General features: G+C 32.1%; 2 protein-coding genes, 1 non-coding gene and 1 pseudogene across 5 annotated transcripts in view; 2 read left to right on the forward strand and 2 right to left on the reverse strand.

The window, feature by feature from the left end:
* Positions 1 to 23,849: 23,849 nt before the first annotated feature.
* Positions 23,850 to 23,956, reverse strand: LOC115696023 (small nucleolar RNA R71). Its single transcript, XR_004007624.1, has one exon. It is a non-coding gene; the product is annotated as a small nucleolar RNA R71 (small nucleolar RNA).
* Positions 23,957 to 24,247: 291 nt separating this feature from the next.
* On the forward strand, positions 24,248 to 25,881 carry LOC133039325 (uncharacterized). The gene is made up of 3 exons (XM_061118193.1): positions 24,248 to 24,744; positions 24,940 to 25,788; positions 25,878 to 25,881. The coding sequence occupies exons 1-3, from the start codon at positions 24,248 to 24,250 to the stop codon at positions 25,879 to 25,881; spliced, it is 1,350 nt and encodes a 449-aa protein (XP_060974176.1).
* On the forward strand, positions 25,778 to 28,654 carry LOC133039326 (uncharacterized; annotated as a pseudogene).
* A 31,787-nt stretch (positions 28,655 to 60,441) lies between these two features.
* The window catches only part of LOC115695366 (phosphatidylserine decarboxylase proenzyme 2-like), a 20,765-nt gene continuing 9,117 nt past the window's right edge, over positions 60,442 to 72,089 (reverse strand). The window contains exons 16-22 of one of the 3 annotated variants that reach the window (XR_009688453.1): positions 64,159 to 64,254; positions 63,997 to 64,071; positions 63,797 to 63,889; positions 63,516 to 63,602; positions 63,355 to 63,405; positions 61,117 to 61,262; positions 60,442 to 60,948 (exon numbers count right to left, since the gene is read on the reverse strand). Coding sequence is in view for 2 of the 3 variants with exons in the window: in XM_061117346.1 (XP_060973329.1) it covers positions 61,123 to 61,185; positions 63,355 to 63,405; positions 63,516 to 63,602; positions 63,797 to 63,889; positions 63,997 to 64,071; positions 64,159 to 64,254 (465 nt within the window). In the remaining variant the exon portion in view is untranslated. Of the gene's footprint in view, positions 60,949 to 61,116; positions 61,263 to 61,430; positions 61,628 to 63,354; positions 63,406 to 63,515; positions 63,603 to 63,796; positions 63,890 to 63,996; positions 64,072 to 64,158; positions 64,255 to 72,089 lie in introns of those variants that run through there. The other 2 variants (XM_061117346.1, XM_061117347.1) reach the window with 2 other exon arrangements.

Here is a 72,089-nt window from a genome sequence, read left to right on the forward strand (position 1 = left end):
GTTCATATTTAGGGTGTTAATCAACATAGTTGTGAGTAGATCTAAGATCCTGGTAAAATAATTTCCAATAGTAAGGTCAAAGAAAGTAAAAGAAGATCGAGGATCTTACTAAGAACATGAATGCTAAAACTTGGGGAGCTTTAAAATTAGAGGAAAGGAATCTTAATGTAATTATGGGGAAGCATGAGAGATATTGGCACCAACGTAGTAGAGCGGTGTGGATGAAGAGTGGAGACAAAAACTCAAACATTTTCCATCACAAGGCTTCGTCTAGGAAGAAGAAAAACAAGATCACAGAGATTTTAAGCGGCCACAGAGTCTGGAAGAAGAAACAATCCGATATTAGTGAGGTGGCTTGTGATTATTTTAAGAAAATATTCATCTCTAATAGACCTGACCAATGAGCCATTAACGATATGGTGGAGAAAGTGAAATACACCGTGTCAGAGGAAACCAACCATGATCTTCTTAAACCTTTTACAAAGGATGAAATTATTAAAGTTGTGTTTTCCCTTAACCCCTTAAGGCACCTAGAAGAGATGGTCTCCTAGCACTCTTCTATCAAAAGTATTGGGAAACCACCAAAGAGGACGTTTTGAAAGTGTGCCTAAACATACTTAATCATGATTCCCCGATGGAGCACCTCAATGACACTTTTATTACTCTAATCACTAAGGTCGATAAGCCTAAGAAGATGGAAGAGTTCAAACCCATTACTCTGTGCAATGTGGTGTACAAGATCATCTCTAAATGCCTGGCGAATTGGTCAAAGAATAGTATACATGTGGTGATCTCGGAGTTCCAAAGTGCCTTTGTTAAAGGTAGTATGATACATGACAATGCTATTGTGGGGTTTGAAGGCATCCACTGTATGAAGCGTAATAGATTTTGTAATGGGTCAAAAGTGGCCTTTAAACTGGATATGTAGAAAGCTTACGATAGAGTGGAATGGAATTTTGTTAAGGCAGTTATGATTAAAATGGGGTTTGCTGATAAATGGGTCCATAAGATTTACCATTGTATCTCATTAGTGTCCTTCTCAATACTGTTGATTGGAAAACCCATGAGGAAATTTATTCCCAATCGAGGCCTTCGTCAAGGCGACCCATTGTCAACCTTCATCTTTTTGTTCTGTGCTGAAGCTCTATCTAGTCTAATTATGTATGCAAAGGATAACGGTCGTACACATGGCTTGAAGTTCAGGAGGGTACATATCTTGTTGTCTCATATCTTTTTTTGCAGATGACAATCTAATATTTGTGGAAGAAAACCGAGAGGAGTGTAACTAAATTAAAACGATCCTTGCTAGTTACGAAGATTCATCAGGCCAGACTAACAATTTTTGAAAATCAGAAATGTGCTTTGGGAAGACAGTTGACGAGGCCTCAAAGAAGGATTGACGTGTTTGGGGTTAAGGTAGTAGAGCACTTTGACAAGTATCTTGGAATCCCAATCTTTGTAGGAAGGAGAAAGTGTGAGCTTTTCGATACTATTAAAAAGAGAGTGTGGAATTGTTGGAATTTATTTTACCAGGATCTTAGATCTACTCACAAGTGTGTTGTTTAACATCCTAAATAAGAACTTTCTAAAACGATAATAAACACATATAAAGTTAAGAAAACCTTACATTGGTTGCAGCGGAATAATATGTCTCCTTCCACTCACATCTCTAACCCTTGTATCCTTTCTGTCGCAGAGTATTATCAAGATCTGAGCCCAAATGTCCTTCTCTTTGATTTTGATCCTTCACGATCTTCCAAACTATGATTGACGTACCACTTGCTGTGTGTGGGCACTTCTCTATCACTAGGAGGTTTCGAAATTATGAAGAAGAAAAGAGAGAGAGAGAGAGGGTCGGCTATAGAGGGAAAGTGGAAGGCTTAGTTTTTCTGAAAGGCAATCTCTTGAAAAAACGTTAATTTAGACTGAGCCATCACTTTCTATTTATAGGCAACTACTAGGTTTAGGTTAGTAATTATTTGGCATTAAAATAATGAAAAGAAAAAGCCAATCAAGTGGCCGACCATAGGTGTTAGTGGGCCTCACTTGGATTTTGCAGTTTTCACAATTTTTATTTCTATTTTCTCAAAAACGCCAATTTTCTAATTCTAACCATTTAAATGCCAAAACCAATTATTTAATAACTAAAATAGATTATTAAATAATATTTTCATTTAATATAATTATTAATTAGGCATATAGAGTCTCTTAATTAATAAATAAACCTAGAATCTCTTTTCTTTACAATTTCATCCCTGCTTAGTGAAAATTCACAAATTAGACATAGTTTAACTTTAGAATTATAATTGATTAATCATAAATCAATTATTGAGTCTTACAAGCAGTATGTTCTCAACTAGAATGGGGACCATGGATCTATATTGCTGAGCTTCCAATAAGCTGAACCGAATTTAACAAGTAAATTCTCTAACTTATTAATTCCTTGTTGAATTCACTCTTAGAACTTGGAATTGCACTCTCAGACTTATATAGAGCATTCTATATGTTCCACGATATAGATATGCTATCTCATTTAACCATTATTATAATCTTAATGTGATCAAAGATCCTCTATATAGATGATTTACATTGAGATGAGATAAATTTACCGTTTTCACCCCTCAATGTATTTGGCCCCTTAAAACACTTAGCTACCTGTAAATGATGTTTTAGTGATCTAAGAAATAGTCACTGAAACAAGAGCTCATCCATTTACTTCTATTTAGCTAAGCTCGAAGGGAATCATCACTTGACTTCTATACACCATTAGAAGCTATAGATTCCATATTTATGTTCAGCGCTCCCACTCAATCATACTATCATGTTCCCAAAATATACGTATCACCCTGACCCAAAAGTAGGCTTAACTAATAAATCAAAGAACATGAATAACAGTCATGAGTTGAGCCTAAGCATATCAGGATTTAGATTCTTTTAATCTAAGATCAACTAGTGATATTGACTTAGAAAGATACAACAGTAAGTTTATAATATCTTGACTAAGTTCAATATCAGTCCAGTCCAATGTATACTCCATACATTCAAAACTAGTATACTTTACCAATGTCCTGGAAAGAACATAACACTTACTCCAAGTGTAAGTATACATCATCGCTGATTATCACATCAGTGTAAATCCAAAACACTGATGAAATAGGGACTTAGTCTTTTGAATCATATAATCACAATCACATTCCACTGTGTTGACAATACTGTAATTGTGAATAAATATATGTTTTGGACTTAACTAATTTTGTGCATATATTAAATATATATATATATTAAACCATAAGCATGAAAAACTCATGCAAACATAAATCACTTCAAACTTCTTAGATTGATAACTGATCAGATTGTAATGGGTTTTATTTAGGGCTCAAAACCCAACAAACTCCCACTTGCACTAACATAAAACAAATTGTGCATTCCAATCAATCTGTTGTCTTGATCTTCAGATCAAGTGTAGTATATTTGAATCCACCCAAACTTCTGGAACCAGGTGCATAAAAACATTATGAAACATCCTTTACTATATGCTTTACTCATCAAGGGATACTGAAATCCTTACTGCTTATTAAGTACATCTGAATAAACAAAAGACATATCTCTCATATTTTAAAATTTAGAACTGAGATAATACAGTGTAGAATTTACTTCAGTAAAATAACTTTCTGGTAATTTCGAATTTACAAAGTTATAAATCTTCTCTGGTAGAGCTTGAATTATTATAGAATGGTTTTACCCTCTTGTAGAATAACTCTTCCACCCCCAGAGTAACCACCATCTCAAATTCTTGAATGAGTTGGGGTAGATATAAGGATAACTAATATACAATTCCTTAATATCTAACATATAGATCACTTTCATAAATCTTTCTTGAGTATCTCCTAACGTTCCTTATTTGATTACATCTCAGATAGCTCCCACTCAATAGTAGATGTCTAGTTAAATAATACTTTTAACCTCTTACTATTGTTTGGAGGGATATCTAGTTGTGACTTATTGTATTAGTCTGAAACTGTAAGTTTCTTTTAAGACTAAATCATCAACATAGCAATCTAGTACTTGAAGTGTAAAATACTTGCTAGAGATTAAGTAATCAAATTAAGATACCATAAAATGTTATTTGGATTAGAAATCTTGGCTCAAGTCATTCGAATAGACTATGCAAGAATTCTTCTATCTTATTCTCATAATTCTGATAAGTTATTTCTATCAACATGAATGGTTAGATTTGCTTTCTCAGTAGTATTCTTAAGTTCCTATCACAAGTGTCAACCAAATGAAGATGGGTAAAGAATTTTAAAATTCTCCTACTCAATTAAGGTAGTGTGATACATTATCAAAGAACTTTATTGGTATCATTATTTATTACAACAGTAAATCTAAACTGGAACATATAATCAAGATCAAGGATTTATTCTGATAATAGCTAATTTATTATATTACTTCCATGTTTAAAGAAAATATGTGTTACAGGGAGTACTGTAGAATAAAGTCCACCCCTAAGTATTTAGAGATTATGATCCACCCCTAAAGGTTATAAAGATCATGATTCTCTAAGTGTTATAGAGATTATGTGAAGTTGAATATAATCCAGAGTTCATTAGATATAAAAGATCGTTGAACTGCATATTATTCTTAACTTTTTCTCCACCCCTATCAGATCAAAAGATCTTAATAATTGTTTTAGAATTAACAATTATTCATAAACATAAAAATAATTTCTAGTGTTTATGTAGTAATAAATCTATGAAGAGCTTAAAAATATTATAGAATTTGTACCAATAATAAAAACACTTACACATACAAACATATAAATATAATTGGTAATTGCTGTTTAAGATAAAATAGATGAAGCTCAACTCATAAATTGCAATTTATTTGTAAAAAATAAAAAAAAATATTATAAAATTTAAAAAAATTGTTTGCAATATTATGAGAAAAGAACAGGGAATAAAAATCTCAAACTAATAATTGAAATCCAAATTGTTTTTGAACTGGAACAATTAATTAAAAAATAAATAAACGAGCTTCATCTTTATCTTGGACGAACTCCACCCCTTTGTCCAGCTTTCTGATTCAACTCACTAAGATAGCACCTGAGTTCAAGCAGCTTGGGCGATAATAAGAAGAAAAACAAATAAACAAGGTTAGTAGTCCAGAATTAATAATCCAATTGGATAATAATTCACTAAAACTCATCAGTTTATAGAAAGAAATACCTTGTTTCTTTGCAAGAAGTTTAGGACATTGGGGTTTCCAATGGCCTTTCTCATTGCAGTAGAAACACTTTCCTTTTAGTGCATCACCAGGAGCAGCAACCTTTTTGTTCTTAACTGTTTTCACAGCTTGAGCTTGCTTCTTGGTATTTTTCCACTTCTTCTTTGTCTTGGGTCTTGAAGTAGAGGCTACATGTGCCGCAGGTTTAATCGTCCCATTACCATTTCTAGAATTCTGAGGTTTACTCCCTTTCTTCTTGGGTCCTCCAATCAAATTTTCATATGTTTGAAGGTCATTGACTAACGTGTGAAAGTCTTGCTCCTTTTTATTCATGACATAATTTGATGTATAGCGCAGAAAAGCTGGAGTCAGACTATTCAAGATAAGACTTACTTGAGTTGTCTGATCCATTTCAACACCATGGTTCTGGGCTTCCTGGAAATAACTTGCCATTTGGAGAAGGTGATCACGCACATTCTGATGGGGTTCCATCCGTGCATTGATGAATTTCTTAGTCGCGTCAAAGCGAGACTGAATAGATGCCATACCGAATAGCTCAGTTAACTTCGTCATAATTTCTGCAGCCGTGTCGGTTTTGGCAAACCTTGTTTTTAAGGTGTCAACCATGCTGGAAAGCATGAAGTATCGAGCTTTATTGTTATCATTCTGCCAACGCTTGAACTTCTCTTTCACAACTTTAGTTGCATTGTCACCCGGCTGTTCAGGAGACGGCTCAGTTAATACAAACAGGGCACTTTCACCTATTAGAGCAATATTAATGTTCTCATTCCATTTTGGGAAGTTAGATCCATTTAGCTTATTTTCAGTCAAGAGTGATAACATGGGATTCGACATGGCTATACAAGATACTACAAAATAATAAATAGAAATCAATTATGGTTTAACACAAAATCCAATTCAGAAATTATTAGCACATAGCAAGTAGGAATGACAAGAGAAAATACTAAAAAATATACAATTCTAAATAATTTCCAAGGTTTTCAACAAACTGATATCAGTGTCCCGTTTAGGCGAGAGTCAAAGCTACCATCCATTGAATAGAGTTGTCAGCTCATCTAAAATAATAAATATTCTAGCAACCTTTTATTCGATCGAAAAGAAAATCTGACGTTGTCCCGTTTAGGCGAGAGTCAAGGTCATTCCTATTTCATGAACTTCCACCATTGTTTCATATTTTGTAAGTCAAATACAGTCGCCACCATTAGGGTGATCAATACTAATATAAAACACTTACAAATATACTTATCTTTTGAGATTAAACGGTGCTAACTTGCTAATGAACGTTCCTCCATTAGGGAGGATTACTCACTAAAACAAAGGCTATGTAAAACCATCAATGGAGATCAAATATCTTAATAATAATAAAGCTCATTATTTAAAAAGTATTTTCTTTTATTATTTATATACATATATTCATTAAATATCAAATTTAGAATAAAACTCTTAATAGAATTTAATTTAATATTTATAAAATTATACTTAGATGGTTAGGAAAATAAATTAAATTATTTCCATCTTAGTATTAATTTTCTAATAAATATTAAGAAAATTATTTAATTTAAGTTGTATTAATTTAAATTAATTTGCAACTCAAATTTAAATTTTCATAAGAATATATTTATTGTATTTCGAAAAAAATAAAGTATAAAACTATACTATTTTCGAAATACTTTAAAAATAATTACTAGAAAAATACTTCAAGCAAAAATATTATCTATTTAGATTTTCTTTGACTAATTAATTCTATTTCTAATGATAATATATTTTAGTTCATTTATTTTAAATTAATCATTAAATGAAAAAATCATTGATTGAAGTTGGTTCAAAAATTAATTAAAATAAATAATTAATTTACAACTTTAATCTATTTTTCAAGATAAATTCAAAATCATCTTGTATAATTAAATGCAATTTCGAATTTGATTAATAAAATAAATATATTTTGAAAATTATTCAAATTTAAGTTGTAAAAAAAATTTCAACTTAAAATAATTTTCTATTTAATTAAGTGTCATGAAAAAAATATTTAAGTATCATGATGAAAATCAACTTAGATATTTAATTTTTTCAATTTAATTAAATGTATTAAATTCAAGAAATAAATAATTAAGTATAGAGAAGGCATAATTATTAATCTCTAGTTTAATACTAGGAAAAATATTCTTAACTTGAATTATACCAAAGTTAATTATAAAACAATTAATTTCACCATGTATAATATTTTTCTATTTAATATTAGAAATAATAGTTAGTCTAGAAATAACTATCTAGAAAATATCTCAATTTAACTAAGTATCTTTTCAAAAATTTGAAAAATATCTAATTTAATTTGTTATAGAAAGAATAAACTTAAATATTTTCAAATTTAAATTCAATTAAATATCAAAATTAAGTTGTAACCACCTAATTTTGAAAATATTCCATATTAAGTTTAAAACTAACTTAAAAAAATATCTCAAGAATCTTCAATAACTAATTCCTAGAATTCCTCAACTTAATTTTAAATTCAAAAAATATTCAAATTTAAGTTTGATAAGAAAAATTAGTTAAAAAAAATAACTAATTTATAACTTAAATAGGAATATTTAATAAATAAGCTTCAGAAAGAATCTAGTTAGTTATAATTCTTTATTTAATTAAATACAAGAAAAATACAAATAGTTTATCTAGAAATAATATCTTAAAACTAAGAGTGTTTTTCTTAAAATTAACTTTAAAATATTAAAATGAAAATAAATTTCATATATTTTAAAAGTTAATTATGTTGCTAATCAATTTTATTAGGTTAAACTAATTTAATTAACCTAGCACAGTTATCCAAATCAGGCAAATAGGCCTTCACAATTGGGGTAGTTCATGTGAGGGGAGCTGGGTTCAGTATGTCGTATTCACTTCTATTGGCCCCCAACTCTCACACAAGGCCCAAAAGAGAGGAATTTAACCTTAAAATAAATAACTTTTATTAATTGAATAGGTCCAAAAACTAAATGGACCTAAATAAAATCTATCAGGTTGTGACATTTTATTTAGCAACAACCTATATGCATCTATAATAAAATAAACATATAGGCTCACACAGGCACACAGATTTGGATGGACCCTATCATGTTTCTAGGTCATACACAGATGAAAGAAGAATGTAAAATTTACCTGTTACAAATTATTTACTTGATCTATTGACAATTGAACCATGGGTTAAAATCAGATCATTGGATCCATCAACAAGTTAACCATGACAATTTAGATCAAGCAATAATAGGTTTTATAAAACTTACACATAAGCTAAAACACATACTCTTGCAACAAGTTGAACTACATAGTTGGATGTAGGATTATTTAATTTTAAATAATTAAATTTCGAAAATAATAAATAATAATAATAAAAAAAATATTTTCGGATTTTAAATTAAAATAAAATAATATTTAAAATTAAACCTACAATTTTGAAAAATTAGGTTTCAATTAACCTAAATATCATTTCAAAAAATTTGCTAACCACTTTTTAAAAATTTCATGTTATTTTATAAATTAAATATTCAATAAAATTAAAAATGATAAATAAATATCCTTTTCTGATTTTATAATTTAATTTAAATAAAAATAAATAAAATTTAAAAGTTAGCAAAATATCCTATTTCTATTCAAAATATCATGATTATAGTAATCTTATTTTAAATTTAAATAAGGTCAAATTATTTTAAAAAAAAAATATCTGACCTTTAATTGAAAAAATAAGATAAAATAATCAAATTTAAAAATAAGATAAAAAATTAAGCAAAAAGATAGATTTTTACCTATTTTCAAATTCAAATTACACTAATATCTAAAATTAATTTTAAAAAATTCAAATTAATTTAATTCTGATAATTAGATTTGAAATATGAAAAGTAAAAATCAAAATACAAAACCATACAAAAAAATCGGAAGTTAATTCCATGAAATAGCATGAAAAATCGAAGAAAATGAAAAAAATTGCAAGTGGTACGGACAGTATGCAACACGCACGAGCAGGGAGGCTTGGCCGAGGTCCCTCGACGCAGGAGGCTGCATGCAGCCTCTCCGCGCGCGCATGGGACGATTTCAGACAGGATCTTGTCCTGACTGAGGAAGCTCGGTCGAGCATCTTGTCTGAGCGCGTGCAGCCGAGGGTTGCACCCTCATCCGCGCGCGTAGGGTGGGTGACACCATCCTGATATTTTCCGATTTTCAAAAATTCATAACTAATTCAAATAAAATCGAAATAGAGTTCTGTAAAAAAGTAAATTGCTTAATTTTTTCCAAACTATCCAATACAAATAATTCAAGAAACAGATTTTCAATTATTTTTCACGAAAATTCACAAACATCAATCAATCATCATATAACACATAGATCAACATGAAAACATCCAAATCACATACAAATAGTTTTAAGTCCAAATTTCTTGCAAGCAAATCAATTACCATGGCTCTGAGGCCAGTTGTTGGAATTTATTTTACCAGGATCTTAGATCTACTCACAAGTATGTTGTTTAACATCCTAAATAAGAACTTTCTAAAACGATAATAAACACATATAAAGTTAAGAAAACCTTACATTGGTTGCAGCGGAATAGTATGTCTCCTTCCACTCAGATCTCTAACCCTTATATCCTTTCTGTCACAGTATTATCAAGATCTGAGCCCGAATGTCCTTCTCATTGATTTTGATCCTTCACGATCTTCCAAACTATGATTGAGGTACCACTTGCTGTGTGCGGGCACTTCTCTATCACTAGGAGGTTTCAAAATTATGAAGAAGAAAAGAGAGAGAGAGAGAGAGAGAGAGAGAGAGAGAGAGAGAGAGAGAGAGAGAGAGAGAGAGAGAGAGAGAGAGAGAGAGAGAGAGAGAGGGTCGGCTATAGAGAGAAAGTGGAAGGCTCAGTTTTTCTGAAAGGCAATCTCTTGAAAAAACGTTAATTTAGACTGAGCCATCACTTTCTATTTATAGGCAACTACTAGGTTTAGGTTAGTAATTATTTGGAATTAAAATAATGAAAATATTAATTGGAAAAAGCCAATCAAGTGGCCGGCCATAGGTGTTAGTGGGCCTCACTTGGATTTTGCACTTTTTACAATTTTATTTCTATTTTCTCAAAAACGCCAATTTTCCAATTCTAACCATTTAAATGCCAAAACTAATTATTTAATAACTAAAATAGATTTTTAAATAATATTGTCATTTAATATAATTATTAATTAGACATATAGAGTCTCTTAATTAATAAATAAACCTAGAATCTCTTTTCTTTACAATTTCATCCATGCTTAGTGAAAATTCACAAATTAGACATAGTTTAACTTTAGAATTATAATTGATTAATCATAAATCAATTATTGAGTCTTACAAGCAGTATGCTCTCAACTAGAATGGGGACCATGGATCTATATTGCTGAGCTTCCAATAAGCCGAACCGAATTTTGCAAGTAAATTCCCTAACTTATTAATTCCTTGTTAAATCCACTCTTAGAACTTGGAATTGCACTCTCAGACTTATATAGAGCATTCTATATGTTCCACGATATAGATATGCTATCTCATTTAACCATTGTTATAATCTTAATGTGATCAAAGATCCTCCATATAGATGATTTACATCGAGATGGGATAAATTTATCGTTTTCACCCCTCAATGTATTTGGCCCTTTAAAACACTTAGGTACCTGTAAATGATGTTTTAGTGATCTAAGAAATAGTCACTGAAACAAGAGCTCATCCATTTACTTCTATTTAGCTACGCTCGAAGGGAATCATCACTTGACTTCTATACACCAGTAGAAGCTATAGATTCCATATTTATGTTCAGCGCTCCCACTCAATCATACTATCATGTTCCCAAAATATACATATCACCCTGACCCAAAAGTAGGCTTAACTAATAAATCAAAGAGCATGAATAGCACTCATGAGTTGAGCCTAAGCATATCAGGATTTAGATTATTTTAATCTAAGATTAACTAGTGATATTTACTTGGAAAGATACAACGGTAAGTTTATAATATCTTGACTAAGTTCAATATTGGTCAAGTCCAATGTATACTCCATACATTCGAAACTAGTATACTTTACCAATGTCCTGGAAAGAACATAACACTTACTCCAAGTGTAAGTATACATCATCGTTGATTATCACATCAGTGTAAATCCAAAACACTGATGAAACAGGGACTTAGTCTTTTAAATCATATAATCACAATCACATTCCACTGTGTTGACAATACTGTAATTGTGAATAAATATATGTTATAGACTTAACTGATTTTGTGCATATATTAAATATATATATATATATTAAACCATAAGCATGAAAAACTCATGCAAACATAAATCACTTCAAACTTCTTAGATTGATAACTGATCAGATTGTAATGGGTTTTATTTAGGGCACAAAACCTAACAGGAATAAGGTTAGAGGGTGGAAGATAAGTCTGTTCTCGGTGGCAAACAAAGAAGTGCTAATCAAAGCAGTTATTCAGGCGATTCCTTACTACACTATGGGGGTGTTTTGGCATCCGAAAAAAATGATTAATGAGCTCCATGGTATGGCTGCTCACGTCTGGCGGGGGTCGTCAAAAAAGAAAAAGAAAACCCAATAGGGATCTTACGACAAATTGAGTGCCCTAAGGAGTTGGGGGTTTGGCGCTCAAAGATCTTAAGCTGTTTAACAAAGCCATTTTGACAAAACAAGTGTGGTGCATTTTGAGGAACCCTAACTCGTTACTGGGGAAGGTCTTAAAGAACAACTATTTTCTGCACTAAACCATCCTTGATGCTAAGAAAGGGTTAAGGGCCTCCTCGGTGTGGAGGGCTTTACTTTGGGGGTAGAGAGATCATTCTGAAGGGGTCTAGATGGAGAGTTGGGTCGGGGGAAAATATTAATATTGTCAAGGATAGGTGGCTACCTAGGCCCTTAAGATTCAAACCACTTATTAATCTGGATATATATCAAGGTGGTTGACTTGCGACTCGAGAATGGAGAATGGGATGTGGAGTTTATTAGTAGAGTCTTTTGTGAGGATGATGCAGACTAAATCTTGGGCATTCAAAGTGGATCTCTGGAGATGGAAGACGAAGTGATATGGCATTTTTCAAAGAATGGGGAGTACAATGTTCGTAGTGGCTATACTACTGCTATGAAGGAAAGAATTTTTGACGAGAAATCTGACTCAAAATGCACCAATTGATGGTGGAAACACCTATGGAATTCGAGAGTACCACCAAAAGTCAAATAGTTTTTGTGGAAAGTGAGTCACAAGTGGCTCCCAGCTGACAACGTTTTGTTTTGCAGAGGTATGGAAGTTGACAAAAATTGTTGGTGTTGTGGGGGAATGCAAAAGGAAGAAACAATTAACTATGCTCTCTGGAGGTGTTCGGCTATCAAAGAAGTGTGGGAAAAGTGCGGTTCGTACAAGGCTATAAAGAAATGGGAGAACCTAGATTTGCGAAATTTCCTTTCGGCTATGAAGGAAAATATCTCGAGTAGAGTTTTTTATCTCTTTGTGATGGTGTCTAGGCAGTTTGTGTTGGGTTTTGTGCCCTAAATAAAACCCATTTCAATATAATCAGATTTACTTATTAATAAAGATCAGAAATAATATTTTATGTTGCATGGTTCACATGATTTATTTCATGATTATATATAATGTATAAATTCTATTTAAGTCCAGAACATATATTTTTGTTAATGATTATAGTGTTGTCAGCACAGTGGAATATAATCTTGATTATATGTTCGAAAGTTTAATTCCCTGATTTGTCAGTTCACTGGATTTAGACTGACATGATAATCAGCGATAGGTATGCTTACACCTTGGATAAGTGGTATGTCCTTTCCAAGGCATTGGCAAAGTTTACCAGTATCGGATGTATGGAGTATACATCGAAAGGGACCGATATTGAACTTTGATTAGATATGTAAATTTACCGTAATATCTATTCAATTCAATATCATCGTTTGATCCTTGATCCAATGATCTTAATCTTGATATGGTTAGGTTCGATCTCAAGAGTAGTATACATGTTCTTTGATTTGTTAGTTAAGCCTACTTTTGGGTCAGGGTGATACGTACATTTTGGGAACATGATAGTATAATTGAGTGGGAGCGCTAACATAAATATGGAATCTATAACTTCTATTGGAATTTAGAAGTGAACGATGATATGCTTCGAGCTTGGCTAAACAGAGATAAATGGTTGAGATCTCATTTCACTTCGCTGAAATATCATTTATACGGAGCTAAGTGTTTTAAGGATAAAATACATTGAAGGGTGTAACGGTAATTTAGTCCCTATATTATGTAGATCATCTATTAGAAGATCATTGATCAAATTAGGATTATAACAATGGATAATTAATAGCGTATCTATATCGTGGAACATATAGAGCGTTCTATATAACTGAGAGTGCAATTCCAAGTTCTAAGAGTGGATTCAATAAGGAATTAATAAGTTAGGGAATTTACTTGGTAAATTCGGTTCAGCTTATTGAAAGCTCGGTTATATAGGCCCATGGTCCCCATACTAGTTGAGACCATACTGCTTGTAAGACTCAGTTAATTGATTTTAATTAATCAATTATAATTCTAAAGTTAGACTATGTCTAGTTTATGAATTTTCACTAAGCAAGGGCAAAATTGTGAAGAAAAGAGATTCTAGGTTTTATTTGTTAATTAAGAGACTTTATATGTCTAATTAATAAATATATTAAATGACAATATTACTTAATAATTAATTTTTAGTTATTAAATTATTAGAATTGGCATTTAAGTGGTTAAATTGGAAAATTGGCGTTTTTGAGAAAATTAGATAGAAAAATGACAAAATGGCAAAATTGCAAAGTGGGCCCATTATCCATTCCTAGGACCGGCCACACTAAGGAATTACCATTTATTTTTCTATTATTTTAATGCCAAATAATTCTAACCTAAACCTAAGTGGTTACCTATAAATAGGTAGTGATGGCTTCAGGAAAAAGAAGATGCATCTCATTCCTTCAGAGAAAACTTTCTAGTCGCCACTTTCCCTCTTCTTTTCTTCTTCAATTTCGAACCTTGAGTGAATGAGTGAGTGCCCACACACATCAAGTGGTATCTCAATCATAGTGTGGAAGATTGTGAAGAATACAATCAACAAGAAGGAGAATCAGCATCAAAGGAAGGAGAGAAAGAGATCCAGGTTCAGATCTTGGTGATGCTCTGCTACAGAAAGGAATCAAGGGCTAGAGATCTGAACGAAATGAGTCATTATATTCCGCTGCACCCAATGTAAGGTTTCCTAAACTTTATATGTGTTTATTTCATTGTTTTAGAATTCATATTAGGATGTTAATCAAACATACATGGTAGTAAATCTAAATCCTGGTAAAATATTTCTAACAACTGGCCTTAGAGCCATGGTAATGATTTAATTTCATGAAATATGAATTAAAACGATGATATGTGTTGATTTGGATGGTTTCATGTTGATCTGTGTGTTATATGATGATTGATTGATGCTTGTGAAATTTTATGAAAAATAATTGAATTTTCGTTTCTGGAATTATTTTTGTTGGATAGTTTGGAAAAAATTAAGCAATTCACTTTTTTATAGAACTTAATTTCGATTTTATTTGAATTAGTTATGATTTTTTAAAGTTTTGAAAAAAATCGGGGGTGGTGACACACCCTTGTGCGCGCGGGTTGCTGTTGACAGCACCCTTTTGTGCGCCCAAGCAGCCCCTTGCGCCCAAGAATGTGCACCTGGATGGTTTTCTTTGCATGCCATCCGTACAACTCACAATTTTTTCGTTTTTCTTCGTTTTTTCATGCTTTTTCATGGAATTAACTTCCGATTTTTTGTGTAATTTTGTATTTAGATATTTACATTCCTATTTCAATTCTAATTATCAGAATTAAATTAATTGGATTTTTTAAAATTAGTTTATGATATTAGTGTAATTTGAACTTGAAATTAGGTAAATATCTATTTTTTTTTTTTTGCTTAATTATCTATCTTATTTTTAAATTTTGGTTATTTTATCTTATTTTAAAATTTTAAGCTCAGATATTAATTTTTTTTTAATTATTCTATTTTTTAAATTATTTGATCTTATTTAAATTTAAAATAAGATTACTATAATCATGATATTTTGAATAGATATAAGATATTTTGCTAACTTTTAAATTTTATTATTTTTTGTTTAAATTAAATTATAAAATCAGAATGATATTTATTATCATTCTATTTTATTGAATATTTAATTTATAAAATAACATGAAAATTTAAAAGATGGTTAGCAAATTTTTGAAATGATATTTAGGTTAGTTGAAACTTAATTTTTCAAAATTGTAGGTTTAATTTTAAATTTATTTTATTAGTTATTTAAATTTATTTTTAAAAACCAAAAATATATTTTTGATTAATTTCGAAATTTTGTTGAATAAATTAATTAATTTAAAATTAAATAAATCCTACATCCAACTATCCAAAGTCAACTTGTTGCAGTAGTATGTGTTTTAGCTTGTGTGTAAGTTTTCTAAAACCTATTATTGCTTGATCTAAATTGCCACAGTTAACTTGTTGACATATCCAATGATCTGATTTTTACCCATGGTTCAATTATCAATAGGTCAAGTAAATAATTTGTAACAGGTAAATTTTACATTCTTCTTTCATCTGTGTATGACCTAGTAACATGATAGGATCCATCCAAATCTGTGTGCCTGTGTGAGCCTATATGTTTACTTTATGTTTAGATGCATATAGGTTGTTGCTAAATAATATGTCACACCATGATAGATTTTATTTAGGCCCATTTAGTTTTTTGGGCCTATTCAATTAATAACAATTGTTCATTTTAAGGTTAAATTCCTCTCTTTTGGGCCTTGTGTGAGAGTTGGGGACCAATAGAAGTGGGTACGACATACTACATACTGAACTCAGCTCCCTCTCACATGAACTACCCCAACTGTGAAGGCCCATTTGCCTGATTTGGATAACTGTACTAGGTTAATTAAATTAGTTTAACCTAATAAAATTGATTAGCAACATAATTAACTTTTAAGATATATGAAATTTATTTTTCATTTTAATATTTTAAAGTTAATTTTAAGAAAAACACTCTTAGTTTAATGAAATTATTTCTAAATGAACTATCTATATTTTTCTTGTATTTAATTAAATATAGAATTATAACTAACTAGATTCTTTCTGAAGCTTATTTTAATTATTTCATTAAATATTCCTATTTGAGTTGTAAATTAGTTATTTCTAACTAATTTTTTTTATCAACTTAAATTTGAATATTTTTTGAATTTTAAAATTAAGTTGAGGAATTCTAGGAATTGGTTATTAAGATTCTTAAGATATTTTTTAAGTTGATATTTTTTTAAAAAAATATACATCAACATAAAATGGAATATATATTTTTTTTTTCAAATTAGGTGGTTACAACTTAATTTTGATATTTAATTAAATTTTATTTAAAAAATAATTAAGTTGGATATTTTAGATTTTTTCTATAACAAGTTAAATTAGATATTTATTTTTTTTTTCAAATTTTAGAAAAACACTTAGTTAATTGAAATATATTCTAGATAGTTATTTCTAGTACAAGTTATTTTTTCTAATATTAAATTTGGAAAATATTTTAGATTGAAAAATTAATTGTTTAATAAATAATTTTGGTACAATCTAAGTTAAGTATATTTTCCTAGTATTAAACTAGCATTAATAATTAAGTCTCCTCTATACTTAATTATTTATTTCTTGAGTTTAATGCATTTAATTACATTGAAAATTAAATATCTAAGTTGATTTTCATCATGATACTTAAATATTTGAAATTTTTCTTAAATATTTTATTAAATAGGAAAATTATAATTTTTGTTGTAAATTAATTTTGGACCAACTTAATTATAGAATATTTTTCCTAGTATTAAATTAGAATTAATAATTAAGTTTCTTTTATACTTGATTATTTAATTCTTGTATTTAATACAATTTTTTAATTAAATTCAAAATTAAATATTTAAGTTAATTTCATTCTTGATAGTTAAATATTATTATTTTCTAGTGTATTTAATTAAATAGAAAATTATTTTAAGTTTGATTTTTTTTTTTCAGAATAACTTAAATTTGAATAATTTTCAAAGTTTTATTATTAATAATTAATCTTTTTTCCCACAATTTCGAAATTGCATTATTTAAATGCAGAAATTTCAAATTTTATTTGAAAAATAGATTAAAGTTGAAAATTATTTATTTTAATTTTGGACCAACTTAAATCAATGATTTTTTCATTTAATGATATTTAATGAACTAAAATATATTATAATTAGAAAATGAATTAATTAGTCAATGAAAGTCTAGATAGATATTATCTGTTTTGCTTGAAGTATTTTTTTAGTGATATTTAATTAAATAGAAAATTAATATTTAAGTTGATTCTTAATCATGATACTTAAATGTTTGAAATTTTTCTTAAATATTTAATTAAATAGAAAAATTATATTTTTGTTGAAAATTAATTTTTATTAATTAATTTTGGGCCAACATAAAATTAGGATAACTTTTCCCAGGATTTATTTTTATTTTATTTTAAAGCATTTTTCGAAAATTGTATTCTTCAATACTTTAATTTTTCGAAATGCAATATATATTTATAGAAAATTAAATTTTGAGTTGTAAATTAATTTAAATTAATTTTGAAACAACTTAAATTGTATAATTTTCTAAATATTTATTGAAAATTATTACTAAGATGGAAATAATTCATTTTATTTTCATATCCATCTAAGTATAATTTTATAAATATTAAATTAAAATTTATATTTAGAATTTTTCATTCTAAATTAATAATTAAATAAATATCTATTTAAAATAAATTGATTAAAATAAATATTAGAAGAAAATACAACTCTTTAAAATAATGAGCTTTTAGTTATAAGGATATTCGATCTCCATTGTTGGTCTTACAATAGTTAAATGTTTTCAATATAACCTCGAGACGCTAGACTTCGTCCCCCTTATGGATGGTTATTCGTTGAACGCATTTAACACTGTAAGATCTCATTTGATAAGTGTTTTGTAAGTTTTCGTCTCTATTAGACTCTCCCTTACGGTGACTACTTAGAGATAAACTTATAAAATATGAAACAATGGTGGAAGCTCATAAAATGAGATAACCTTGACTCTCGCCTACCGGGACAACGTTGGATTCTTATTTTGATCGAATAAAAGGTTGCTAGAATGGTTTGCATTTTAGATGAGCTGACAACTCTATTCAATGAATGATACTTTGACTCTCGCCTACCGGGACACTGTATCAGTTTGTTGGAAACCTTAGAAATTATTTAAGATGTGCATGTTTTGTATTTTCACATGTCTTTGTTATTTGCTAAATGCTTGATAATTTCTGAATTGTGTATGAATTTATATTGAACCATGTTATTTTCTGTTATTATTTGTAGTTTAATTTCGAATCTTCATTGTTGGTCTAACTAGCCTTGTTGTTTTAATGGGACAAATCCCTGATAGATTGTCAACCATTAGACAAACATAATAGTGTTAGATCTCGATAGAGAAATATTGTAAATGCAACATCTAGCTGTTCATCAATAGATGACACCTTAGACTAGTATTTACAATATGGAACAAGAAGATTATATAAATAAGAATAACTTTGACTCTCGCTAATCGGAGCATCGTTAGATTCTTATTTAAATACGAAATTATCCTAGTTCCTCTTAGCTTATTCTTTTTCGAATTAGCTTACATGTATATCTTTGGATGAATGGTTTATAAATCTTATAATGTCATTCTATATTTTCTCTTAAGAAATCGAATGACGCATTTGATTATATTCTCGAAATTCTATCCCGAATTGATATAAATCCTCAATCTTAGAAATCTCCTACTTGTTTAGGCAATCAGACTTAGAGTTATATTAGTAGTGGTGGTCCAAGAAAGAATTACTCATTATATTTGTTATAAATTTAAGTCTTTCACTTTAAATTTTAGATTCCAAATAAAGATTTTATATTTCTATTTCCAGAATACAAAACAGTTATACTTTCACAAGTGATTAATATCCATCTTCTATCAATGGATTCAAACTGTATGTTAGTATGAAATATGAGTTTAATATTCTGTGACCAGGATCCACTTGCACTATTCTAAGAACTCTTTGATGTAACTAAACCTAAGTAATCAAAAGACTGCAACCACAATCTTATAATCTATGGCATTTGTATCTTGTTCATAGTGGTTTTGACTAGATCAATCTCTGCAAAGAGTCAATATGCCTATATCCACTGAAAGTATAATCATCCCATTCGCAGATGGATGTACATTCAGGGGTGGATATAAGTTTTTCGTTATATTCTTAAAAACGATCACTCTAGATTTTACCTTATGCAAAAGAAATTTGAAATATTTGAAAATTTTCATGAATTTCTAGCAATGGTGAAAAAACCATTAAGATAAGTGGTTTAAGATCTTGCGAACTGATAGGGGTGGAGAAATAGTTAGTAGATTTGCAGTTCAAAGATCATTAAGTTGATTTTTGAATTATATCCAAACTTACCTCCCTAGAAATTCAATTTTCATATTGATGATTAGTTACTAGTTGTTGCCTAAGTCCTTCTATGGTAATTCATTTTCAGAATGATGCAATGGTTGGGTACTTAGTGTAAACCATTACTAGATTCACGGATGACCTAATCGAAATCTTAAGAAAAGCTAGAACTGTTAACCATGGTTTGCATGTTTGTTAGCTATTCTAAGTGATTAGGGGTGGACCACTCCATAGTCATTAGATAAGAAAGTGTTTGTTTAAACAAATACTATTTTTTTTAAGAAAATGACTAAGTCTGAAAAACAAAGTAGCAAATAAAGGAGATAATTTTTTCTTGATTCCAAAAGTATTCTATCATCTTATTCTACATATGATGATCCCACTGCCTCTGTTGTCTTGACACAACCGAAGAGGTCAATACCATTCAGTTTTCTTAGACATAATTCACGGTACCTTGTCGTAGTGGGAGGGTTTCTAGGAACTCACCTTCTTATGACTTGGAAGACACTAGTGATTAAAATCCATTGTGAGTTTAAACAAGTAATGGATTGTCAAAATAAGAAACTAAGAAGAAAAGCCAATAGAACTATGGTTTAATCCATTCACATGGAGTAACCTAAAGTTTTCTATTACAAGGGCAAGAAAGGAAATTTTTGTTTGTAGGTCTATGTTGGGTTTTGTGCCCTAAATAAAATCCTTTACAATCTGATTAGTTATCAATATAAGAAATTTAAAGTGATTTATGTTTGCATGAATTTTACATGCTAATGGTTTAATATGTTTATTACATTTACACACAAAATCAGTTAAGTCCAGATCATATGTCTATTCACAATTACAGTATCGTCAATGATAACTCTAGAAATTAGAGTTATTTTCACATTTTTTTTAAACTAAAATTAGTTTAGTTCTTAAGTTTTTAATTAATTTAGTAAGTTTTTAATTATTTTTGAATTTATTAGCTTTATTGTAATTTTATATGCTTTTGTGTGTTTTTATAATTATTTTATTATAATATGTTATGTGGTATTTAATATTAATTTTATTTTAGTTTTCTCATTAATTTTATGTATTTTTAGGTGTATTTGGAAAAAAAAAGATTGGGATTAAATTGAAGAAATATTGGAGAAATGGAGCCAAAAGTGTAATTCTCAAAAGAAAATCAGATGAGGCCCTTTGCAAATCCCACTCTCGGTCAGCCCTTTGACCCCAGCCGCACCATTCGTTGACTGATCGAAGGGCTCCCATGCGTGCGTGAGCCACACTTCAGACAGGCACAAGTGGTGCGCCAGACCCGCCTGCCAGCCTTCCTCCTGTGTGGTCCCCAGTCCGTCAGCGCCCAGCCTACCAGCTCGCGCCAAGTGTCCCTGTAGAAGGAAAAGAAGAAAAAAATGGCTGATTAAATATGTTCAGACGAAAATTACAAATAAAATAAAAAAAAAATCCATAATTTTCTCCTACACTTTACACCTAAATATCTATTTTATCTTCCCAATTTATTTCACCTAAATAAACATTCCTATTTTATTTTACCCTATCTTTTTCACTATTTTTCCATCCAAACAAACATTTATTTTTTTCAATACTCTTACACATACTCTATTTATCCCTTCTCTTCCCAACACTAATTAAATTAATCATTTTATTTATTTTATTTTGATTAATTTAATCCTCAAATTTTGCCTATAAATATGGTGTAGGAAGACCATTTCAAAACACATCTCTTCACCCCCCTAAACACCTCTTCAACCCAAAACACTTTTCACTCTTCATTTTTACCATTTTCTTTCTACCATTTTTACATTTTGAAGAGCATGTCAAGTATGTTTATCTTTTGTAATTTTTATCTAGTTATGAGCTTCTAATCTTTTTTCAAGATTATTAAGATGATGATGAAGCAAAATGTAACTAGATAGTGTTTATGTTTGTATGTTGATTTCCCATTTGTGCTATAAAGTTCATGGATTTTTCTATCAAAAATATGTCTTTTTCATCTTCAATATAATGTATTTTTGATTGTTAAAGCATATTTCCACTTAGTTCTTCATTATGCAAAAATATAATACTCTTTGATTAAATGTCTTTCATTAAATTGTTTACATCTAATTCTTAGAATATAAGTGTTATATTTTGCCTAAACATAGTTTCTTTTATTTTGTGTAGTTTCATTAAATTGTAACACATTTAATACTTAGAAATTATACCTTTTATAAGTGAAGAAAAATCCTACATTTTTGAAAATAACTTGTACTTAAAAGAAAAATATATTTTGGAAAATATAGTGTGATTTATTTCAACTATATATATATATATGATCAACTTGGAAATCAATATACTTATAAATACTATTGAACTTGCATTTTGTGGATTCTAATATCTTAGTAATCTTATTTTACACATCTTATTGGAAAATTATTTTCATGCTCACTCATCTTTAATCTTAAGTATTTTAGTTACTTGTCTTTTATTTTATTTTGCAAAACTAAAATCCTATCAAATATTTGGAGGTAGGTTAGAATATTCTTGTTTTGTTTGAAATAGTTTCTTTTGATGTTAGTCAACTCCCATGGGTTCGACCTTGCACTTACATGAACATTATATTCCGAAATGATTCGTGCACTTGCGAGTATAAATATTAAAACACTCACTTATGAGGACAACAAGTTTTTGGTGCCGAGAAAGAAACGATCTTTCTACAAGGTAAGTAATATTCTTCTACTAGTTATTTTTTTTTCTTTTCTCATTTTCATCAAAAAAAAAAGTTGAAAAAAAAAGAAAGTTATACATATATATTGTTATTTATTACATATTATATAGTATACTATATATATACATATTTATTGGTAGTTGATGGCATTTTGTGCCTCCTACATATATACTTGTTAGTTGAGTGCATTTTTGTCTCCTAACCTTTTTTTAGTAGTTGAGTGCATTTTGTGCCTCCTACATACTTGATAGTTGAGTGCATTTTTGCCTCCTATTATATATCCTCTAGTGATGGCATTAGTGCCTCCTAGCTTTTATTTTTGTTTATTTTAGTTGATGGCATCTTGTGCCTCCTAAAATCTTATTATTGCTACTAATATTACTGCTACTACTACTACTACTACTATTGTTATAGTTAGTTGATGGCATTTTGTGCCTCCTAACTTTTATAACTATCTATTATTATTATTGTCATTTTTTTTATTGTATTTAGTTAGTGTAATTTACTTACTTTGCTAAAAAAAATACTTGAAAAAAAAAAAAACTAAAAACAAAGCTTGTTCTTTCAACATAAGCAATTTTTGCTTAAAGGAAATTTGGTAAAGTTCCCATCCACACTTAATAATTAACCCCGGGGAGTTTTTATTAAGTTGTGAGTAAGTAGAATCAAATAGGCCTGGGAACAAGTCAAACCAAAAAAAATTGAAAAATTAAAAAAATCATAATCTCTTCGTGTTATAAGTATGCTCTGTGGTTGCGGTTTATAACTGATCTTCCACATCATAAATTTGTCTTCTTGAGATTATATTGTGTTACTTGGTGTTTCTTTGTGAAATTTGTGACATTGCATGCATCATTGGCAAGGTGATTCTAAAAATCGTTTGGTAAAAAGAGTAGTAACTTTAGGTGAAATTGAAAGTGTTTTGAAAATCTAAGCATAATGGAACAAGAACCTAATATTGCGCAAGAAAAAACGCTCCTTGAATATTTTTCACCTATTTCATCTAATGCTCCATCATGCATTGTTTTGCCTACTACTAATGCCACTCATTTTGAACTTAAACCTTCAATCATTCAATTGTTGCCTTCTTTTTATGGTTTAGAAAGAGAAGACCCTTACATGCATGTAAAAGATTTCTTGAATATTTGCTCAACTTTTCGTTTTCAAAATTTTTCGGATGAATCGGTTAAGCTTAGGTTGTTTCCTTTTTCTTTAAAAGATAAAGCCAAAGCTTGGTTAAACTCACTTCCAACCGAAACCATAACAACTTGGGATCAACTTTTTAATAAATTTCTTGCCAAATTTTTCCCCATGTCCAAAACTGATAATTTAAGAAGAGAAATCTCCGAATTTTATCAAAAAGATAATGAAGAATTTTATGAATGTTGGGAAAGATTTAAAGATTTATTATTAAAATGTCCCCACCATGGTTTTGAAAATGGAGACTTGTAAAATATTTTTATGATGGTTTAACCCCTTCAAACCGACAAATGATTCAATCTATGCATACTGGAAATTTTTTTAAATTACAAGGGCAAGAGGCTTGGGAAGCTCTTGAAGAATTATCTGTTAATTCACAACAATGGAATTATTCTGAGCCTACGTCTAGAGCAAATAATTCACCCAAAAGACGAGGAAAATATGAAATTAAAGAAGAAACTAATTTGAGAACATCTTTTGAAAAATTAGCAAGAAAAGTAGAAGCCTTAGTCATAAGTCAAACTATGAATTCTCATGTTCAACCTAAAAAAGAGGTTTGTGCTAGTACTTGTCATAATGATCAATTATTTCCTTCTTTTCTTGAAACATTTTCCGAAGAGGCTAATGCATTACATTCATATGGTAAACCAAATGATAGCCCATTTTCTAACACATACAATCCTAATTGGAGAAACCATCCCAATTTTTCATGGAGACAAAACCAACCACAAATGAACCAAGGAAACCAATTCAACATGCCAAATCCGAATCATGCCCAACCAAGTCAACCTTACCCTCTACAAAGAAAGCCTTCCTTAGAAGACACTTTACAACAATTCATGCAATCCACCCAACAAATCATGCAAAATCAATCTCAATCCATTGCCAAACTTGAGACACAATTGGGTCAACTTGCCAATGCCGTAACTGAGAGAGAAAAAGGGAGATTTCCTAGCCAACCCATCCCAAATCCTAAAGGCCAATATGAAGTAGGAGTTCCTAGTCATAAAGAAGAAGCCAAGTCTATTTCAACACTTAGGTCCGGAAAATAAATTGCCAAACCCGATTACATACCTCAAGTTGAAAAAGACCAAAGTCAACCTCAAAATTCCAACACAAATGACTTGTCAAAAGATAATGATCAAATTCTTCCTTCCATTCCAAAAGCTCCTTTTCCACAAAGATTACTTCCACTCAAAAAAGGCAACCAATATAGTGACATCTTAGAAGTGTTTAAACATGTAATTATCAACATCCCATTCTTAGATGCCATTAAACAAATTCCTGCCTACTCCAAATTCCTGAAAGACCTTTGCACTGTTAAAAGAAACACTGATGTTCCAAAAAAGACATTTTTAACTGAACAAGTTAGCTCAATAATTCAATATAAAAGCCTTGTGAAATATAAAGATCCTGGTTGTCTAACAATTTCATGCATCATTGGTGATCATTTTATTAACAAAGCTTTACTTGATTTAGGAGCTAGTGTGAATTTATTGCCTTACTCTGTTTATAAGCAACTTGGTCTAGGAGAATTAAAACCAGCTTCTATAACACTTCAATTAGCTGATCGTTCTGTGAAAATTCCTAGAGGTATTATAGAAGATGTTTTAATTAAAGTGGATAAGTTCTATTTTCCTGTTGATTTCATTGTTCTTGATACTCAACCTGTTGAAAATGCTCATGCTCAAATACCCATCATTTTAGGTAGACCATTTTTAGCTACATCTAATGCAATTATCAACTGTCGTAATGGTGTATTGAAATTATCTTTTGGAAACATGACTGTTGAATTGAATGTTTTTAATGTTGCTAAATCTGTTGAGTGTGAGGAAATACATGAAGGGAACATGATTAACACGGAAAATATGTTTGAAATGGACATGAATGAATCTTTTGAAACTTATGCAAAAATGTTTGGAATGTGCTTAAATGTTGATGATTTTATTCATGATGATAATTATTTGCTTGAGTCTACCCCACTAATGGATACTGAAAAGTGGAAAGCCAAAATTGAACCATGTATTTCATTAGAGCATGTTGAGTCAACTCCTGAACCACCAAAGTTAGATCTCAAACCTTTGCCTAACACTTTGAAATATGCATTTCTAGGAGAGTCTAACACCTATCCTGTTATCATTGCATCTGATTTAGATGAAAAACAAGAAGCAAAGTTGTTAGATATCCTTAGAAAACAAAAAAAAGGCCATAGGTTGGACCATGGGAGACATTAAGGGAATTAGCCCAGCTATGTGCATGCATCGAATTCATTTTGAAGAAAATGCTAAGCCCTCCCGAGAAAGTCAAAGAAGATTAAATCCAAACATGAAAGAGGTAGTAAGAGATGATGTAATTAAAATGTTAGATGTAGGGATCATTTACCCTATTTCTGACAGTCCATGGGTTAGTCCTGTTCAAGTTGTTCCAAAAAAGTCTGGGATCACTGTTGTTAAAAATGAACAAAATGAGTTAATCCCTACTAGAGTCCAAACTGGGTGGAGAGTGTGTATAGACTATAGAAAGTTGAATAGTGTCACTAGGAAAGACCACTTCCCATTACCCTTCATTGACCAAATGCTTGAAAGGTTAGCTGGCCATGCTTACTATTGCTTTCTTGATGGGTATTCGGGATGTAACCAAATCCCTATTGCCCCCGAAGATCAAGAAAAGATTACCTTTACTTACCCTTTTGGAACCTTTGCATATCGTCGCATGCCTTTTGGTCTTTGTAATGCTCCTGCAACATTTCAAAGATATATGATTGCAATATTTTCTGATATGGTTGAAAGAAATCTTGAAGTGTTTATGGATGATTTTTCTGTGTTTGGAAATTCTTTTGATGATTGTTTGCACCATCTTTCTCTTGTTTTAATTCGTTGCAAAGAAATGAATTTAGTTCTTAATTGGGAAAAATGTCATTTTATGGTTAAAAAGGGAATTGTCTTAGGTCATGTGATTTCATCTCAAGGAATAGAAGTTGATAAAGCAAAAGTAGATCTTATTTCAAAACTTCCTCCACCTAAGACAGTAAAAGAAATTAGATCATTCTTAGGCCATGCCGGTTTTTATAGAAGATTCATAAAAGACTTTAGCAAAATTTCACGCCCTTTATGTCATTTACTTGGAAAAGAAAATGCTTTTGTCTCTGATAATGAATGCCATGTTGCCTTTGAAAAATTGAAATCCCTTTTGACTAGTGCACCCATTATTCATCCTCATGATTGGAATGTTCCTTTTGAAATAATGTGTGATGCTTCTGATTATGCAATTGGTGCTGTTTTAGGACAAAAAATTAAGAAGCTACCTCATGTAATATACTATGCTATCAAAACTTTAAATGAAGCTCAATTGAAGTACACTATAACTGAAAAAGAATTGCTTGTTGTTGTGTTTGCATTAGAGAAGTTTAGGTCTTATTTGTTAGGATCTAAAATAATTGTCTATTCTGATCATGCTGCATTGAAATATCTCTTGTTGAAAAAAGATGCTAAATCTCGCTTAATTCGTTGGATCTTGCTTTTACAATAATTTGATTTAGAGATACGTGATAAAAAAGGTTCTGAAAATGTTGTAGCTGATCATTTGTCTAGAATTGTTGTTGAAACTAATCATGATTCCACCACTATCATTGAAACTTTTCCTGATGAACAACTCATGCATGTATCTTCTTTTCCTTGGTATGCTAATATTGTCAATTATTTGGTCACTGGTAAAATTCCTTCTCATTGGTCTAAACAAGATAAATCTAAATTTTATGCTGAAGTGAAAAATTTCATGTGGGATGATCCTTATTTTTTTAAATATTGCCCTGATCAATAATAAGAAGATGCATTCCAAACTGTGATCAACCTAAAATCATATCTTTTTGTCATGATCATGCATGTGGTGGACATTTTAGTGGTAAGAAAACTGCTTTGAAAATTTTACAATGTGGATTTTATTGGCCTACTATTTTTCATGACACTTATATGTATTGCAAATCTTGTGAACATTGTCAAAAATTAGGAAGTGTAACTAGAAGAAACATGATGCCTTTAAATCCTATTCTTATTGTTGAAATATTTAATGTTTGGGGCATTGATTTTATGGGTCCATTTCCTAATTCTTTTGGTAATTTATACATTCTTGTTGGTGTTGATTATGTGTCTAAATGGGTAGAAGCTATTGCATGTCACACTAATGACCACAAAGTTGTGCTTAAGTTTTTAAAAGAAAATATTTTCTCATGATTTGGTTCCCCACGTGCCATCATTAGTGATAATGGTACACACTTTTGTAATAGGCCTTTTGAACATTTAATGAAACAATATGGCATTACACATAAAGTCACTACACCTTATCACCCACAAACTAGTGGTCAAGTTGAAATATCAAATAGGGAGATTAAGCACATCTTAGAGAAAACTATCAACCCCACTAGGAAAGATTGGTCCCTAAGACTCATTGATGCATTATGGGCATATCGTACTGCATACAAAACACCCATTAGAATGTCTCCCTATAGACTTGTTTATGGGAAGGCATGCCACTTACCCGTTGAGTTAGAACATAGAGCCTATTGGGCTCTTAAGCAACTAAACTTTTCCTTAGACAAAGCGGGTGAGAAAAGAAAGCTTCAATTGAATGAGTTAGAAGAGCTTAGGCATGATGCATATGACTATTCGAAAAAGTATAAGGACCGAATGAAATTTTACCATGACAAAAATATTTTGAGAAAAGATTTTTCTCCCGGTCAAAAAGTCCTTTTATACAATTCTCGTTTGCATCTCTTTCCGGGAAAGTTACGCTCTAGGTGGGTAGGTCCATACATTATTCGCACTGTTTTTCCACATGGAGCCATTGAAATTGAAAATCCTAATAATGGTAATGTATTCAAAGTTAATGGAAAAAAATTGAAACCATTTTTAGAATTGAAAAAATGTGGAAGTTGATGAAATCCTCCTTGAGGATCCAATTTACCATGATCCTTGATTGCTCTTATCAATTCTTGGTAATGTGTGTTTTTCTTTATGTTTTAGATTAACCTTTTGTTTTGATTTTTGTTATCTTTTTGTTGCTCTTGACATGCTCCAAGATGAGGTATGACCATTCTAAACTCTCAACTCTTTCACTTTTAATTTATATTTGTATTTTGAAACATTGAGGACAATGCATAAATTAAGTTTGGGGTGGTGAGTTCCTATGGTTATTTCTTTCATATGCTTAAAAATGGTAGAGTATTATTTTTCACTTTTAAAATTATTATTTGGATGCTAAAGTAGTTATATTATATAATTTAAAAAAAATAAAAAAATGTATTATTACTTTTCTAGTAAAAAAAAAAAAACCAAAAAAATATTTATTTTATATATATATATTTATGCAAAAAAAAAAAAAAAAAAAAACCCCTTTGGTGATATCCCCTTTTCCTATGATAATACCCTTGATTGAGGTTGATTTTAATTTATACAAATATGAATATCTTTTAAGCTTTATTTTTAATTCTTGGGTCAATTTTGCTAAAAAATCAAATTTTGAAAAAAAAAAATTTATTCATCTTGTTATGTGAAATAAATATTTTGTCACAATAATTTTTCCAAAATTCACATAATAATTTGATGAATAGATTTTAGATTTAGAATTTAAAATATATTTTCAAAGCAAGATTGACTATTGAATTAATTACACAACCTTAATTTTTATTCATATTTTATATAAGCTATTTTCAACATGCAATTTTTGAGGACATTTTTGATATCACCAATTTTTTTTTTTTAAAAAAAAATGTGTGTTTTAAACTTTCTTTTGCTTGAGGACTAGCAAAATTTTAAGTTTGGGGTTGTAATAACTCTAGGAATTAGAGTTATTTTCACTTTTTTTCTTAAACTAAAATTGGTTTAGTTCTTAAGTTTTTAATTAATTTAGTAAGTTTTTAATTATTTTTGAATTTATTAGCTTTATTGTAATTTTATATGTTTTTGTGTGTTTTTATAATTATTTTATTATAATATGTTATGTGGTATTTAATATTAATTTTATTTTAGTTTTCTCATTAATTTTATGTATTTTTAGGTGTATTTGGAGAAAAAAAAGATTGGGATTAAATTGAAGAAATATTGGAGAAATGGAGCCAAAAGTGTAATTCTCAAAAGAAAATTAGATGAGGCCCTTTGCAAATCCCACTCTCGGTCAGCCCTTTGACCCCAGCCGCACCATTCGTTGACTGATCGAAGGGCTCCCATGCGTGCGTGAGCCACACTTCAGACAGGCGCAAGTGGTGCGCCAGACCCGCCTGCCAGCCTTCCTCCTGTGTGGTCCTCAGTCCGTCAGTGCCCAGCCTACCAGCTCGCGCCAAGTGTCCCTGCAGAAGGAAAAGAAGAAAAAAATGGCTGATTAAATATGTTCAGACGAAAATTACAAATAAAATAAAATAAAAAATCCATAATTTTCTCCTACACTTTACACCTAAATATCCATTTTATCTTCCCAATTTATTTCACCTAAATAAACATTCCTATTTTATTTTACCCTATCTTTTTCACTATTTTTCCATCCAAACAAACATTTATTTTTTTCAATACTCTTTCACATACTCTATTTATCCCTTCTCTTCCCAACACTAATTAAATTAATCATTTTATTTATTTTATTATGATTAATTTAATCCTCAAATTTTGCCTATAAATATGGTGTAGGAAGACCATTTCAAAACACATCTCTTCACCCCCCTAAACACCTCTTCAACCCAAAACACTTTTCACTCTTCATTTTTACCATTTTCTTTCTACCATTTTTACATTTTGAAGAGCATGTCAAGTATGTTTATCTTTTGTAATTTTTATCTAGTTATGAGCTTCTAATCTTTTTTCAAGATTATTAAGATGATGATGAAGCAAAATGTAACTAGATAGTGTTTATGTTTGTATGTTGATTTCCCATTTGTGCTATAAAGTTCATGGATTTTTCTATCAAAAATATGTCTTTTTCATCTTCAATATCATGTATTTTTGATTGTTAAAGCATATTTCCACTTAGTTCTTCATTATGCAAAAATATAATACTCTTTGATTAAATGTCTTTCATTAAATTGTTTACATCTAATTCTTAGAATATAAGTGTTATATTTTGCCTAAACATAGTTTCTTTGATTTTGTGTAGTTTCATTAAATTGTAACACATTTAATGCTTAGAAATTATACCTTTTATAAGTGAAGAAAAATCCTACATTTTTGAAAATAACTTGTACTTAAAAGAAAAATATATTTTGGAAAATATAGTGTGATTTATTTCAATTATATATATATGAACTTGGAAATCAATATACTTATAAATACTATTGAACTTGCATTTTGTGGATTCTAATATCTTAATAATCTTATTTTACACATCTTTTTGGAAAATTATTTTCATACTCACTCATCTTTAATCTTAAGTATTTTAGTTACTTGTCTTTTATTTTATTTTGCAAAACTAAAATCCTATCAAATATTTGGAGCTAGGTTAGAATATTCTTGTTTTGTTTGAAATAGTTTCTTTTGATGTTAGTCAACTCCCATGGGTTCGACCTTGCACTTACATGAACACTATATTCCGAAACGATTCGTGCACTTGCGAGTATAAATATTAAAACACTCACTTTTGAGGACAACAGTCAACACAGTGGAATGTGATTGTGATCATATGAATCAAAAGACTAAGTCCCTGTTTCATCAGTGTTTTGGATTTACACTAATGTGATAATCAGCGATGATGTGTACTTACACTTGGAGTAAGTTTTATGTTCTTTCCGGGACATTTGTAAAGTATACTAGTTTCAAATGTATGGAGTATACATTGGACTGGACCGATATTGCAACTTAGTTAAGATATTGTAAACTTACCATCATATCTTTCCAAGTCAATATCAGTAGTTGATCTTAAGATTAAAAGAATCTAAATCCTGATATGCTTAGGCTCAACTCAGGAGTACTATTCATGTTCTTTGATTTATTAGTTAAGCCTACTTTTGGGTCAGGGTGATACGTATATTTTGTGAACATGATAGTATGATTGAGTGGAAGTGCTGAACATAAATATGGAATCTATAGCTTCTACTGGTGTATAGAAGTCAAGTGATGATTCCCTTCGAGCTTAGCTAAATAGAAGTAAATGGATGAGCTCTTGTTTAAGTGACTAATTCTAAGATCACTAAACATCATTTACAGGTAGCTAAGTGTTTTAAGGGGCAAAATACGTTGAGGGGTGAGAACGGTAAAATTATCCCATCTCGATGTAAATCATCTATATAGAGGATCTTTGATCACAATAAGATTATAACAATGGTTAAATGAGATAGCATATCTATATCGTGGAACATATAATATGCTCTATATAAGTCTGAGAGTGCAATTCTAAGTTCTAAGAGTGGATTCAACGAAGAATTAATAAGTAGGGATTTACTTAGTAAATTCGGTTCACTTATTGGAAGCTCAGCATATAGATCCATGGTCCCCATTCTAGTTGAGACTATACTGCTTGTAAGACTCAATAATTGATTTGTGATTAATCAATTATAATTCTAAAGTTAGACTATGTTTAATTTGTGAATTTTCACTAAGCAGGGGCGAAATTGTAAAGAAAAGAGATTCTAGGTTTATTTATTTATTAATAGACTTTATATGTCTTATTAATAATTAAATTAAATGACAATATTATTTAATAATCTATTTTAGTTATTAAATAATTAGTTTTGTCATTTAAAAGGTTAGAATTGGAAAATTGGCATTTTTGAGAAAATAGAAATAAAAATTGTGAAAACTGCAAAAACCAAGTGGGGCCCATTAACACCTATGGCTGGCCACTTGGATAGCTTTTTCCAATTAATATTTTCATTATTTTAATGCCAAATAATTAATAACCTAAACCTAGTAGTTGCCTATAAATAGAAAGTGATGGCTCAGTCAAATCAAAAGTTTTCATAACCTTTTCTGTTAGAAAATTCTTTCTTCAGAAAACTGAGCCTTCCCTCTCTCTTCTATAGCCGAACCTACCCTCTCTCTTTTCCTCTTCATAATTTTGAAACCCTCAGTGATAGAGTAGTGCCCACACACTGCAAGTGGTACCTCAATCATAGATTGGAAGACTGTGAAGGATCACACACAAAGAGAAGGACATTCGGGCTCAGATCTTGATTATACTCTGCGACAGAAAGGATACAAGGGTTAGAGATCTGAGTGGAAGGAGACATTATTCCGCTGCATCAATGTAAGGTTTTCTTAACTTTATATGTGTTTATTTATCGTTTTAGAAAGTTCATATTTAGGGTGTTAAACAACATACTTGTGAGTAGATCTTAGATCCTGGTAAAATAAATTCCAACAGTCTATTCAATGGACTTAACAAAACTTCCTGTTCCTAGTATTATAGGTTTGAGTTTATCTAAACCTATGGCTTGTGGTATACCTGGTAATTACTTACTCTAATGTAAGCAACTTACTTTAGTAAGATGCTGAAGCATTTTCTCTCTAATGGCAATCTATAGAAGCTTCTCGACTTCAAGACATAGATTTTATTTATCTAAGGAAAAGTCTCAACTATTCCAGAAAAGATAAAGCCATGAAAGAATTCCTTAAATCAACAGTGAGAGGTCTCAGATATACTTTAGTATGCCTTAGACCAGACACCTGCTGTTGAGTGGGAGTAATGAGTAGGTATTAGATTAATCCAGGAAAGGAACATTGGAAGACAATCAAGTAAATCTTAAGATCAAGAAGAGGAACTATATGTTAGTCGATAAGGGTGTATTTAATACTCTTAGACTACAGCACATCAGATTTCTAGACTTGCCTTTGTGCTAGAAAGTCTGCTGATAAGATGGTGATTACGCTGGGGGTGGAGTAGTGATTTTGGAGAAGTGTAAAAACCTATCTTAAGTCTCTTAGTCTACCAGAGAGAGACTGAATGTTAAAGATGCAAGAAAGGTACTTATTCAGTCTAAGGAAAGTTCTAATTTAAGTTGATCTGAAATTGAAAAATTACCAGCTTAAATATTATTTTTTATTTAATTAAATTCATTAAAATAGAAATAATTAAGTATCTAGTATAAAATCAACTTAATTATTAATTATAATGCAATATCTAAGAAAATATCCTAATTTAAGTTGGTTTAAAATTAATTAATAAATTAATTTTCAACTTAAATATACTTTCTAATTTAATTACATTTCACGAAATAGAAACAAATAATTAAGTATTTTGAATAAAATCAACGTAATTATTAATTCTAATTTAAATTCTAAGAAAATATCTTAATTTAAGTTGGTTTAAAATTAATTAATAAATTAATTTTCAACTTAAATATATTTTTCTACTTAATTAAATATTAAAAAATATAAATTAGTTACTAGAAATTTCTATCTAGAATATTTCATTAAACTAAGTGTATTTATTCTAAATTAATTTTAAAATAATCCAATAAAAAAAATAATTTAATTTATTAAAAAATTAATTATGTTGTTAATTCAATTTTAATTAGGTTAAACTAGTAAAATTAGCTTAGTACAATTATTTAAATAAGGCAAATGGGCATTCACAATTAGGGTTGTTCATGTGAGAGAGGGTTGGGTTCAGTATTTCGTACCCACTACTAATGGCCCATAACTCTTACACAAGGCCCAAATGAGAGAAATTTAACTATTTTTTAAATAACTGTTATTCATTAAATAAGTCTAATACTAATTGGACCTAAATAAAACTATCAAAAGTGATATTTTATTCTAGCAACCTAGTCCATTTAAATATTTAAAAATAAATGGGCTTCCTATAGGCATCTAAGTCCAAAAGCAAACATATAGGTTGACACAGGTCAAATTAATTTGGATGGGCCCTATCATGTTTCTACGTTTACACAGATGAAAGAAATATAAAATTTACCTATTACAAATTATTTATAAGATCAATTGATAATTGGACTATGATTAAAATCAGATCATTGGATCTGTCAACAAGTTAATCATAGCAATTTAGATCAAATAAATAATATGTTTGTTAAAAAAAAATTGAATAAACAATATAAATATAACAAACAATGTCCATGTAACAAATGTGAAATAAGATATTAATATAATTAAATTATTATTTTAACTAACCAACTATTTTTGAAAATTTAGGGTTGTTAATAACAACCTTAAATATCTTTTCAAAATTTAAAATTAAAAATGTTGCCCCTGATTTTGCCCAAAATACGTAGACCAACCGGACGATGACACGTGGATGGAAAGGGTAGCATTTGAATAAAACAGCTAAGTCTTCTTAAAGTAAAGGATTATATTAGACATGCCTCCTGGAGAAGGCATGTAAGTCTCATGTGCTCCTGGAGAGCCAGATGGCAACATATCATCTCCGGGAGGTGTCAGGTTTCATCTGAACAGTCATCTCGCATTTAATGCCACATGGGAGGAGGCGTATTGAAACTGCCATACGCAGTAAAGTCTGACGGCACAACCCCCAATCGGTACCCACTAGGCTATGACCAATAAAGTCTAGTGACGGCTATTCTGTGAAGAATCACATCAGTCAAAAGAGATTAAGGACTACCCTCATAAAATCCCTACAGAGCCTAGGGATTAGACCATGCATTACCTATGATAAATTCATTGGGAATGTGTGGCTTTACTGATAGTTACAGAAATGCATGTACCTTAATTCTAGGGATCACCCCACAAAAACACTATAAATACGCCCCAAAGCTCATTAAAGAGGGGTCGAGAATTCTGGGTTTCAAAAGAACTAGAAGAGTAAAAACTCACCAAGAACATTCTCTCTATTAAATACTATCATAAATACACAGACTTGTGGACTAAGGCTCATTAACGCCCCAACCACATAAAAAACCTCCCTCTTTATTTCTTACAGCTCTCTAAATCATTATTATTTTATTGGTTGCCGAAAACCTCGGTCAACATTTTGGTGCTTTCATTGAGAGCTGAAGAAAGCGTCTGTAAGTAGACACAGCATTACAACAAAACAACAATGGTGGAGACTCGAAGCACTCGCCAACCTCTCCCTCTTCAAGATGCTCAAGATTTAAATGACGAAGAGGTGGCCTCAAGAGCAACCGTGGGTTCCGAGGAAGAAGAATGAATTCCTGATGATGACTACGAAGGAAACCTCAATGAGTACGCCTACGACGAAGGCAGCTACTCAGAATTGGTGCTCTTAAGGCAAAAGGCTGTCGATCACGAAGCTGAAATCGCAGCCCAAAAAGAGCAAAACCAAAGGATGCAAGAGGTGATGCTGGCCATGCAAAAAGCCATGGAGGCAGTAGGAATCCACATGCATCCTAAAGCCATCCCTGCTGGGCTTGGAAAGGGGCTAGAGGAATCCTCACCAAGTACCCAAAAGCAGGAATCTAGGGAACCAAGCCCTATAAGGTATCCCGCTGAAGGGAATTCAAAAGAAAAACCCTACTTCCACTCCTGGGAAAAAGAAAAAGGTGCAGGACCCGCGAAAGGTCTGCTCGGATTTCCCGAAAGGGAAAAGTCCACAGAGGGGAAAACTCCAAAAAGGGAGTCTTGGCCCTCTGTGGACCATCCGACCTGGAGCATTTTTTTTTCTGCGATTTCAGAGAGAGAGGAAGAGAGAGTAGGTTTTCGGGGTGCGACTTTTGGGCACTCCGAGAGAGTGGGGCTGGGTCGGGGTGTTGGTGCGGGTGGTCGGAGGTGGCGGTGAGGGTCGGAGGTCGGAGGTGGTGGTGAGGGTGGGCGGTTGGGATGTGAGATAGAGAGAGAGAGAGAGATGATGCAGAGAGAGAGAGAGAATTGTGAGGGGGTATTTTTGGGGTTTTGAAAAAAAAGGTATAGTTTTTTTATGATTTAAGTTTTTGGTTTAATAATAAAATTTTTTAATTTTTTAAGTATATAAAATCAAAATTCCCTTATCAATATCTGAACCTGGATCTCTTTCTCTGATTCTTTAGTGCTGAAACTCCTTCTTACTGAAAGTCTTTCTTCACGATCTTCCTCACTATGGTTGAGGTATCACTTGCTGTGTGTGGGCACTATTCTCACACTAAGAATTTCGAAATTGAAGAGAGAAGGAAGAGAGCGAAGTGGCGGCTAAAGATAGGGAGAGAGAGAGGCTCAGTTTTTTCTGAATCAGAAGTGTAATTTTCCTGAAGCCTTCACTATCTATTTATAGCATTCCACTAGGGTTAGGTTTGAATTATTTTGCATTAAAATAATAAAAATATCAGTTTAAATTGCCTACAAAAGTGGCCGGCCATGCATAGTGGATTTGGGCCTCACTTTTTGCAATTTTGCAGTTTTATCTTTTCTGCATCTGATTTTCTCAAAAACGCCAATTTTCTAATTCAACCATTTAAATCCCAATTCTAACTATTTAATAACTAAAAATAATTATTAAATAATATTGTCATTTATCATATTTATTAATTGAACCATACAAAGTATCATAATTAACAAATATGCCCCTAAAACTCTTTCTTTACAATTTCGCCCTTACTTAGTGAAAAATTCACAAATAGACATAGTCTAATTTGAGAATTATAATTGATTAATCAAAACCAATTACATGAGTCTTACAAGCAATTTTATCTCAACTAGTGCGGGGACCATGGGTCTATATAACCGATCTTCCAATAAGTAGATCAAGAATTTATTACTAAAATTCACTAACTTATTAATTCTTCGTTGAATCCACGCATAGAACTTAGAATTGCACTCTCAGTATATAGAATGCTCTATATGTTCCACCATATAGACACATCATTAGTTATCCATTGTTATAATCCTAATTTGATCAATGATCCTCATGTAAAGGGATTAGATTACCGTTACACCCTACAATGTATTTATTCCTTAAAACACTTAACCCCGTATAAATGATATTTCAGCTTATGTGAAATGAGTACTCCACCATTTATGTTCGTTTGGTCAAGCTCGAAGGAGATCATCCTTTGCTTACTATTCGCCAAATAGAAGCTATAGATTCCATGTTTATGCTAGCGCTCCCACTCAATTGCACTACCGTGTTCCCAAAATGTACGTATCACCCTGACCTAAAAGTAGGCTTAACTAACAAATCAAAGAACACGAATAGCCTCTCGAGATTGAGCCTAATCATAACAGGATTAAGATCATTTGATCTAGGATCAACTAGGAGATATTGACTTGAATAGATATTACGGTAAGTTTAATAAATCTAAGTCAAAGTTCAATATCGGTCCCTTCCGATGCATACTCCATGCATCCAACCTGAGCTTTACTTTAACCAATGCTCTGGAAAGAACATAGCACTTCTCCAAATGCAAGTAAACTCTGTTGTAGATTATCATATCAGTAAAACCCTATGTCTGATAAATCTAGGAAACTTTATTCACATAGTCATGTTTACTTTCCAATGTGTTGACAGCACAATAAACAGGATCAAGTATGTGAAAAGGGTTTCAGATGAATTCATACATTATATACATATAATCATGAAATAAATCATGTGAACCATGCAACATTAAATGTTATTTCTGATCTATATTATTAAGTAAATATGATTATATTAAAATGAATTTTATTTAGGGCATAAAACTCAACAAAATCCCACTTGCACTAATATAAAACAAAAAGTGCGTTTCAAATAATCTCAACACCTCGATATACAAATCAAGTGTAGTAGTAGTAAACTCCTCGTAATAGGAAGTGAAAGGTTGAATTAACCACAACCTTTTCTCCACCATTACTCTTCCCTAATCACAAAATTATTGATAATGTGAAATTCCTCTCTATATGTCTACTCTCTTGGGATAGTGGATTCTATACATACCTTTGGCAACTACTTTTGGTTAATCCGGAAATTAACACTAGTAGTTTAGGCAATTTGGAATGGTGCCAAAAATGTATAGAACTTTTCTTAGACTGAATAAGTACCTTTCCTGCAACTTTAACATTCAGTCTCTCTCTGGTGGACCTAGAGACTTCAGATAGGTTTTTACACTTCTCCAAAATCACTATTCCACCCCCAGAGTAATCACCATCTTATCAGAAAGATTTTCTAGCACAAAGGCAAATTTCGAAATCTGATATGGTGTAGTCTAAGAGTTTTTAACACACCCTTATAGACTAACATATAGTTCCTCTTCTTAATCTTAAGATTTACTTGATTGTCTTCCAATGTTCTTCTCCTGGATTAATCTGATACCTACTCATTACTCCCACTCAACAGCAGGTGTCTGGTCTAAGTCATACAAAAGCATATCTGAGACCTCTCACTGTTGATATAAGAAATTCTTTCATGGCTTTATCTTTTCTGGAATAGTTGAGACTTTTCCTTAGATAAATAAAATCTATGCCTAGAAGTCGAGAAGCTTCTGTAGATTGCCATTAGAAATAAAATGCTTCAGCATCTTACTAAAGTAAGTTGCTTGCATTAGAGTAAGTAATTACCAGGTATACCATAAGCCATAGGTTTAGATAAACTCAAACCTATGATACTAGGAACAGGAAGTTTGTTAAGTCCATAGAATAGACTTATTAACTAAAATTTCCTTTTATGTCCTTGTAATAGAAAACTTTAGGTTACTCCATGTGAATGGATCAAACTATAGTTTTCTTTGGCTTTCTTCTTAGTTTCTTATCTTGACAATCCATTACTTGTTTGAACTCACAATGGATTTTAATCACTAGTGTCTCCCAAGTCATGAGAAGGTGAGTTCCTAGAAACTCTCCCACTACGACAAGGTACCGTGAATTATGTCTAAGAAAACTAAATGGTATTGATCTCTTCAGTTGTGACAAGACAACAGAGGCAGTGGGATCATCATATGTCAAATAAGATGATAGAACACTTTTGGAATCAAGAATTAAATATCTCCTTTATTTTCAGACTTAGTCAATATCTTAGAAAAGTAGTATTTGTTTAAATAAACACTTTCTTATCTATTGACTATGGGATGGTCCACCCCTAATCACTTAGAATAGCTAACAAACCATGGTTAACAGTTCTAGCTTTTCTTAAGATTTTGATTAGGTCATCCATGAATCTAGTAATGATTTACATTAAGTATACCACCATTACATCATTCTGAAATTTTATTACCATAGAAGGATTTAGGCAACGACTAGTAACTAATCATCAATATGCAACTTGAAATTTCTAGGGAGGTAAGTTTGGATATAATTCAAAAATCAATTTAATGATCTTTGAATTGCATATCTACTAACTATTTCTCCACCCCTATCAGTTCGCAAGATCTTTAACCACTTACCTTAATGGTTTTAACCACTGCTAAAAATTAATGAAATTTTTCAAACATTTCAAATTTCTTTGCATAAGGTATAATCTAGAGTGATCGTTTAAGAATACAACGAAAAACTCATATCCACCCCTGAATGTACATCCATCTGCGAATGAGATGAATTACTTTCAGTGGATATAGGCATATTAACTCTTTGCAGAGATTGATCTTGTCAAATTCACTATGAACAAGATACAAATGCCATAGATAAAAAAATGTGGTAGTGTCTTTTGATGACTTAGGTTTAGTTACATCAAAGAATTTTTAGAATAGTGCAAGTGGATCCTGGTCACAGAATACCGAACTCATATTCCATACAGTTTGAATCCATTAATAGAAGATGGATATTAAACACTTGGAAAGTGTAACTGTATTACTTCCTGGAAATAGAATATAAGAAAATTTCTGTTTGGATTCTAAAATTAAAGTCAAAGACTTAAATTCAACCAAATATAATGAGTAATTCTATCTTGGACCACCACTACTAATTTAACTCTAAGTCTGATTTGCCCTTACAAGTAGGAGATTTCTAAGATTGAGGATTTATATCAATTGGGAATAGAATTTCGGGATTATAATCATATGCGTCATTTAATTTCTTAAGAGAAAATATAATGACATGAAATGATTTTTAGACCATTCATCCAATGATATATTATTGAGCTAATTCGAAATGAATAAGCTAAGAGGAATTAGGATAATTTCGTTTATAAATAAGAATCCAACGATGCTTCGATTAGTGAAAGATAAAGTAATCTTATTTATGTAATCTTCTTGTTTCATATTGTAAAAATACTAGTCTAAGGTGTCATCAATTGATGAACAGCTAGATGTTGCATATACAATATTTATCTTTCGAGATCTTACACTATTATGTATGTCTAATGGTGAAAATCCATTAGGGATTTATCTCATTAGAAAAACAAACATGTTAGACCAACAATGAAGATTCGAAATTAAACTACAATTTAATAACAGAAAATAATATGGTTCAATATAAATTCATACACAATTCAGAAATTATTAAACATATAGCAAGTACGAATGACAAGTGAAAATACTAAAACATATAATCCTAAATAATTTCCAAGGTTTCCAACAAACTGATACAGTGTCCCGGTAGGCGAGAGTCAAAGTATCATTTATTGAATAGAGTTGTCAGCTCATCTAAAATAGAACCATTCTAGCAACCTTTTATTCGATCAAAATAAGAATCCAACGTTGTGCCGGTAGGCGAGAGTCAAGGTTATTCTCATTTTATGAGCTTCCACCATTGTTTCATGTTTTATAAGTTTATCTCTAAGTAGTCACCGTAGGGGAGAGTGTAATAGAGACGAAAACTTACAAAACACTTATCGAATGAGATCTTACGGTGTTAAATGCGTTCAACGAATAACCATCCATAGGGGGACGAAGTCTAGCGTCTCGAGGTTATATTGAAAATATTTAACTATTGTAAGACCAACAATGGAGATCGAATATCTTAATAATAATAAAGCTCATTATTTAAAGTGAGTTGTATTTTCTTTGATTCTCTTTATTTAATCTATTTATTTTAAATATATATTTATTTAATTAAAATTTTCAATTTCGAATAAAAAATTCTAAATGTAAATTTTAATTTAATATTTATAAAATTTACTTAGATGGATATGAAAATAATATGAATTATTTCCATCTTAGTAATAATTTCCAATAAATATTTAGAAAAATATTCAATTTAAGTTGTTACAAAATTAATTTAAATTAATTTACAACTCAAATTTAATTTTCTATAAATATATATTGCATTTCAAAAAATTAAAGTATTTAAGAATACAATTTTCGAAATTGCATATTAAAATAAAAAATAAATCCTGGAAAAATTATTCTAATTTAATGTTGGCCCAAAATTAATTAATAAAATTAATTTACAACAAAAAATATAATTTTCCTATTTAATTAAATATGTATAAGAAAAATTTCAAATATTTAAGTTTGATGATGAAAATCAACTTAAATATTAATTTTCTATTTAATTAAATACACTAGAAAAATACTTCAAGCAAAAATATCACCTATCTAGATTTTCCTTTGACTAATTAATTAAATTTCTAATAAAATATATTTTACTTCATTTATTTTAATTTAATCAATAAATAAAAAAATCATTGATTTAAGTTGGTCCAAAATTAAAATAAATAATTTACAACTTTAATCTATTTTTCAAATAAAATTCGAAATTCCAGCATTTAAGAAATGCAATTTCGAAATTTGATTAATAAAATAAAGAAAAAATATATTTTGAAAATTATTTAAATTTAGTTGAAAAAACAAATTTCAACTAAAAATAATTTTCTATTTAATTAAGTGTCATGAAAAATAAATATTTAAGTATGATGATGAAAATCAACTTAGATATTTAATTTTCAAATTAATTAAATGTATTAAATTCAATAAATAAATAATTAAGTGTAGAGAAGGCTTAATTATTAATCTCTAGTTTAATACTAGGAAAAATATACTTAAAATAAATTGTACCAAAATTAATTATATAAATAATTAATTTCACAATGTATAATATTTTCCTATTTAATATTAGAAATAATAAGTAGTCTAGAAATAACTATCTAGAAAATATTTTATTGGACTAAGTATCTTTTCCACAAAATTTGAAAAAATATCTAATTTAAGTTGTATTAGAAAAAATCTAGAACTTAAATATTTTCAAATTTAAATTTAATTAAATATCAAAAATTAAGTTGTAACCACTTAATTTGAAAATATTCCATTTTAAGTTAATATTCGAAAAGATATTAACTTAAAAAATATCTAAAATATTCCATTTTAAGTTAATATTCGAAAAGATATTAACTTAAAAAATATCTAAAGAATCTTAATAACCAATGCCTAAAATTCCTCAACTGAATTTTCAAATTTTAAATCCAAAGTATATTCAGATTTAAGTTGATTAGTTAGAGATAACTAAATATCAACTTAAATAGGAATATTTAATGAAAAATTTAAATTAAGCTTCAAAAAGAATCTAGATGGTTATAATTCTATATTTAATTAAATACAAGAAAATACATATAGTTTAGCTTAGAATAAAAAATTCTTTAAACTATAATTTTCTTAAATTAATTTCAAAATAAATGAAATTAATTATGTTGCTAATCAATTTTATTAGGTTAAACTAGTTTAATTAACCTAGTACAGTTATTCAAATCAGGCAAATGGGCATTCACAATTGGGGTAGTTCATGTGAGGGGGTGCTGGGTTCAGTATGTCATACCCACTTCTATGGCTCCCAACTCTCACACAAGACCCAAAAGAGAGGAATTTAACCTTAAAATAAACAAGTGTTATTAATTGAATAGGCCCAAAAACTAAATGGGCCTAAATAAAATCTATCAAGAACTATGATAATTTATTTAGCAACAACAACCTATATGCATCTATAATAAAATTAAACACATAGGCTCACACAGACACACTTTGGATGGGTCCTATCATGTTGCTAGGTCATACACAGATGAAAGAAGATTGTAAATATACCTGTTACAAATTATTTACTTGACTAAGGGAGCCATTAGATCATTAGATCTGGCAAAAAGTAACCATGGCTATTTCCAATCAAGTAATAATAGGTTTTGAAAACTTACACACAAGCTAAAACACATACTCCTGCAACAAGATAGTTGGAGAGTTGGATGTAGGATTTATTTAATTTTAAATTAAATAATTTCGAAATAATTAATTAAATAAATAAAATATTTATTTTCGAAAAATTAAAATAAAAAAAAATTCGAAAAATTTAAAAAAAAAATAAATTTAAAATTAAACCTACAATTTTGAAAAATTAGGTTTCAACCAACCTAAATATCATTTCAAAATTTGCTAACTACTTTTAAAAATTAAATGTTATTTTATAAATAAAAATTAAAAAAGATAAATGAATATCTTTTTCAGATTTTAAATGTAATTTAAATAAATAAAATAACAAAATTTAAAAGTTAGGAAAATATCTTACATCTATTTAAAATTACATGATTATAGTTATCTTATTTTAAATTTAAATAAGGTCAAATCATTTAAAAAAAATTAATTAAAAAATTTAAAATCTGACCTTAAATTTAAAAATAAGATAAAATATAATCAAATTTAAAAAATAAGATAGATTATTAAGCAAAAAAGATAGATACTAACTATTTTTAAATTCAAATTACACTAATATCATGAATTAGATTTAAAAAATATTAAATTAATTCATTATGATAATTAGAGTTGACTTAGGAATAGTAATAGTATAAATACAGAACTACACAAAAAATAGGAAGTTAATTCCATGAAAAAGCATGCAAAAACGAAGAAAAACGAAAAAATTGCAAGTTGTACGGACGGGATGCAGTGCATACCCGTCCGCGCGCGTATGCTAGGTGCTGGGCCGAGTTTGCTCAGCGGAATCATGTCGTGCATGATTTCCGCGCGCGCAGGTTGGTTTCAGCACAACCTCGATTTTTTTTCGAATCTTCAAAAAATCATAACTAATTCAAATTAAATCGAAATTGAGTTCTGTAAAAAAGTAACTTGCTTAATTTTTTCTATACTATCCAATAAAAATAATTACAGAAACAGATATTTAATTATTTTTCACGAAAATTCACAAACACCAATCAATCATCAAATAACACTCAATACAACATGATACCATCCAAAAAACATCAAATAATCGTTTTAAAGTCCAAATTTCTTGCAAGTAAATCAATTACCATGGCTCTGAGGCCAGTTGTTGAAAATTATTTTACTAGGATCTTAGATCTACTCACAAGTATGTTTATAAACACCCTAAATATGAACTTTCTAAGACGATGAAATAAACACGTATAAAGTTTAAGAAACCTTACATTGGGTGCAGCGAAATTAAATGACTCCTTCCGTTCAGATATCTAGCCCTTGATTCCTTTCTATAGCAGAGCATTATCAATATCTGAACCTGGATCTCTTTCTCTGATTCTTTCGTGTTGAAACTCCTTCTTGCTGATAGTCTTTCTTCACGATCTTCCTCACTATGGTTGAGGTATCACTTGCTGTGTGTGGGCACTATTCTCACACTAAGAATTTCGAAATTGAAGAGAGAAGGAAGAGAGCAAAGTGGCGGCTAAAGATAGGGAGAGAGAGAGGCTCAGTTTTTTCTGAATCAGAAGTGTAATTTTCCTGAAGCCTTCACTATCTATTTATAGCATTCCACTAGGGTTAGGTTTGAATTATTTTGCATTAAAATAATTAAAATATCAGTTTAAATTGCCTAAAAAACTGGCCGGCCATGCATAGTGGATTGGACCTCACTTTTTGCTATTTTACAGTTTATCTTTTCTACATCTGATTTTCTCAAAAACGCTAATTTTCTAATTCAACCATTTAAATGCCAATTCTAACAATTTAATAACTATAAATAATTATTAAATAATATCGTCATTTATCATATTTATTAATTGAACCATATAAAGTATCATAATTAACAAATATGCCCCTAAAACTCTTTCTTTACAATTTCGCCCTTACTTAGTGAAAAATTCACAAATAGACATAGTCTAATTTGAGAATTATAATTGATTAATCAAAACCAATTACATGAGTCTTACAAGCAATATTATCTCAACTAGTGCGGGGACCATGGGTCTATATAACCGAGCTTCCAATAAGTAGATCAAGAATTTATTACTAAAATTCACTAACTTATTAATTCTTCGTTGAATCCACGCATAGAACTTAGAATTGCACTCTCAGTATATAGAATGCTCTATATGTTCCAACATATAGACACATCATTAGTTATCCATTGTTATAATCCTAATTTAATCAATGATCCTCTATATGAATGATCTACACTGTAAAGTAATTAGATTACCGTTACACCCTACAATGTATTTATTCCTTAACACACTTAACCCCGTATAAATGATATTTCAGCTTATGTGAAATGAGTACTCCACCATTTATGTTCGTTTGGTCAAGCTCGAAGGAGATCATCCTTTGCTTACTATTCGCCAAATAGAAGCTATAGATTCCATGTTTATGCTAGCGCTCCCACTCAATTGCACTACCATGTTCCCAAAATGTACGTATCACCCTGACCCAAAAGTAGGCTTAACTAACAAATCAAAGAACACGAATAGCCTCTCGAGATTGAGTCTAATCATAACAGGATTAAGATCATTTGATCTAGGATCAACTAGGCGATATTGACTTGAATAGATATTACGGTAAGTTTAATAAATCTAAGTCAAAGTTCAATATCGGTCCCTTCCGATGCATACTCCATGCATCCAACCTGAGCTTTACTTTAACCAATGCTCTGGAAAGAACATAGCACTTCTCCAAATGCAAGTAAACTCTATTGTAGATTATCATATCAGTAAAACCCTATGTCTGATAAATCTAGGAAACTTTATTCACATAGTCATGTTTACTTTCCAATGTGTTGATAGCACAATAAACAGGATCAAGTATGTGAAAAGGATTTCAGATGAATTCATACATTATATACATATAATCATGAAATAAATCATGTGAACCATGCAACATTAAATGTTATTTCTGATCTATATTAATAAGTAAATATGATTATATTGAAATGAGTTTTATTTAGGGCATAAAACCCAACATGTGCCCGGAGCCTAGCTCTTAGGCACTGTGCCAGCAGCAGCTCCACCGATGAGCGGCATACAGTTCTCTGCTACTCCCGGATATAGCCAAGGCCAGGCCCTGGCCCCCGCATCGTCCCATTTTGGAAATCCCTCAGGGATAAATGGACAGGCCCCCTCGCACTCCGCTCCGACAGCCAGTTTAGCCGGTCCTTCCCAGGGCTCGAGGAGTAATAGGTCCTCCAAAGGCAGCACCCGGACAGAGGATAAGCGACAAAAAAGGGAGTATACTCCCCAATATACCCAGTACACAGAGTTAACGGACTCCCAAGAACGTGTGTATTTTGCTACTGGGCAAAATACGTAGTGCGTATTTTGCCTAGTAGCAAAATGCGCACTACCGGAGACCGCCTCCTTTGTACAAAGACAGCTCCCGGAGGGACCCCAACAAGAGATGCGAGTACCATAACGACATTGGGCACAGCACCAACGAATGCAAAAATCTCAAGGATGAGATAGAAAATTTAATCCAATTGGGACACCTCTACGAGTGGATCAAGAATCGGCTGCCTCATATCAACCCAGGTCAGGCGGTTGGAGCTTTGCTGCAATGAGCACCAAGGGGTGCAGCAGGAGTATTGGCTCCAGTTGTTCCCCCCCGGAGATGCCCAACATATTCCCGGCCTCCCACGTAGGCCCAATAGGAGAGTGGCTATGATCTTAGGAGGATCCCACATCGAAGGAACTCTCGGCTCAAAGGCCCCGGCTAATGGATCAACCCATTACATTCATGGAAGAAGACACTAAAACAGTGCGTTTTCCCCACCATGACCCGTTGGTCATAGAGACCCCCATTGCCAATAAGGTGGTGGCCAGAGTCCTAATCGACAACGGGAGTTTCGTGAATTTGTTGTTCAAAGAGGCCTTCACTGCGAGGCCTAACGGATCGAGACCTTTCACCTAGTGGTTCCCAACTCACAGGGTTCAATGGAACAACACTCATCTCAATGGGGAAAGTGAGGCTCCCAGTCACCTTGTGCCCGGACACACCCCAGAGCACCTTCATGTACTGCACGTTTGTGGTAGTGGACTGCCCAACAGCCTATAACGCAATCCTCGGCCGACCGGCCTTGGTGGACTTTGCTGGAGTCACGTCAATACGGCACTTGTGCCTAAAATTCCCAACCCAGGAAGCTGGGATAGGGACTGTGAGGGGAAATCAAGGGGAGGCCAGACAGTGCTATAACGTCGCTGCCCACCTACCTGTGCTGATGGTCTGAGAAATTATTGAGCCAGAAATGGCTGAAGAAGATGAGTTGGATCCCCATGTGGGATCCGAAAAAATTGTAGAACCAATGGAGGACGTCGAGGAAGTGTCGGTGTGCGACCTCGACTCCACGAAAGTACTCCGGCTAGGAAAGAGCCTAGAACCGGAGGAAAAAGAAAAAATAATAAAGACATTGAGGGGTGCCATTGACGTTTTCGCATGGTGCCAAGAAGACATGATTGACATAAGTCCCCACGTCATCACTCATGTCCTCAATGTCAACCCGGACATGCCGCCGGTCCAGCAGAAACGACGTCCCCTCAACTCAGTGAAGGCCGAAGCCTTAGAGAAAGAGGTGGACAAATTATTAACGAGTGGCATGATTCGAGATGTCTACTACCCAGAATGGCTAGCCAATCCAGTCCTGGTGTCGAAGCCTAATTGGACCTGGCGAGTTTGTATAGACTTCCCTGATCTAAACAAAGCTTGCCCAAAAGATTGTTTCCCTCTGCCTAGGATTGACCAGATGGTAGACGCCACCTCCGGATTCAAACTACTGTCCTTCATGGACGCGTACGCCAGTTACAACCAAATAAAAATGCACGTAGCAGATCAAGAGTGCACTAGCTTCAGGACCGATAAGGGGGTATACTGCTACCTAGTCATGCCTTTCGGACTGAAAAACGCTGGCGCCACGTATCAAAGAATGGTGAACCGAATGTTCAAAGGCCTCCTGGGGCAGAATATGGAAGTATACGTGGAAGACATGCTAGTCAAGTCAAAAGCATGCACTAGCCACGCGAACGACTTAGAAGAATGTTTTGAATTTGTCCGGAGATACGGAATGGAGCTCAACCCGAAGAAGTGCAGTTTTGGGGTTAAGTCAGGGAAGTTTCTAGGTTTCATCGTGAGTCAGAGGGGGATTGAGGCAAATTCAAAAAAAAAAATCAAGCTCTCCTGAGCATGCCATCACCGGGAAGGTTGCTACCCTGAGCCGTTTTATCTCCAAGTCCACGGACAAGTGCATTCCCTTCTTCAACATCTTGAAGCAGTGTCAGAAATTTGAATGGTCTGATGAGTGCGAGGAGGCATTCAAAAAACTAAAAGAGCACATGGCCAAGCCTCTAATCCTACCAAAGCCCGTTCTCGGAGAGGACTTGTTTCTGTACTTGGCCGTCTCCGAGCACGCGGTCAGTGCAGCGTTAGTCCAGGAAGAGGAGAAAACTCAGCATCCCGTGTACTATGTCACCAAGCGCATGATAGGAGCGGAGATGCGATACCCGGTCATCGAAAAACTAGTTTTTTGCCTCCTAATGGCCTCGAGAAAGTTGAGACCATACTTCCAAGCTCACCCAATCAAGGTGTTGACCAACCACCCACTCTGGCAAGTCCTGCAAAAGCCAGAGACGTCCGGAAGGCTACTCAAATGGGCACTGGAGTTAAGTCAATTTGACTTGCACTACATTCCCCTCATTTCCATAAAGGGACAAGCACTGATAAACTTCATCACCAAGTGTAATGAAGCCGAAGCAACCGCGAACATACCGACACCGTCGGTCCCGACATGGAAAGTATTTGTAGATGGAGCCTCCAACGAGAATGGATCCAGAGCGGGGGTTACAATGATATCTCCAAGTGGACTTTGGCTCCAAGCAACCCTATGGTTCGACTTCTCGGCTTCAAACAATGAGGCCGAGTACGAAGCCTTGATAGCAGGGCTGGGATTAGCAAAGGTCGTGGGGGCTAAAAGAGTAGAAGTCTACAGCGACTCCCAACTGGTAGTGAACCAGGTGTCGGGAGAGTATCAGACGCGCGGAGAAAGAATGGTCGCGTATGTAGCGATAGTCTGGGAACTGCTCCACGAGTTCACAGATTATAAAATAGAAAGAATTCCCAGAGAAAAGAACGCTCACGCGGACTGTCTGGCTAAGTTAGCTTAAGACAGTGAGATTGAGGAACTGGGGTAGTGCCCGTAGAACGCTTGGTAGAGCCAAGCATCAAAGTAAAAGAGGCCATAACAACGGTTGGGAAAGAACCCAGCTGTATGGCCCCCATCATTGAATACATAACAAAAGGTGAGTTGCCCCAAGAAAGGGCACTGTCCAGAAAGATTCAGTATCAGGCTCACCGTTATGTAATGATGGACAAAATTCTCTACCGAAGAGGACTCAGCATGCCTTATTTAAGGTGTGTATCGGACCTGAAGCTAGGAAAATCATGCTAGAGGTCCATGAAGGGTTCTGTGGAGATCATACAGGAGGACCGAGTCTCTCAAAGAAAATATTGAGATAAGGGTACTTCTGGCCAACAATGAAAAAAGATTGCATAGACTACGTCCAAAAATGTGATTCGTGCCAAAGGTTCGCGAACATACCGAGATCTCCTCCCAATGAGATTACCCTGATGACTAGCCCCTGGCCCTTCGCGGTCTGGGGGATCGATCTTATTGGGTCCCTGCCAACAGGAAAGGGAGGAGTAAAGTATGCAATAGTAGCAGTAGACTACTTCACCAAATGGACGGAAGCTGAGCCAATGAAGACTATAACTTCTAAAAAAGAACTAGACTTTGTTATTAAAAACATAGTGTGTCGATATGGCTTGCCTCACAAAATAGTCTCTGACAATGGAAAGCAATTTGATTTCGAAGAATTCACTGACTTCTGCAACCAACACGGAGTCGTAAAAAGCTTCTCCGCGGTGGCAAGACCGCAAACAAACGGACAAGCAAAAGCAGTCAACAAAATTTTAAAGGTCACCTTAAAGAAAAACTGCTGGCCTGCAAAAACAACTGGCCTGAAGAATTTCCAAGAGTGTTATGGGCCTACTGGACGACCCCAAGAACCACGACCGGCCACTCGCCTTTCTCAATGGCGTACGGTTGTGAAGCAATGGTCCCGGTGGAAACGTTATTCCCGTCCCACAGGAGAACGACTTATGATCCAGCTACAAACCAAGCTTTATTACAGGAAGCGCTGATCAGGTTGAAGAGCTCCGAGACGAGTCTCAAATACGAATGGCGGCTTATCAAAAGAAGGTTACTAAATATTTTAACTCCAAAGTTAAAAACAGAAAATTCACTATTGGGGATTTGGTCTTAAAAAGAGTCTTACCAGCCACTCAAGAACCCAGAGTGGGGGTACTTGGGCCGAATTGGGAAGGGCCATATGAAATCGAGGACGAGATCGGCTCCGGAACCTGTAAGCTAAAAAGGATGGATGGATCCATTGTGCCAAGGGCCTGGAACGCTGATCATCTCCGGAAGTATTACCAATAGTCCAAATAAATTGACTTAAGTTTTGTTTAAAGAATCTGTACCGTCCAAATGTATGCAGCCTCTAAATTTTATAATAAAACTGAGTGCCTTAAAACAAAGTTTTCATGTCACGCAGGGGGATACTAAGGCATACCGCACGGACAGATGTAAAACAGGCCCAAAATAAAAACAAAGTCAAAAAGAATATGCATCAATATGATCATATGTACATAAAACATCCTGACCCAAAGGGCAGGTCCAAAAGAAAGAATATGCACCAAAAAGGATCATATATATAAAAAATCCTGGCCCAAAGGGCAGGTCAAAAAAAAAACATATATATAATACAAAGGGCCCGGGGACAGACCATAAGTAATTGTCTCCCCTTAGAAAATAAAATAGCTATGTAATTACGATTGTCTCAAAGAAAAGAAAAGTAGCTGTAAATAAAAAAAAAAAAAAAAGAGATTTAATCTTGGTCAAATGGGCTGGACTCAATCGGCCTAGTCAGCACGAGGAGGAAGGCAAGGCCCCAGACGCACCTCAAGCATGGCATCCAGTTTCTTCTTCTTCTCCCGAAATTTAGCAATAGCCTCTTCAGGCTTGGGATAGAAGTCGAGCTTAATGTTTGGCCATTTGTCTGCCAGGCCATATAGACGCCGTCGTCGAAGCGCTTAACGCAGCGTTTGCAGGAGACAGGGGACAGGAGCTCATCTTTTTTAGCCTTCATCAAGGCCTGGTCTCTAAAGTCCTTGAGCTCCTTCAACTCCACGGCCAAGTTGGCCCTAGACTGCAAGTCCGCCTGGTGAACCTCCTCTAGGGACTTCACCTTGGCAGCCATTTCATCCATGGCCTCCTTAGCCTCTCGAAGCTCGCGCCTGGCCCTGGCGACGGCCTCACCCTCCGCCTTTAGCGCCTCCCGATGCCTCGCCTCCAGCTCAGCCTCCCTTCGTTGGACCTCCTCTCGGAGCCTCGACTCCGCCTGGGCCTCCCTCTGTGTGGCCTCCTCCTCGAGTTTTGCCTTAGCAAGGGCCTCCCTTCGCTCAGCCTCCCCCTAGATCGCCCGCCTTTCAGCGGAAAAGTCCCGCAGGATCCTCACGGCCTCGTCGATGCCCCCAAATTCGAACATGACGAAGCCATGATTGACTATGGTCTTGGAAATGTGGCTGGTCTCCACAGTAATCTGAAAAAGGAGATAAGAGTGAGAATAAGTGCCTTAGACAAAATATCGAGGAGAGAAATAAATCACAAGTACGTACCGCAGCCATGGCGTGGCTAATGTCTTGAACCTGGTATACGGAGTTCAAGGATGCACAAGCAGCGTACTGTTTGGGCCGGAATTGAGTTAGATGGGAGACATACTCACTGGTCATCTCCGAGGAAAATAGGGCCAAGGTTGGCCTAAGGAAACGGTTGAACCAGTCCGTCAGCGGGTCCATATTCAGGTCCCACAGATTTCAGAAGTCCTCCACGTTGAGAGTGTTTTACTGCTCCTCTCGTAAGACCCTCTTCAAGACCTCCACCTCAGCATGCCCCCGGGTGTACTCGTCAAGGGCGTAGTTGTATTTGGCTACCCGGAGGTTCTACCTCTCCTCGTCTCCGGGGATCGGAGTCAACACTATGCCATGAGGCACTATGTGTTCCTCCGCCTCAGAGGGAATCCCGGAGTCATGGCTCGGGGCCGGAGTGTCCACCCTCCTGGGACGCTTAAAAGGCTCCTCCTCCACCATCTTGCCCTTGCGCTTGCGCACGAGGGCGGCCTCTTGCTCTTCTTCACCTTCTTCAGCTTCCTCAAGAAGTACCTCCTCCTCGTCCACCAAGACAATAGTGCCCGAAGGGGCGCTGGAGGAAGCCCTCCCGGGAGTGGCCAACTGAGAAGAAGTAGGAGGAGGGGAAGAATCAGGACTATGGGCTCCAGCAAGAGTGGCCAAAATTTCATCCATGGGTCTGGCTGTTGCAACAAGAAAATACGTTAAGTGGTAGAACATCTGTGAAAACAGCATACACTTAACAAAAAGGCAATCAAGCTAGTCCTACCCGAACTCTCTAATTCGGCCATAGCAAAGTCCCGGATCATAGCACTGGCTTCATCATCCCCGAGATAGCTGTCCGAGGGATGGAACCAAGTACAAGACATATAGGATGAAGGCTCCAAAGGAATGGGCATCGGAGGTCCAGAACCCATCATGGACCGGCCTAAATAATTGCCTAAGTGGGAGAAATAATACTCCTTGGCGTGATTCCCCCACCGAGTGGAAGGCATCCTAAACAAGTCTAGACAGCGGGCCGTCCCCTTTCTGACTGGACCATTCACCATACGCTCTTCGTATTACTAGCCTATGGAGATGTTCATCGAACCCTATAGGCCTAAGGCTAGCATACTCACAGACGGAAGGAACATAATGTATCGTTAAAGGGGACTTACCAGAACCCAAAGTGCTGGCATCAAGAGCCCCCGTATTCGGTACTGGGACCACAGGCTTTGGTCTGGGGGTCCTTCGCTCCACCGGCGCCCCAATACGAAGGGCCCTTCCGGCGGTCGCCTGGGCCTTAATATAAGCCACCTCCTATTCCCTCTTGAAGAGGTACTTCTGGTACTTATCTTCCGCCGTGGCGATGATGTCGTCCCGGAATATCTTCTCTGCGCCCGGAGCCCTCACATTCGCGCAGACGACTTTGGAAAGGTTGGAGTCATCCACCGACTGATGCCCTAGGATCAGCTTGGCCTTCTGACAGTGCTCCATTGTGACCAACTCCCCGACATCAAGGGCCTTCTTGTCATACGTGGCGAAGATCTTGGCCCGTTGGAGAAAAAGTTGAGTAGGTTCGGTCCGCATATAAGGGGGGATCCTAACTCACTCCGTGAGAAGCTCCGGATGATCCACGGCCTGGAACCTGGAGGAGAAGAAGAAGCGGTGACGGTATTCCTTCACATGCTTCTAATAATTAAAAGGAACCGGGCCCTCATTCAAAGGGTGGGCCCGGAGACCGTAAAAGCTGTCCTTGAGTTTATTTCCCTTTTTAGGGATAGAAACGAGTTCATAAAAATATAAAATTTCTGCTGGACTGGGAGAGCCTCAGCTCGAGGCAGAATAAAAAATAAACAAGCCTGAAAGAAGGCGATAAGCTTGGGGGATAAGTTGGTATGGCGCAAGGCCGACAAATACAAGGAAATTAATAAAGTAATCTTGAAGGGGAAGCATGGCCCCTGCCATCAAGTGCGTCTGGCTCCAAGCTCCGAAGCCCCCGTAGTTGTGGTTGGGCGTCTCCTCGTCCCGGGGTGGCCGATGGGAGGTCACGGAGGTTGTAGGCTTGATGCCCGCCACCACCACAATGTGTTCCAACTAGTGAGGGCAGGTCAGGGTGGAGCGAAGCTCAGCCGCTTCCCATCCATTGGCACGGGACTTGTGCCCTTCTTGGGCCACCAGACCCTTCATAACTTCCTCCAGGGTGGCCAAGCATTTCGATTCCTTCTTCGAAGATTTAGAACCGGATGCAGACATTTTGGTTCTGAAAAAGATTGAAAAAATCAAGTAGTCAGGCCCCAAACCAAACCTTAATTCAAAAAAGGGAATGGGGGTCCCCTAACCGCTGGAAAGAGGCCCCATTCGGACACTTGCCAAAAAAGAAAGCCTTGAAAGGTTTTCCTTGACAAGAGTCGGGTGCAAGAATCCCACAGATGGTGACATTACGAATAAGCAAAAAGAAAAGGAAAAAGGGGTAGAAGTCGAGAAGACAAAGTCTACTCTAAACCCCTAAGTGTCATTACGCGGGACAAAAATGGGTCCTCGAAAAAAACACGATGAAAAGAAGCAATTCAAAAGCAAAAAAGGAGGAACCTAACGCGTTGTATAGAAACTCAAAACAAAAAATTCCCAGAAACTCAACATCCAACCCAGAAAAAGCAGATGAACAGTAAAGCATGCAATGTAAACAAACAATGAACTAAAGTACAAGATGCGAAGAACTTACATAAAGCTTGGGAACTGGGCATTGGTGTTGATCGACGGTAAAAAGTTGATTGGCAACGACGAAGGAAAAGAAGTAAGAAATCTATGGTGTTTGAGGTTTCTTTTCTCTCTGGAAAACTTGAGAAAATTTGGTGAAATGTTGAAAGTAACCAAGTGAAGTAAGAAGGTTGGCTTTTATAGGCCAAGGCATGCGTGAGACAGCTGTGATCAGCCACCATCGAACGGCTGGGAAAGCAATCGATTCGCATTCTATAGATCCAACGGTCAGATTGGATCGTCATCAAGGCGGGAGAAACGCTTGAGTACCCGTCTAACACCCATTAATGCGATGTATCAATAAATAGACAAGAAACGAATCGACGCCTGCAAAAAGTGAATAAACCGCAGTAATGATGGTCATTAAATACGCCATCACGCGCCCAAAGCACGTGCCAAGAAACCGAGGAGGCAACCGGAGGCATCAAAAGCAAGCCTTGTTCACTCCATAATTAAACAAGGCTTGGGGGGTAAATGTGTTGGAATTTATTTTACCAGGATCTTAGATCTACTCACAAGTATGTTGTTTAACACCCTAAATATGAACTTTCTAAAACGATAAATAAACACATATAAAGTTAAGAAGACCTTACATTGATGGCAGCAGAATTAATGTCTCCTTCCACTCAGATCTCTAACCCTTGTATCCTTTTTGCCGCAAAGTATTATCAAGATCTAAGCTCGAATGTCCTTCTCTTTGTGTGTGATCCTTCACAGTCTTCCAATCTATGATTGAGGTACCACTTGCTGTGTGTGGGCACTTACTCTATCACTAAGGTTCGAAATTTATGAAGAAGAAAAGAGAGAGAGATGATTTCGGCTATAGAGAGAAAAGGGAAGGCTCAGTTTTCTGAAGAAAGAATTTTCTGACAGAAAGCTTGTTAAAACTTATGATTTGACTGAGCCATCACTTTCTATTTATAGGCAACTACTAGGTTTAGGTTAGGAATTATTTGGCATTAAAATAATGAAAATATCAATTTGAAAAACCTATCCAAGTGGCCGGCCATGGTGTGTAATGGGTCTTACTTGGATTTTGCAGTTTTCACAAATTTTATTTCTATTTTCTCAAAAACGCCAATTTTCCAATTCTAACCATTTAAATGCCAAAAATAATTATTTAATAACTAAAATAGATTAATAAATAATATTTTCATTTAATTTAATTATTAATTAGACATGTAAAGTCTATTAATAAATAAATAAACCTAGAATCTCTTTTCTTTACAATTTTGCCCCTGCTTAGTGAAAATTTACAAATTAGACATAGTCTAACTTTAGAATTATAATTGATTAATCACAAATCAATTATTGAGTCTTACAAGCAGTATAGTCTCAACTAGAATGGGGACCATGGATCTACATGCTGAGCTTCCAATAAGTGAACCGAATTTACTAAGTAAATTCCTACTTATTAATTCTTCGTTGAATCCACTCTTAGAACTTAGAATTGCACTCTCAGACTTATATAGAGCATATTATATGTTCCACGATATAGATATGCTATCTCATTTAACCATTATTATAATCTTATTGTGATCAAAGATCCTCTATATAGATGATTTACATCGAGATGGGATAATTTTACCGTTCTCACCCCTCAACGTATTTTGCCCCTTAAAACACTTAGCTACTTGTAAATGATGTTTAGTGATCTAAGAATTAGTCACTTAAACAAGAGCTCATCCATTTACTTCTATTTAGCTAAGCTCGAAGAGAATCATCACTTAACTTCTATACACCAGTAGAAGCTATAGATTCCATATTTATGTTCAGCACTCCCACTCAATCATACTATCATGTTCCCAAAATATACGTATCACCCTGACCCAAAAGTAGGCTTAACTAATAAATCAAAGAACATGAATAGTACTCCTGAGTTGAGCCTAAGCATATCAGGATTTAGATTCTTTTAATCTTAAGATCAACTACTGATATTGACTTGGAAAGATATGACGGTAAGTTTATAATATCTTAACTAAGTTGCAATATCGGTCCAGTCCAATGTATACTCCATACATTCGAAACTAGTATACTTTACTAATATCCTGGAAATAACATAACACTTACTCCAAGTGTAAGTACACATCATCGTTGATTATCACATTAGTGTAAATCCAAAACACTGATGAAACAGGGACTTAGTCTTTTGATTCATATGATCACAATCACATTCCACTGTGTTGACGATACTATAATTGTGAATAAACATATGATCTGGACTTAACTGATTTTGTGTGTAAATGTAATAAACATATTAAACCATTAGCATGTAAAATTCATTCAAACATAAATCACTTTAAATTTCTTATATTGATAACTAATCAGATTGTAAAGGGTTTTATTTAGGGCACAAAACCCAACAAAATGTTGCCCCTGATTTTGCCCAAAATACGTGGACCAACCGGACGATGACATGTGGATGGAAAGGGTAGCATTTGAATAAAACAGCTAAGTCTTCTTAAAGTAAAGGATTATATTAGACATGCCTCCCGGAGAAGGCATGTAAGTCTCGTGTGCTCCCGGAGAGCCAGATGGCAACATATCATCTCCGGGAGGTGTTAGGTTTCATCTGAACAGTCATCTCGCATTTAATGTCGCATGGGAGAAGGCGTATTGAAACTGCCATACGCAGTAAAGTCTTACGGCACAACCCCCAATCGGTACCCACTAGGCTATGACCAATAAAGTCTAGTGACGGCTATTCTATGAAGAATCACATCAGTCAAAAGGGATTAAGGACTACCCTCATAAAATCCCTACAGAGCCTAGGGATTAGACCATGCATTACCTATGATAAATTCATTAGGAATATGTGGCTTTACTGATAGTTACAGAAATGCATGTACCTTAATTCTAGGGATCACCCCACAAAAACACTATAAATACCCCCCAAAGCTCATTAAAGAGGGGTCGAGAATTCTGGGTTTCAAAAGAACTAGAAGAGTAAAAACTCACCAAGAACATTCTTTGTATTAAATACTATCATGAATACACAGACTCGTGGACTAAGGCTCATTAATGCCCCAACCACGTAAAAAACCTCCCTCTTTATTTCTTACAGCTCTCTAAATCATTATTATTTTATTAGTTGCCGAAAACCCCGGTCAACAAAAAAAATGAAACTAACTTAAAATATCTAGGTTTATTTGAATTATTTTATCAAATTAAATTAAATATCTAATAAGATATATGATTTGAAAATAGCCAAATCGATATTTTTAATATCATTTTCTAATCTTATAATTTAATAAAATTAAAATAATAAAATAAACTAATTTTAAAATAGATATGGTTAGGCAATTATTATTTTAGGAATAAAATAATAAACAAATAATAATTATCCTAATTATATGTCAAAATATCTTAAATTAAGCATTTTTCAAATTTCTACAAAAAATTCTAGGTTATTTAAATATTTAAAATACTACTTATAAATATCTAATAAGTAAAATGATATATAATTTATAAAAAATAAAATATTTACAAAATAACCAATTTTAAATTTGAAAATATTATGGTTAGAATATTTATAAAAATATCTAAGTTAATTTCAAATTTATTTATTATTTAATTTATCTTATAAGATAATTTTAGTATAATATTTCAAATTAAAAGGATAAAGTTATCTTTTAATTTAAAGTATGGCTAATATTAAAATATCTGATCTTATAATTAAATAATATATAAATAGTAAAGAAATTAACAAATTTTTAAAATCTGACCATAATTTAAAATAAAATAATTTTTAAATTTAAACCTCAAAATATCATAAAATTAATAATAATCTATTAAAAATTAAATATTATTAATTTAAAATTGATATTTAAGTTTAAATATACTAAAAATAATATTTTATTTTGATCTTTAGGGTTTGAAATTGGGAAAATTTGAAAAAAAAATGGAAAAATCCCAAGAAAATCGCACAAGGGGAGTGGCTACCTAGGAGGCTGCACGTGCAGCCTAGGAAGGCTGCACGCAGCCTTGGGCGCGCGCGGACGTAGGGAAGGGCAAGGTCCCATGTGCAGCAAACATGGGCGTGTGCAGCCTCCATCAACGCAATTTGCAGCCTATGCGTGTCTGAAGGCGTGCATCCTGTGTCTTCAGAGACGATGCATCCCAAACATGCGCGTGCATGGTGTCTTGTCCGAAGCTCCTAGTGCTTGCGTGCACCAAGCTTCGACACCCATGGCACCCGATTTCCAAAAATTCATAACGCTCTCAATTTTTATCGGAATCGAGTTCCGTGAAAACCAAAATTGCTTAATTTTTCACAAGGAATCCAAATAAAATATTTTCAAAATGAAAATAAAATTATTTTATGGAAAAATTTCGTAATTCACATACAATCATCAAATAACACATAAACCAACATGAACACATCCAAATCAACAAACAAATAATATTCATCGTTTTAAATCCATATTACATGAAAGTAAATCATTACCATGGCTTTGTGGCTAGTTTTTTAGAATATTTTACCAAGATCTAGATTTACTAACAAGTATGATGAATTAACATCCTAAATATGAATTCTCTAAAATAATGAAATAAACACATAAGGGTTTAAGAAAACCTAACATTGATTGTAGCGGAATATAATGACTCCTTCCATTCAAGATCTCTAGCCCTTGATTCCTTTCTGTAGCAGAGCATTATCAAGATCTGAACCTGGATCTATTTCTCTCCTTTGGGTTTGGTTACCACCGTCTTACTCACTATGATTGAGTACTTGACTTGCTATGTGTGGGCATGACACTCATTCACTATGGGTTTCGAATATGGAAGAACAATGAAGGAGGTGAAATCACTAAGGAAGGAACTCTCTCATATAGGTTGGTTGAATAATCAAGTTGACATTAGTTTTTGTGAGTGAGAGTATCATGTTCTTTTTATAGTGTTTCAACTAGGGCTTAGGACTAAATTATATGGATTAAAAAAATAATAAAATATTGGGCAAAAATCACTTCTTGGCCGTATAATCAATAAGACCAATCTCTAGTTAGATTTTTGTCACTTTATTTCAACCACTTATTCTTCGTTTCAATAGCATATTTTCCAATTCAATCTTATAAAATACCAAAACTATTTATTTAATAATTATAATTAATAACTAAATAAAATTGTCATTTATGTAATTTATTAATTAGACCATGCAAAGTCTCTTAATTAAAAAATTGACCCCAAAACCTCTTTTCTTCACAATTAAGCCCTTGCTTAGTGAAAATTCATAAATAAGACAGTCTAATATTAGAATTATAATTGATTAATTAAATTGACTGAGTCTGCAAGCAGTATTATCTCAACTAGTGAGGGGATCATAGACCTATATAACTGAGATTTCAATAAGTAGATCTTTGGTAAATTCTCAAGGCGAAATTAATAAGTTGAGAATTTACTTGGTAAATTCTCAACTTATTAATTTCGCCTTGCGCCACTATAGATTTAGAATTGAATAGCACTCTTAGTTATATAGAATGCTCTATATGTACCACAATATAGATACGTTATGATTATCCATTGTAACAATCCTAATAGTCAAAGATCCTCTATAGATGATCTACACTAAATAGGGACAAATTTACTATTCTATCCTTCAATGTATTTTATCCTTAAAACACTTAGCAACCTATAAATGATACTTCAGTAAACTAATATAATTATTGAAATGAGGCCTCAATCATTTATCTATATTCAGCCAAGCTCGAAGAAAATCATCGTTTCACTTTCAAATACTTATAGAAGCTATAGATTCCATATCTATGTTTAGCGCTCCCACTCAATTGAACTACGTACCATGTCCTTAATCTGCATGTCACGAGAAGATCCAATTGGTCAATTTTAACGAATAAATTGAAGAACATAAATAATACAACTAAGTTAAACCTAACCATATCAGAATTAAGATCCATAGACCTAAGATCAATCATTGATAGTAACTTAGAAAGATATAACAGTAAGTTTATGATATCTTACCTAAGATCAATATTGGTCCCTTCCAATGTATACTCCATACATCTGATACTGGTAAACTTTGCCAATGCCCTGGAAAGGAGATAACACTTATCCAAGGTGTAAGTATACCTTATCGCTGATTATCATGCCAGTCTAAATCCAGTGAACTGATAAATCATGGGAATTAAACTTTTGAACATATAATCATGATTATATTCTATTGTGCTGAAGACACTATAATCATGAACAAATATACATATTTATATATGTTCTGGACTTTATAGAATTTATACATTAAACATAATCATGAAATAAATCATGTGAACTATGGAACATAAAAGTAATTTCTAATCTTTTATTAACTAGTAAATCTGATTATATTGAAATGAGTTTTATTTACGTACAAAACCCAACATAAAATTTAGCAAATTTTTATGGAACTAAACTATAGAAATCAACAAAAATGAAAGAAAGTATCATTACATCAAACCCATCTCATGGCCTTAAAGAACACATCACCATCAATCAACTCCTGGAAGCCAGCAATGCATTAAGAACCATTCTAGGGAACTAAACTTCAATATAAGTTATATAACTACAATATACAAATTATACAACATATAGAAACCATATAAGTTCAGCATGAGAATATCTTTATGGAACTAAACTATAGAAATAAACAAAGCTCAAGAGAGACCCATAACCTCTTCCAAAATGATGTATCCATGATTGAAAACATAAAGTGAAAACAAGTAAGATTGCAAAATGGTTCGCAACAGTTTATATTTTGCTCTAATAAACTTCAAATGTCAAGTGCAAACCCATTATATATAGTGGTTGCGAATTGGTGCCACTAAATCACCGTTGGTATTGAACCAAATATTAACGCTAATCTCTCAAAAGAGGAAATTGAGTTTGTTGCTAAAAAGCAACACAAAACTGCACAACTTAAAAAGTTGTGCAACGTCAACTTGTCTACTAATGTCAGTTATTATTCAAGATATGGCTTAATTTAACTCTTTAGTATTGGTTCCTATTAAAACCGACACTTATTAGCAATGTTTAAGCCCATTTTTCTGGTAGTGGGGTCTCATATACGATAATCCAATCATTGATGTTGAAAGTCTTCACTATATGAAATGTGGTCACTTTTGTAATGAATGAAACTTGCCCTCAATTTGTAAAAAGCTAAGTGTGAGTAGAAACTTGTAAGTTTCTTTTAATGCTTTAGGTTATAGGATAAGCAGGATAGGTTGTGGACATAAGCCTTCTACTCAGATTTGTGTGCATTGATTGATTGGGCATTGTCTTTCATCAAAATGACTCTGTCTAACTACCCCAACCCCACTAAAAAGTGTGATAACCAGCAACCCCCTCCTCTTTGGCATTCTCATCCTATAGTTTGCATCAACTATGATGCCTCCCTTTCCCAAACTAGTGTTGGTTTTGGTCTTGACATTGCTCCTCATAACTATGTTGGTCATGTGCTTCGTGTTGAAGTTATCTACTGCCCTGAGCGCACTACAGTGGAGATTGTTGAGGCTGTTATTGTTCGTAAGGTTGTTCAGCTGGTGACCAAGCTTGATTTTACCAAGTTTGAGCACCATTCTGATTGTAAAACTATTACGTAGGCTCTCATGCAACAAGAGGATTGTTACAAAAGACTATTAAACTAAAAGATTTTTTCAGCAATTTCCATTTTGTTCCTTTTGTTCATCACACTTCTAACTGTTAGGTTCTATTTTTTTTATGCATTTTCAGAGTCTATTGTAATGTGTATTTTTAACAATTTATTGTTTTATTATTCGAATTTATGCTTGGTATTTATTTTAACTTCATGTCAAGTCAGTCGAAAAACTCGAATATTTTAACTTCTTACAACTCTATTTATAGTTTAAAATCAGCACAATACATCCAGTGATAATTATAACTATCGCATTACAAAAATAAGTTGTATCCCATTCTTCATCTGTCTACTAGTTGCAACAATTGTCTTCTGTGTTGTTATTGTGTTAAGAACATGATTGTTTATTATTGCTTTTTCTTTTTTGTACTTTTGTTTTTCCAAAGACAGGAAATAGCGAGAAGAAACGTGATTTAGTTATCTAGTTAAAATAAGTAAAAAGAATTCAATAATCTGAACGATGAGGTTGAACTATAACATAGATCAAAAGTTTACATTTAGAAGAGGATGTTACTAGCTAGCTACAATTCAAAAGGAGGTGACAATCAATATAAAGAGCAGAATAAACAACTAACCTTTTCAAAGACACAAATTACGGTACTTCCACCAAATGAGAAATATCCAAACTGCAATAACATGTAATACTTATTAGGGGAAAAGTGCATAATACAATAATACAACCGAAGATATGTATATATATGTTTATATTTATGATCAGAGAATCATGGATTTCAACCTCATCTCCCTTCTTCACATGGTCACCCGCTTTCTTTGAAAATGTTATGCTTCCAACCATAGTAGCTCCAATAGCTATAAATGCCACCTGCAACAAAAATTGGAACAGCAAATCCATTTTTAAAGAGTAAAAAGTACAGAGGTTTAAAACAAAGTTATGGTGCAATTTATACTCCACGTACAAAAAGCAAAAAGAATTAAAAAAGGAAGAGACATAATCATAGATTTCAAAAGGATACATAAATAAGGATATTGAAGAGCCGAATGAATGCATCCACAAACCTTTCCAAAATCAGGTGTTGAAATAATTGACACAACTCGCTTGTTTTCAGTGAATACATTACAGTACTTGCTATTGACTGCAATGGGGTTAACCTACAAAAAATAAGAGGGAAATCAATGTGTAAAATATCAGGAAAACAACAGGAATGAAGTTAAAAATATATAAATTAATAGAGACTTCTACGTTTTCTTCAACTTACTGTGTATAAAGCACCAGGTATGTCGATAAATTTCTCAACAGTTCCAGAAACAGGGAAATGAAAACGATGATAGTCCTGCAACAATAAAATCTCTAAGATAAGAAATCAAGATTTGTATTAACAAAAACTCATGAGAAACAAGAAGAAAATCAAGATAAATACCTGTGGTGCCAAACGAAATATTACCAACGATCCATGATCAAATTCGTTGGAACTTATTTCTGGTCCAAGAAGACCTTTTATTGAAAACTTTCGTCCCTAGATAGAAGATGGCCCAAAGAAAAAATATATTGAAGAATCAGAATCTGAGAGTTGATAAAGAAAATAATAGGACCTCATACTGTTTGTGGAAACATAAGCATAACATGTTAGGTTAGGACAGAAATATGGTCCAGTGCATATTTCTGCAGGGTAAACAGTTGAAAATTAAAGTACACTTGAAATTTAAAGAATAAATATTTGGAACTAGGATGTGAACTGAAATATAGAGGACAAAAATGTAAAAAATTAGATTTGAAGGTGCTGAAATTAATAGTACAAGAAATACGAGAAAAAGAAAAGTTGGGAGTATTTATTTATTTATTTTTTTTTGAAAACAAAGTTGGGCGTATTTCATTCAAATGGATCTCGGCCCGTTTGACATGGTTTGGAAGAGCTTTTTAACTCTCAAAACTTCTTTAATCTGCATAATCAATCAATATCTATTTTATATAAACTCTGTCTATATAACAGAATTGTTAGTTTATTAGAAATTTATGGGTGACTTTTTATTTATATTAAAAATAAAATGGTTTATTATTAAAATAAATAAAATAAATCTCATTAAGTTCAAAAAAAATACGATTGGACTTTTGTTGTTGAACATCTACGATTGGGTTTTCTTTAATTATTTATTGTAGTCCTTTTCCTATTACAATTTGAACATTCTCATGGGATCACACATGAATCATGATATTCCAATCCGCACTTCTCTTTTTTCTTCTTCACAACTTAACAACAAAATATATAAATAATAATAATAAAAAAGAAGCGTGGCTTTTATCAAAGTTCACAAAACCAAGCATCAATGGCGAAAAAAACCCAACAAAGTTTATAGCTAACAAATGATTCTAAGTGCTCGGCATATGCATTAGTTTCCAAGAGCAAAGTTTTTTAAAGTTACGTAATAATTTACATATATGCTGCAAACACAATATACAAAAAATAAAGAAGAATATGGAAGAAAGAAGAGACTATTATTCACATCTAGAAAGGCAGTAGAGATAATAATAGAAACTTTTCATTTTTTTTTTCTTTTTTTTTATTATTTTTTTTTCTTTTTGAATAAAGATAAATATGAAATTTTAATTGTATAAAGTTTTATTTTAATAAAATATAGTACTTTAAAATAATTTAATAGTATTTTGTTATAGAATACTATCACTTTTTGTTAAACATGGTTTTCACTTTTTGTCGACACTACCATATTCAATTTATCAATAAAAAAATGGACAATCCAGATATATGCGGACCCGATTAGAATGAAAAGTGCAAAATACAAAAAATTACACTATTGTGTCTATCGAAGCAAATGAAGATTGAAATCCACCAATGACTATCATTAGTTTTCTTATCTACAATTTTTAGACAAATGTTATCTTCAATTATCAACAATTTAGAGATTGATTTTTAATTTTCTTTTTATCTTACACCCATTTAAGTAATGTTTCTTGGAACATCAATTTTTAATTTATTTTTGGATTAACTTAAACATATTTAAATCATCAAGCTTTCTTAAATACTAATATATTGTATTCGGTATTCACTTTTAATTGACAACATTATAAACTATAATATTTAGATACACATAATAATAATCTCACCTAATAACTAATAATATTTTTTCTTTAATTTTTAATTGTATCACTTTCAAATAACATAGAAAGAAATTAGCATAAAATTTAATATACGTATCTCCCACGTAGCTTTTTGCTAGTATCAATCAATATATATTATATAAAGGGGAGGAATGAGGTGGTGACATGGCATTCTATAATCTCTCCAATATTATTTTTCTCTTCTCTCCTTAATTCTCTTATTTTTTTTAATATTTTATTATAGCATAAATCTACAAATTTTAATAAATTTTCTATAAAAAATATCTAAGCATAAATCAAGTATTTTTTTTTTTAAAAAAAAAATACTATATATAATATACATTATTATTATTATTATTATTATTATTATTATTATTATTATTAATCCTACATTGATTCGCCTGAAGTAAGCGTTTTACGAATGATGTTTGTTTTTTTTTATATAAATTTTCAATTTTAAAAAACTAAAATATCTAATCTTAATTTTTTTTTATTTTTCTCTTTTCTATAAATTAAAACTACCATAAACAAAATTCTAAACTAGCTTAAAAATATATTTCTATCTCTCTCTCAATCGCTCTTTCATATTCTATTTTTTTTTTGTGCAAATTGATTTATTTGATTGTGTATACATATTTCTTGTTGGGTTTTATGCTCTAAATAAAACTCATTTCAATATAATCAGATTTACTTATTAATAAAGATCAGAAATAACCTTTTATGTTGCATGGTTCACATGATTTATTTCATGATTATATGTACATAATGTATGAATTCTATTAAGTCCAGAACATATGAATTTGTTAATGATTATAGTGTTGTCAAAACAGTGGAATATAATCTTAATTATATGTTCGAAAGTTTATTCCCTGATTTGTCAGTTCACTGGATTTAGACTGACATGATAATCAGCGATAGGTATTCTTACACCTTGGATAAGTGTTATGTCCTTTCCAGGGCATTGGCAAAGTTTACCAGCATCGGATGTATGGAGTATACATCGGAAGGGACCGATATTGAACTTTGATTAGATATATTAAAATTTACCGTAATATCTATTCAATTTAATATCACCTATTGATTCTAGATCAAATGATCTTAATCCTGATATGGTTAGGTTCGATCTCAAGAGTATTATACATGTTCTTTGATTTGTTAGTTAAGCCTACTTTTGGGTCAGGGTGATACGTACATTTTGGGAACATGATAGTATAATTGAGTAGGAGCGCTACCATAAATATGGAATCTATAACTTCTATAGGAATTTAGAAGTGAAACGATGATATGCTTCGAGCTTGGCTAAACAGAGATAAATGGTTGAGATCTCATTTCACTTTGCTGAAATATCATTTATACGGAGCTAAGTGTTTTAAGGATAAAATACATTGAAGGTGTAACGGTAACTTAGTGCCTATTCAATGTAGATCATCTATTAGAGGGTCATTGATCAAATTAGGATTATAACAATGGATAACTAATGACGTATCTATATCGTGGAACATATAGAGCGTTCTATATACTGAGAGTGCAATTCTAAGTTCTATGCGTGGATTCAACGAAGAATTAATAAGTCAGTGAGTTTAAGATATAAATTCTTGATCTGCTTATTGGAAGCTCGGATATATAGACCCATGGTCCCCATACTAGTTGAGACCATACTGCTTGTAAGACTCAGTTAATTGATTTTGATTAATCAATTATAATTCTAAAGTTAGACTATGTCTACCTTGTGAATTTTTACTAAGCAAGGGCGAAATTGTAAAGAAAAGAAACTCTAGGTTTATTTATTAATTAAGAGACTTTATATGTCTAATTAATAAATATATTAAATGACAATATTATTTAATAATTAATTTTAATTATTAAATAATTAGAATTGGCATTTAAATGGTTGAATTTGAAAATTGGCGTTTTTGAGAAAATGAGATGCAAAAATGATAAAACATCAAAATTGCATAAGTGAGGCCCATTATCCAAAGCCCAGGCCGACCACTATTGTAGGCTTTTATCATTTATTTTTTCATTATTTTAATGCCAAATAATTCTAACTTAAACCTAGGTGGTTACCTATAAATAGATAGTGATGACTCTCATTCACACTGAACTTTGTGAACTTTGTCAGATGAAAACTGAGCCTCTATCTATTCTCTATAGCCAAAACCTCTTCTTCTCTTTTCTTCTTCTCTAAATTTTGAAATCCTTGAGTGAATGAGTGAATGCTCACACACATCAAGTGGTATCTCAATCATAGTATGTAAGACTGTGGAAAATCAACCAACTAGAAGGAGAATCAGCATCAAAGGAAGGAGAGAAAGAGATCCAGGTTCAGATCTTGGTGATGCTCTGCTACAGAAAGGAATCAAGGGCTAGAGATCTGAACGGAAGGAGTCATTATATTCCGCTGCACCCAATGTAAGGTTTCTAAAACTCTTATGTGTTTATTTCATTGTTTTAGAATTCATATTAGGATGTTAATGAAACATACTTGTTAGTAAATCTAGATCCTGGTAAAATATATTCAACATTTCTCTCTCATCATCTTGTACTATTCTCCTTTATTTTTATGGAAATTGATCTATTTAATTGTATATACACAATTGTAAATTACAATCTTAGTTATTTCTTTGTTTTCATAAATTCATAATTATTTCTCTCTTACTTTTGAGTGTGTTTATTTTCTCTTCTAATTCCTTTCTTATTGATCAATATTTAGATTATCTTTTGTTTTCTTTTGTTTTCTTTTTTATATTTATTTTGTAGATGGAATTGCGCGACCTTTTTGATACTTGAAAGCTATGTGGCGAGAATTGAGTGGATCAAGGCAAATAGTCGTGAAGCCAACATGAAAGTTCATGTTCAGTGCCAGTTAAGGAGAAAATATATAGAAATATTTGAGGTATTTTTCATATATGTTTATTATATTATGACTTAGGTTTTCATATAATACATAGAAGTATTTATGGTCAATTTTAAGTACAACACTTTCATTCTTGAAAAAATGAAAGTTTATTGGCAAGACTATGAGAGTTAAAAATGATATTGTTAAGTTATAAAATACTTTTTTAAGATGCTTCTTAATTTCTTAGTGTTTACTTATTTTCATACCACTTTGTATTATAATTAGTAGAGTGATTGTAGACGTTGTATTATTTTCATTTTTTAACATTAATTATTTTTAAAAAAATTTAAATATAAAGATTTTTAATTTAAAGATGGGTAAATACCATTTTGGACCCTGTGTTTTGCAAAAGTTGCTGATTGGACCCTGTATTTTGTTAAATGACAAAATGAACCCTGTATTTTCCAAAATAGTAAAAATAGGACCCTGAGCTTAATTTTTGACAACTTTTTTTTTAATATAATCAACTTGAAAATAATTCCTAATACGAACAGATACAAAAAATATAAACAATTTTGTGATAATACTTATAGATCGGATTATAATTAAATTTTATTTTGATAAAAAAATCAATTCAGGGTCCTATTTGTACTATTTTAGAAAATACAGGGTCCATTTTGTCATTTAACAAAACAGAGAGTCCAATTGATAACTTTTACAAAACACAGGGTCCAAAATGGTATTTACCCTTTAAAGATTTAAATCAATTTCACAAATAGATTAAGAAATTAAAAAATATATCTATATATCTATATCTATCTATCTATCTATCTATCTATATATATAAAGGAAAAGTCTGCGTCGGTGACATGACGCTCTAAAATCACTATAAAGTTATTTTTCTCATCTCCTTAATTCTCTAATTTTATTAATTTTTTAATAGATACATAAATATGTGCCTCAATATATTTTTCTTTTTTCATATTTTTTTAGTAATATTAAATATTAATTAATTTAAAAAAAATGACATAGCAAACACTATTATCTATTCTCTCCTTAATTCTCCTTTTTATTATTTTTTTATTCAGTTTATAAATATATAAATATATATAGGCTAGCATATCATACATATCATACACGTATAACAATTCTTTTTTAACAATTTTTTTTTTAAAATTCAACAAAATCTTAACCAAATATGATATATACAAATATATATGAAAAAAAAAATCAAAAGGGAGTATTATATATACATATATATATACTAGGTGATTGTTACGTGTCAAGCCACGTAGTGTTAGTTTTATTTAATATTTAAGTTTTTTATTTTAATTAATAATTAAAATAGTATAATTATTTGAACAATTTGTTTTATAAAAATAAAATATGTGTTAGTATATTTAGTAAGTAAAACATAGTTGTGTTATAATAATGTATGTTATTAATAGTAAAATGTACATTAATCTTCTAATTGAAAAAAGTTCTATTATCTCCTTTCATATCTAATAATAGCTACACAACTATATATTTATAGACTTTCACATTCTTTGCAAATTACTAATAAGCACCAATAATATTTTCATATTCTAATATTTTTCAACCTTCTCCTCTTGGTGGTAAAATTAAAAATAAAACTAAAAATAAGCACAAACATATAAGGTAAATACTAATTACAACCCATTTCATCTTTTTTTTTAATTATTTTTTTAAGCCCAAGCCCAAAAATCTCTAAGCCAACACAATCAATCTTCTTTTATATTATCTTTTCTAGATATTTTATCTATATTTTTCTTTTTTAAAAAATAAATAAAAAAATTATAAATATTCTCCCAAGATAGGTTTGTTAGAGAGATATGTGGCTAAGATGATTTTTTTAATTTAAAAAGAGATTATTAATATTTAAAAGATTGTTTATTTAAAAGATTGTTTAATTTTTTGGGTTTAATTATTGGGTTTATTTTTTAACGGGAGATCAAACCTAATCGTTAAATTTAACAGAATATTCTTTTATTTTTAAGTATATTCTGTTAAACCAAGAATGTTAAACCAAGAAATACCGTTAGATAGGCACTTTTAATATATAAAGATATAAAGCAACGAATTTTATTAATTTAACAAAAAGAAATAATATTTATAAATTTATTTTTTATAATATTAGAGAAAAAAAAAACACACAAAAAATTAGACTATGTGTATATATACATTTGTTATTTTATTTTTAATCTATTTATCACTCATTTATATAAATCTTAACCTTATAATATGTAACTAAAACTCATTTATATAAATCTTAACCTTATAATATGTAACTAAAACTCGTTTTTATTTACCAATACTATGGATCTCTATCAATCTCTATTATTGCTCTTTCTATTTGTCAATATCACCATTATAGCCATATATGCATAATATATTATTTTTCTTTTGTATTACTCTATTTTTTTTTTCATGCATACTATATTGTTTTTCTTTTGTATTACTCCATTGTTTTTTTTCTTTTTTTTTTTCTTCTCCTTTAGTTATAGCTGCATTGTAGTTATGGGCAAACATAATTTTAATCTAAATGAATTGCTTTGCTTGTAAGAGAAAGCATTTTTTTTCTTATTTATGTATTCTTTCTTATTCATATTAATTAATGTTGATATTTAAAATTATTAATATCGATATTGTGGTTTCTTGTTCGGAAGATACCACTTAACAAAGAAATATGCTAACAATGAGAAAAATATTAATTTTATTAGATACACATTCTAATTCCTTAATTAATAATTCATGAGACTAATCTCATAGAGTATTTATTTATCATAATGAGTCTGATTGTACTTATTACATTATATTATATAGCTTAGTTTCTATTTGGTTTCTTTTCAGGTAGTGGAAAGACTTTCATTATGAAATCATTGCCTCTGAAGGCATCCCATACAAATCAACAATTATATATGGTGTTTTTTTTTATCTCCTCAAGGAGAGAAATAAGTCTTTATGTCCTTGGTTTTTTTAAGTATAGATTTTTCACTAATATAATACTACTATCTTATTCATGCAAAAGTTAAATAATCATATATTAAAATATTCTTAATTTATAGCTTTTCTCAGTATGATTTTCAATTATTATTTTTTTTAACATTTTGAATGCACCTAATAAAATGATGAATGAAGAAAAAATTAATTAAAAGTGCATGTAGAGATATTATATATATATATTTTTTGTTTCTAATATATATATTTTTTATTTTAATAATATGTAGAATATATATATTTTAATTTAAAAATATCTAACAACTAAAGTTTCAAAATTAAAAAAAAAAATGTTATATATATTTTTATGACACGCGCTCTAAAATGACTTTATTTAAAATTTGGTAATAATTGTTTGGTATATTTCTTTTATTTGGTGA

The sequence above is a fragment of the Cannabis sativa genome, chromosome 6 (assembly GCF_029168945.1).
Source record: "Cannabis sativa cultivar Pink pepper isolate KNU-18-1 chromosome 6, ASM2916894v1, whole genome shotgun sequence".
In the NCBI taxonomy this organism is placed as follows: Eukaryota; Viridiplantae; Streptophyta; class Magnoliopsida; order Rosales; family Cannabaceae; genus Cannabis; species Cannabis sativa.

Bases quoted from the DNA above. Each gene is read 5' to 3' on its own strand.
- LOC133039325 (XM_061118193.1), top strand. From the start codon at position 24,248: ATGAATTCTCATGTTCAACCTAAAAAAGAGGTTTGTGCTAGTACTTGT. The intron at 24,745-24,939 runs GTCTATTTCAAC...CAACCAATATAG, and splicing joins AGTCATAAAGAAGAAGCCAA to TGACATCTTAGAAGTGTTTA.